We start from the raw sequence: 72089 nt of genomic DNA, 5'->3' as shown, positions 1-72089 counted from the left end.
CACCATCTGTCTATCGCTCTGATTCACTGAAGTCAATATGGTTATGCCAAGCGTGCACCCAAAGGAGCATGGTCCAAGACATTGCTGGCACAGGCAGCTTTAGTGCACTCCGCCAAAGTGTGGATGATGGACCAGCTGTGTATGACATACATGTTGTTTACATGCTCAGGCGTGCATCAAGAAGATTTAGTGGGTCAGGGGTTCGCAGTCTACGTGGAAAGTTAAACTTATTTCTGTCTGGCGCTTCTTTTTCAGAGAACAAGAAGATCATTCGTCATGCCAAGGTCGTCATACCGTTGTCTTGCTGCGGTACTCACGCACATGACCTCACGTACAGAAATTACTCACCTTGTACGAACACGTTAGCCACCTTGTAACGTTGTTACAGAACCCCAAACAGTGCTACATAGCAAGCTACCTGGAAAATGCTTTACATAACGTCAATTTCCACAGTGCGTGGTGTCTGTGTAATTTTCACCTCAAGCATCTTTCAGTTCGCTCAGCATATAGGGTGTCGCTTGTTTAATACTACATGTAATGAAAACATGTCATGCTATCATCGCTTATCTATTTGCAACCGAACTACATGCTCACCTTACTTTGGTATTTTTGGGTAGAGGAAAGAAGCCATTGCTCGATCATGCATGGGTCGCATGCACAGAAGGCAACGTTGTCGTGCCACTCATGATGCAATTGACGCTAAATTTACCTTCTCGCTCGGCAATCAGAGAGGCAATGCCCAGCAGTAAAATTGTCGATCCTAGTGGGAGTGCTCGTGTTTGAGAGCTATTACTCGCTCAACCATATATATAGTACAGCATATATATGTCGTCCATCAAACCCAAAGCTGTTCTCATCAGGAATTATGAGGCTTACAAGTGTGCAATATTCTGCCGAAATACGACTGTTGCTCGCCTATGGTGTCACCGCGCTGGACATGTAGGATTTAGAAATTACGTGATGAGACTCGGAACAGCAAGACGGATGGATGCCAATTGCTCCCACAAGCTTTGACTATGGCGGGCCTGCTAAGCATAAGGAGTGAGCACGATTCCAAGATTAGACCATAGGACCCCAACTATCTGTGTTTTAAGTTAAGTATGTAAGCTTTGTAATGCGCGAATAAGTAATACTTGCGCGTTTGCTTACGTCATTGTTGTACCATAGTGTCGATATGCACCCTATGCACAAGACGCTTCACGTCGTACCCAATGTGACTGCGTCCCCTGTACAGCCTACAAATTGTGTGTGCGTGTGTGCGTCAAGCATTCGTGTGTGACGCGAGCTTGTGCATCACAACAGGAGCAAGAAGGCGGCGATGGCATCATTATGTTGAAAATGACATGAGTGATCTTTCTTACTACGGCAAAGAAGCACGAGAACCTGTTTCATTACTAATAAGGCCTATCCCGAAAGCGATGCAGTGCAACAGTGTCTCAAAATGCTAAAGCAACCACGAGAGAAGAATGTGAGAAACTGTGCTGCTCTCGCTTTTATACGCAACTTGTTGGTATGTGCCGTGACGCATGACACAAGTAGTGGCAACATTGATTGTCATTTGAATGCTTTAGTCGACTCACAAGAGAAACTGGCACATGCACACGTGCCATAGGTCCGGGCTAACGCTCGAGCTACCCGAGCTACCCCGCGCGCCCTCCCAGGGCGCTGTTTTTTTAAAGGGTTTTTGAAAACCATCTGCGACGCGCTCAGAGTCCGTGCTGCGCTGTGTTTTCGCGGCATACTTCGCGTTGATGCGAGCGACTGCACGAAGGTCAATTCGCTCGCCGCTGCTGCCACGATTCCTCACTCCAGTGTTTTGACGGCGAGTTTCCACTGTCATCGAATGAGACGTGTTCACGTTGGCCTGTGCACGCGTGACACCATGGTTGTTAATTTATCAAGTGCGCCTATATGTTTACTTGTTTGTACGACCGATAAAACTACCTTCCTTCCTTCGTATAGCTGTCCACTAATTTGCTATCGCAATGGATGCTTCGCCTTCCAGGCGAAACTGTGAGTTTTTGCGTTGGCAGCACCGGCAGCGTATAGAAACCGAAACCACAAATTTAAATAGCTCTTTCGCTACATCCTTCTTTGCTAAACAGGTTGAAGTTCTGGGCTTTTCATACTAAGGGCTGCGAAGACTGAATACAGAGGTATTGAAAGTGAGAAAAGTACAAAACCTTTAGTAAATCTTTTGCTTTTCAGCCGACATAAAAAAAAACAGCACATATCTAAAGGCGTGCATGTCCAGGGTTTATGTTTCTTCCTCCACGATTATGCATACAGAACCTTGCTTGTTTTTGCCTTCGTAGTGGCAATTGTTTTCTTTTTTGCTATGTTTCAGTTTTTATGCGATAGTTTTTCCATTGAGCAAAGAGTCGGTGAATTTGGCTAGAATTGCTAAGCCAGCACCAATTAACGCACGTGTCTCTTTAGATATGCTAACCTTGGTTCCTCTTGTTCCGAATGAGATTGTATTAATTTAATATGCTTTATTAAAAAAAAGAAACAGACCTCTTTTATAACCAGATGCTACTAGTTTCAGCCTTTAAGCTGTCAAGAGAGAGAGAGAAACAACTTTACTGAGCCGAGCTCAACACTCCCGCCGAACCACTCCCGTCGATGGGAGTGGTTCCCCCTTCACGGGACCCATATGCTTCCCTAGCCGCCTGGCCCCTGGAGATCAGGACGAGCTGGTCTTCCAATCTGCGTATGTTATAACGACCATTCCGAACTGTACAAAAAGTGAAATCACTTTTTCTGAATATTAATCACCTTTTTCTTGTAACTTTTCTTTTAAAATTTATTTGAACGTCCTTTTTTCATGAAAAAATAACGGAAATAACTTTTTTTTTGCATTGGGTGAAACATTTTTTCAGCTGATATATGTTATGACGCCGCGTAGAAAACAAATTAGCTCAATTTGTTAACTCGTCATTACCAAGTTAAATGAACGAAATGCGGATTAGTAGAAACGCAGGCACTGCTTGGTTGCACAATTATTTCCGGGGGAAAATCAAAGAGTTCTTTGTGACCTACACGTCGAAACTCTCTTACAGTTCTGTGCAGCTATCGATGTCAATTGCATTTGATTCCTCATGAATGTTGCAAAGGAACAGCACGATGTAACAGACATGCAGGAATATTTGTTTGCATGTAGACATGTAGAAAAAAGACCTTCGAATGCTACGGAACGATGCAAAAACTCCAACCTTCATCTTAAACGCACCGCGGCCAGAAACGTCTATATCTTGCTACAAGTTGCGTCTCTCGAGTTGATGCCGTTTTGAGACATATCGCAGATTCTAGCTGCAACCACAGTGCCCGCGACCCTCGAGCCGTGTTTCGACGTTCCGAAACCACTATATGTTTCTTCTCGCTGCGCCATATTGCGATTTTGAAAGAGAAGGTTCGGAATCCCACGTTGACTGGTGACGACACGCATTGCAGACGCACGGACAGCAGGGTTACTATTGTTTGTTTTGTGTTGCTTCATTGCTAACCTACTTGACATGATTCTATGCCTGAGAGAGGGAAAATAGTTAAGCAACACAACACAAAATCTCAAATGAAGTTAGATTTACATTTAAAAGAAGAGATCTTTATTCCTTTTAAAATGGCACATCGATCTCGCCGAGAAAGAACGTCGGCTATGGGGGCGCGCTCACGTCTCGGCGCACTCCTCTAGTTGTGGGGAAACAGCCATGGTAGCTTATATAGTCACATAACACCTTCATGGCTTAGTGGTTATGGCTCTGCACTGCTCAACATGAGGTCGTGGGTAGGATCCTGGCCGCGGCGGCCGCATTTCGTTGGACGCGAATTGCCAGAACGCTCGTGTACTTAGATATTAGGGCACATAAAAGAAACACAGGTGGTCCAAACTCGGAATCCTCCACACACGCCGTGCCACATAATTACAACGTCATTTTGGCACGTAACATTCCGGCATTTAGGTACCATTTTGTAAATTTGAAGTTGTAGAAATGCTTAAGATTAAGTTACACACTTACGCCACTTGAAAAGGATGTTTTGCAGGACGTTAACTTTGAAAGTGCATGTTCTTTGCACGTACCCTCTTCCGAAGCCTTCAGAATATAAAATAAATAAGGGTTGTAGATCACATGACACTGTTGAATTGCTACTGAAGCTACGTTTAGTACACACACACAACTACGCGAGGGTCCTGATAAGTATTGAGACTTACCCAGAAAAAATATTGAGCTAGATAGCATGGTGTATCGGCTAATTAAACTATAATGAATGTGCAAAAATTGGCTACCTATACTTGCGGCTCATCATTTTCTCATTAGCTCCAAAGTAAACATGGCAGCATGTCCAGAAACGTGCTGAAGAGCATAAGACCATAATCAAGTTCCTGTTTCGCCAAGCAGATACGTGATAAAATGTCCCGAAATTTGTGCCGCTATGGTCCTTCATGTGCTGCCAATAAACGTTGCATTGTCAATGTTAAAATCAGCAATTTCGGTGTTGAAAGTAAAAATGAGTGGAAGACCGAAAATAAGCCAAAAGTATTGCGATGTCTGGGAATACCACGGGAGTTGGTGCCGTTATCCATGGAGACTTAGAACTGAAACAAAAATGTTGCAGCAAAGTGGATCCCAATATTTTTGAAAATTGAGCAAAAGAGCAAATGCGTAGACACATCGGCGGCTGTTCAGGACATCTTTAGAAGATGATACTCCGATTTTCTGAACAAACTGGTAACTGGGGAAGAGATATGGACGTGCTGTTATGTCGGTTGGTTGGTCAGTCTTTTATACGAGGGCGAATGAGAAAGTCTTTGCCCCTATTTTTTTAGCTGCAAAATAAGGTATACATTACAAATATACATACTATTCTGCATACCTTGCACTATTTTCCCACATAGTCCCCACACCGGTCCAATCGCAGGCCTAAATTTGAAATGTCCTAGTCGTCAGTCAGTGACGCACGCAGCCTCCCCAAATTCTCATTGTCACACAAGTCTTCACGGCATTTTGCGAACTTGCAACACCTCAGTCTTCTGGAAGCGAGACACCTTTCCCCATACGTGGGCTGCATTTCCCTGTGGATTTCGATCGACGTTCCTCCCTTGCTCCACAGAAAACGCGTCACTCTTCGTTGCTCGTACGCCGTGAACATGTGAAGCACAACCGCCATCTTCGATGGATGGATGTTGGGTGGATATGCTATGGGTCCCTTTGGAACGGGGCGGTGGGTTGCGCCACCAAGCTTTTGCTATTGTACTGCCTAATGTACTACTTAGGTTAAATAAGAAAAAGAAACAAAACACGCACGATGAATTCCCATAACCAAATTTTCTGACCCCTACTGTGAACTATGTTTTTGTACGTCTCCGTTTTTTGTCCTTTCCCTAAGTCCGCCAATTTGTCAATCGCCTCTTAGTGATATCTATTGCGGGCATGTCTACTTTCCTCCTGCTCTCGCTGAAGCCAAGGGCTTCAAGGATTCCAGTGGTGCCTAAATCGACCACTGGGCAGCTATCTCCACATTCTGATAAAACATGCTCCATCGTTTCTCTAGCTTTACCGCAGCAAGCACATACTTCGTCGTTCATATATCTCGGTTTATAGCTGCGCGTTGTAAGGCATCGTGATCTCGATTCGAAAAGTAGTGAGCTTCCCTTTGAGTTATCATAAATTGTTTCTTTCCTGATTTTGTTTTTTCCTTTTAAGTAGTTGCTCATGGCAGGTTTATTTTCCATTGCCGCCACCCATGAGATTATTTCGGCCTCTCTGACTTTCCGCTTGACGTTCTTTGTTGCTGTGTTGCCCACCCTACAGGCCGCATACTTGCTGGTAAGCTTTCTAGTTCTTTTCCTCAACTGTAAATCAACGTTTTTCCTGTACAGATACTTCAGCACTCTCCCAGCCCATTTACTTTCTTCCATATTCCTCAGTCGTTCTTCATACTCAATTTTACTGCGAGCTTCCCTCACTTCAAAAGTAGTCCAGCTGATATCCCCCTGTACAAGTTCGTTTGTAGTCTTCGTGTGAGCGCTCAATGCGAACGACCCAATGACCTTGGGTTCACATGGAGTCCTGATTGTACCCCTGATTTCAAACAAAACCGCATTTCCGCACTTCAACAACTGACAGCAGCGCCGTGCCGCGGCAGTGCTGGCATATAAGGCGTGCCCGGCCCAAAAAAGGTCCACCGCTGGGAATAGGTATGTTGACTTCGCATTTACAGTCGTAATATGGCTAAAAAAACTAAGGGCAAAAACTTTCTGTTTCGCCCTCGTATAATGCTTACACTCAGTATTGGGAGTGACGAAGAATCGAGTAGGCTTAGACGTATAATTTTTTTTAATTCGAAAGCATGACCTTAGGTATGATACAAAACATGTTAGAAATACACGAACAGATTCGACTCGTGCAAAAAATCTAGGAGTGAAGGATGATGAGGTCCATGAATCCAACGTTCAAGGTCGGGTGGGCGGCCATGCCGAAGGCCTGTTGCCCAGAGATGGCGGAGGCGGCTTAGATGAAGCCCTGGGCACGTCCATAATAGGTGTGTCACTGTCACATTTTGGATTCCTGTGTTGCGAAATGGGCACGATGAGCCGTAAGGACCATGGTACTGTTGTGGCCAGAGAGCGGTCACAGATGGGGTGAGCGCGACCCCGACACGTAGCCTCCTTAACGTAACTTCCTCTCGGCGGGTTAACCCACCAGGGAGGTCTGACCCACACGGAGGTATGAGAGCTCGTGTGGTCCGTCGGAGGTTTTCCTTTTCCCGGATCAGTCGTCCACAGGCGTCTTCAGGAAAATGTGGAAGTGAGTATGTTGTAATCTGTGGGTGGGTTGCCATATCTGCTTCAAGGAGACCCGGCAGGGCTGCTCGAGGCACCCACTGGACGCGTATGAGGATATTCGTAGTGGCAGCAAGACGGTGAATGCTATCTGAGAATAGAGTGGACCGAGATACCCTACGTATGTCGTGGATGGCTTGAGTCGAGTCTGTGCGAATGATGAGTTGAGAGTATCGAGCATTTTGAACACTAGGTAGCAACGCGGCCAAGCCGTCTTGTACGGCAGCAAGCTCGGCAAGGTAGGCCGGTGGTGCAGGATCGGCAACAAACGAGCACGTTTGGCCTGCCTCTGGTATCGATGGACACACGAGAGCTGTGTGAATCATGGTGCCATTAACACTGGCATCAGTGTATGCTACAAGAGTCGCATCGTCTTGATTGTCATCGGCGCTATGAAGGCGGGAAACATGGGCATTCGCCTGACGAGGAACCGGGCTATACAGACGACCAAGAGGCTTATTGTCACTTAATTGTACCCTTTTCCACGGATCTACATCGGGTCTCGTAGATGCTGGATTGTCTATTTCGTGTCCCATGTACCGGGCCAGTGAAGCAGCCGAGCCGAAATATGATGGCTTTAGGGCGCGCGCGCATCGACGTTGGTGTACGAGTTCGTCAATAGTGCTGAGTGGGACTCAGCCTGTAGGGTTGGCAACGCAGTGAGACGTGGTAGTCCCGTTATGGCCCGCATAGCTTCGTTATTATAGGCCTCAAGGCGAGCCCATTGTGCCTTCGTGAGATGATGAAACTGGGCTCTGTAGACGAGTCGTGGTTGCAATACAGAACGGACAAGAAGGCGAGCCATGTTGGTGCTCGCTCCGCCAGATTTCTTCGCAATCCGACGTATCAACTGTATCGTTTCTGCGGCCTGTTGCTTTGCATTCTTGACCCATGGTCCCGCAGATCCGGAGGAATCCATTTCAAGGCCGAGAACACGGAGAGTTAAGCTTCGTGTAATGATTACTGATCCAGAGTTAACTGAAGAGGCCGGAGTGCCAGTGGACGGCGCCCATACTTGTTCGTTACGGACATGTACGTCGTCTTGTCCTTAGAAATGTCAAGGCCTATCTGAGCACACCAGTTGTGCGTCTTGGAGCGCTTGTTCTTGGTGGCAGATTTCAGGATCAGCTGGCCAGTGATGTTATCTGCGTACATTATGTACTGTGCGTTATGTATCGTGGCTAGCTTCCAGGCTAGTGGGAGGAGAGCAATATCGAAAAGGACTGGTGCGAGCACAGATCCTTGTGGGACACCCCGATGTGCGACGAACTGACCTACTGCTTGGCCAGCCAGGCGAATGGAGAAGGGGCGAGCGCACAGCAAGGCTTCGACGAATGTGCAGACACGGCTAGGGAACTGAAGCCAATGGAAAATTCCGACAATTGCTTCGTGACTCACATGGTCATATGCTTTACGAATATCCGTTGCCAGAATCGTGCGAATTCTTCGGGAGCGGCCTCCGATGAGAACCATAGAAGATAGGTACGCAAGGCCATCCTCTGCGCCTAGATGAGCACGGAACCCGATTTCGCCAGGATGATACCATGAGTACCACTCGAGCCACCATGTAATACGTGTCGCGAGCATACGCTCCATCAGCTTGCCTAACGTTAAGGTTAGTGCTATTGGGCGCATATGGGCGATATTATCTTGAGGTTTTCCGGGTTTAGGAATAGGGACCATTTCTGCATGCCGCCAAGAATCGGGAATGACTCCTGTAGCCCAAGCTTCGTTTGTGGCCCCCAACAGCACTTCAAGAACCTTGCCTTCCGTGTTTTTATAAAGTTCATACGGTATGCCATCCGGTCCTGGTGCCTTGCATGGCTTCGACAGGTCGATTGCCGCTAAAAATTCCGCCATAGTGAAGGCAGCTTGTATACCCTCGATGTCAGAGAGGGTATACAATATATACAGAGAGGGTATACGTCCGCGGGAAAGCAGCTTTGAACAACGAAGGGAGGCGGTGCTGTGTCCAAAGCCGGAAAAAAGGTGTGGGCGACAGTTTCTGCGAATACTGCTGGTGTCTGGCCCGGTGCTAACAGGGCGCAGGCTGCGGGCTCTGGAGGGCGCCGACCACGTTCCATTACTCGGAAGGTGCGCCAAATTGAGGCATTGGACAACGAAGGTCCTAGAGAAGAGCACCAGTCCATCCAGCGGCCACGTTCTAAGCGGTGTTCATGGCACCGAGCTACTGCAGTAAGGCGTTGGGCCTCTAAGCGAAGGGTATTTGATGCAGGGTCACGTTGTGATGCAAGTTCTGCTTGGTGACGCGACGCCCAGAGACGCAGAAGTTGCAAATCAGGAGCGGTTCGTGATTCATCAACCCACGACTTACGTGTCGCCTCAACTAATGCCGCCTTAAGACAATGGGATGGGTCCACCATGAAGTTGGATACATTGCTTTCTGATACCGCCCTGTATCGATGCCAGTCCACCATTCTGCATAGTCGGCGGAGGCGGCCCGTTCCGCCCGAAGATAAGTCAAGGTGAATCGGATGATGGTCGCTACCCCAGCAGTCGGGTTCACATGACCACGAGACGGTCGTCCTTCCTAGCCACCAAGATAAGTCCGGTGCGTGTGGGCGGCGCGCGAGGGTGGTCTCGCAGACGAGTAGGCACTGACACATTATTAAGCAGAGTGAATTTGGCGTCCATAAACGTGTCCAGCACAAATGTACCACGCGCACTGGAAATAGCGTATCCCCATGTGGTGTGGGGCGCGTTAAAATCTCCTGCGACCATAATGGGGCAACCAGGATGTTTCTGTCGCAGGTGCGCCAGCCAGCCGAGACACAACCGAGCCGCACGACCGCTGTAGGGGCGGGTATATTATGAAACGATGATAACGTCTGTGCGTTGGAGACGAACCAATACGGCCACGACTTCTTGCCATAGAGTACACCACCATGAAAGATCAACGCGAGTCTGATGAATAGTGCATCTTACATACGCTGCAGCGTTTCCTGGAGGGACATCAGGCGTAGCACTCCTACGATCCAGCATTGAAGGTGATGAGTATGCCACAAATCCTGGAATGGGTGGCAGGCCGTTGGATTCTTGAAGCAGTAGAGCCCAAACACGCAGCTTCCCATATCTGAGATGCTGAAGCAGCTCTCCGACCTTCCCCGCGATGCCGCGACAGTTCCACTAAAAGATGCCTTCTGGCACACTTGAAGACGTAGCAGCCATCATAGATTAAGATTGGTGAGTAGAATCGAGGTGAGATGCTGGAGCTGTTGCGCAACTAAGCGCAGGAGTTCTTGGGGTGAAAGAGGCTTCGACACAGATGCCGGGTTAGCCATATGAGCAGGACTAGTCGTCGACGGCGAATGCGACGGCCGCTCTCCGTCATGACGGCGCCGGAGCACTGTACGGCGTTCCTTGAGACGTTGGATTTCCTTTTCAAGGTTGGCCAGGCGAGCGTCGATCTCGACCTCTTCGTCTGCCAAAGGAAGCGGCGTGTCTTCTATCGATTGTGATGCCCGTTGCGGTCGTGAAGGGGACGACCTAACAGCTGCGCTATAGGTACGAGTGGCAGCATCACTAGTTGCTGTACTTGCTTTTGTCACGTAGCTAGCGTCCTCTTCCAGCGAGGCCAGAATGGCGTAACGGTTGTACACAGGGACTTGTTTCACTGATGAATCTCGAGGGGTCCTTCCTGGCTGTCGAGAATGGCGTTGTCGAGCCTTCTTAGTGACCTTCAACTTCGTAGGACACGTCGTGGAAGTGATATCATGATCGTTTGTTTGGCATAGGCCGCATCCAAACGATGCCGACGGTTCAGGCTCCATGGTGTCGTCGTTAGGTGGTATATATAGGGGCAAGATGATTTCATGTGTCCCTGTCTAAAGCAAGAGTAGCAGTACACAACGGAAGGCTTGAATGGACGCGGGCGCAGTACGCAGCCGTAATACAGGATACGTTCAGGTGGGGAATTAGGACCTTGAAGCGTGAATAGGCACGTACGACCGCTGCCTAGGTGGCGAGGAGCCACGACCTTGTGTGTGGGACACGATAGCTCCTGCAGGAGCCTCTCGGGTTTTTCGTCAAGCTCAACGCCATTAACCACGTAGCGTCTTTCATCAAGGTCAACGCCATTAACCACGTAGCGTCTTAAATCTGTACCACTGGCGAGGTACGCCTGGACTGGAAGGACACACTCTTCCGAGACTTGTATTTGTTGCAGTTCTTCGAGTTTATAAACTAGTGCCATAGCAGACACCCATACAGAGACCGTATTAGTGGGTTTGTGTAGAGCAAAACCTTGAAATCGGAAAGTCTCGAGGCAGGCGTCCAGGGCAGCTTGAATGATACGGTTGCGCATAGTGGACATGTCATATCTAGCACGAGGCTTGATAACCACTTTGTACCACGATGTCGTTGGCGACTCCGGAGACGTGCGTGTTGGTCGTGCGGTCAGGCCTTGTGATGAGCGAGGTCTTTTCGGGGCTGCTGGAGATACATTTTCATCCGATGGAAGGCCAGTAGCTTCCATTGTTCTCTTGGCCGAGGTGTGCGCCACGACAGCAGGGCTGTTCTGCTCTATGTTGGTGGTATCCATGCTCAGGGTACCGCCTTCGCACGTTGCACATGTCCCCGCGAAGGAGACGTTCTTGGCTTGGATGGCAGTTGCATCGGCAATGTTCCGCTCCCTCGACGCAGCGGACAGCAGCTTGGATGCTCCGCGCCGACGCGGCGAGTGCCGCGGGGGCACTCGCACTCGCGAAACCGCGCAACAACTCGAGTTCGACGACGCAGCAGGAGGGTGTAGTTGACGACGGACCTTGTAGATAGGCGCCAGTAGTAATTACGAAACTCCAAAGCGGTCCATAAACAACAGAGTTCCAGTAACGGGGAAAAGAAACCAGCAAACGGGGCGAAAATCCGGAGCTACGGAAAAACACGTCCGAGCGGAACGAGCGCAGGAAACGCCGATGTATAAATACTCAAGTGTAAAAAGGAGAAACGCTGATGGAAACGTTTCATAATATCAAAGGGAAAGGTACCACAACGTAGCGTTTCAAGAATTTAGCGAGAAAATTATTTTTTCTTTCCATGGCTCCTGAGAATGCGATGCGCTTCAACCTGACTCAAGGGCGAAGAGGACAAGGCGTCACACGAGGCACGAGCTCTGCGCTCAAGCACGCTAGCGGACGAAGACGACGGCGAGGAGCAGAGCGCAGCGTCCGCCATAATTATTTTTGACCGTCGAGCTCGCAGGTCACGCACTCAGCCGCTCCTCCGCCGGTGCCCCTGCCTGTCCCCGAGAGACTGTCCGTACCCGCGAAATCGAAGCGAGATGGCGATCAACATACCGGGCCTGGTGGCCATCGTATTCTTCTACTTCCTCATCCTGGTGGTGGGCATCTGGGCCGGCCGAAAGAAGGATGCGCCGCGTCGAAGCACTTTATCAATGAGCATGGGCGAAGGATCCAACATCATGCTCGCCGGCAGAAACATCGGGCTGTTCATCGGCGTCTTTACTATGACCGGTAAGCGCCGCTGAGATGCCAGTAAATTTTATTCGTGTGTCAATTTCAGTGTCTCCGTCTGCTGGCGCCTGCGGCACACGCGCAGGAGCCCCAAGTCTATAATTACGATAATTGTTGGAGGTAGGCGGCAAGCACTACTTGAAGGTGGCGCCAAGAAGTGTGTGTTTCTGAAAACACTTCCCAACCAAGTGGTTCTCTATAGCGAAACCGTGCTAGAACTTCAATGGCGTGACCTGTGCGAGCACTGAAGTTCTGATTGGCTGGCTTGGGATATGCGTCAGAAGGAGACAGGCACCCCCAGCCAATCAGCACTTCAGCAGCGAAAAAAAAACGGACATGTCCACTAGGTAGACGCATACCCCGTGGGCACAATCTTCTAACGGTTCGGAGAATGAACCGTTCGCTTGCCCTCGCATGTCTGGTCAGCAAAAGCGCCATTCTGACAAATTACATGACTAAAACGGCTCGCTTTCCGGACCATTAAAATATCGCACCCCGAACATTAAGAACGAAAGAGCAGATATGGCACACCTGGCGGCGGTGTTAAGAAATGAGTCTTGGCCCGGGTGCTCGGATTAGCGATGGTTGTTTTGCTCATACGCTTACCTTTTCTTTCTCGCGTAAAGGGAACCATGTTGTCTATAGCAACATTGCGATTGTTTGATATGTTTGATGAGACATAAGATACCATAATGTTCCAAATCGCAATGAGACGGCTGTGAGGTCAGTTCTCCACAGGGGCAATTTCAGAGTGTCCGGTACTGTGAAGGTAAACCTGATGACATTAAATATTGTGTCAAATCTACAAAAGAAGTGACAGATGAACTCCCGTTAGAATTTCATGTATGCACTGAAGGCCAAAAGAGTGAGGAACAATTTCCCTGCCACTCTGTGATTCCAGGGCGCATTAGTATAACTTCCACAGCTCTGGGCACTTCTGCAATTGCTTCGGAATTTTTTATAAAATCTTTACTTGACACAGCATATGCATAGTTAGCCTAATTGCTAAGGCGCAGTGACTTTTCTTCTCTTGGCGCTTTGCTGGTGACCTTAATTGGTGCTCTCAGCTGGCGTGTTAGTTTTCAGAGCTGGCCTCAGAAGCCCATTAAAGTGTCTTCCTTTCTTCAACCACTCAAATATACTATAAACAAGGACTGTCATTGGCATGTGGTGATAAGTACTGTACTGCGGCTGGCACTGCCGGATACGGCGGCACTGCGAATGCTGCCCAATGGAACGAGCCAATAAATTATGCTACTGTGCTTAGACGTAGTGATCACTGTCTACTACAAGGGCGCGTATACACAGGGTAAATGGTTCTTATAGGCTAGTGCAATTTCACACAACAGGCGCTGGCCAATCTAGATGGCCACAGCGCCTGCAAGTGCGACAGTCTAATTTGGTTGCACACAGTCCCTACATGGGAAGCGAGAATATTTGCTGATTTAGGCTCGCGTTCCGCGGGGCCCACCCCATATTCACCACTGAAGATGCTCACTTGCGATAGAAATGGCCGCTCTGGGCGCATTCCTGCCTTCGCGCCGCCGCCGTCGTCGTGCTGTCCTGCTATGGACGGCTCATTCGAAGCTAGCGCGGGGAGGGTTAGAGGGGTTTCGAGAGCTGAACATTGATGGTGCGTCCACTTTGTCGTTTTTGCAGCGAAACGCACTCCAGTGCGTTTGGCTGGAAAAACGACAAAGGGGACGCGCCATCAATGCTCTGGTCCAGCGGCTCAAGTGGTTCGAGCTTTTCAAACGTGGGTAGATCGTTTTGCCTTCCACTGCCGGCATGAACGTTGTCTGCAGGCGCAGCTGTATAAGTGCACTGCAGCATTCCTGCGGAGCATGCTGCTGTGCGCATGCACTGGTCCGAGCTGAACAGACAGCAAAAGTCAGGCTAACGTTAGGGTGGTGTTCCATTCTGCCCAGCAGCTCTTGTCGTGTGTGCTACGTCTTGCTAACACGTAACACCCGCGTCACGTAGTGCGTAGTGTCCAAGCAGTTAAAGCACAACGCTTGGTATCGCTGTCAATGCATCGCCCTTCGGGGGGAACTGGAATTTCAATGGCCTGTTTCCGTATCGCGAGAAAGAGGTGCAGGGGGGATAAGCTTCTAAATTGGTATACGGTATAAAGTGACCCTACACCTGCAGTGTTGACATGCCATGGGTCATGACAGTTGAGCCGTTCTCGTCTCTTTAGCGACCTGGGTGGGCGGCGGTTATATCAATGGTACCGCTGAAGTGGTCTACCTCAACGGGCTCGCCAGGTGCCAGGCTCCCTTCGGATACGCCCTCAGCCTGCTCATCGGTGAGTTAAGCTGATAGGGTAGTTTGGTTTGCAGTAGGGCACAATCGTTGACCTCCTCGTCATGTATGTTTGAAGCTTGGCTCATGAATAGTGACACAAGTACGTTGTTTGTAAAATATCAAATGCAAAAGATATCTTTGTTCACTACTGTAGGTATTCACGCAAGATCGCATATGTACAGATGCAGACGCACACAACATAATCACGAGCGCATATATACACATAAAGAAACACTTAACACGCACGTGCTCGATGTGACGTGCACTTGCCGCATATTTTCATTTAAGAAATATTTTTCTATGCAACACTACCGACTTTAACAAGGAGATACAAAGAAGCAGGGAAGGACCTGTCACCGCGGCCCTGAACTTTTTTGTAGTTGCCATTGTAGATACTCGAACAAGAAGCTTGGCGGAAGTCACGTGGTGGCTCCCCACTTCCTTGCGTATTTACCGTGGCACAGTACATCGTAAATACAAATAAATGTATGGATTTTTATGCCTCAAAGATCAGTTACGGCCAAACAAATCCAGAGCCTCGATTTGCTTACTGCGCCGAATCGGTGCATTTAATAGGGTTCAAAATTCGAACACTTCAGGTTTCCCAAGAAACAAACATGCAAGAACAAGCACCAACATGGCGCTAGAAGCGCGTTGCGTTTCAGGCGCTCCTTACGCTCTGCGCAGGCGGATACCTGTTCGCGGTGAAGATGAGGAAGGCCGGCTACAAGACAATGCTGGACCCCTTCCAGCAGCACTTCGGCCCCCGCATGGGCTGCTTGCTCTTCCTGCCGGCCCTATGCGGCGAAGTGTTCTGGTCGGCCGCCATCCTCGCCGCCCTCGGTAAGATGGCGCCGGTCGGTGATGTCACGGCGCTCATTGCAGATGCTTGCGTAGACGTGTTACAACTTGCTCTGTTTGCCATCATTGTACGGGAAATATATTTGGTACTGGCCTGGGAAATTTGGGCTGTATTCCAATACTCGCTGAGGAGCGCTAAGTAGATGGCTAAGCGGAGAGCGGCCATCTTAAGTCTTGTTCCACTTTTCACGAAGACGTCAGAGTAGACAGCTTTGAGAAAACAGCATCCAAGTAAAAAATGGGGTAGGCTACTTTCCTGTCCAAACAATATGGCGGCTGAGCAGGACGCTTGGAAAGCCGACAGGAAGGTTGTCCGTGCACAAGAAAACGTAGAAACAATCCTACGCCCTTAATGTAAGCTACATCGTGTTTTTCGTTGGTTTGCAGGCGCAAATACTTAAAATACAGAAATAATGGGTGCTTTTCTGAACTTTTTCCTGTCGCCGCAAGGTGACGTCACGTCGCAGAAGCGTCTTCCGCGCCTCTTCCAGACGGCTAGAAACTCGTTCGATTAAATGGCCTCAAAACTTTCTCGGCTGTCTGCTTAGTTGTCTACGTAGACTGGCTCCGATGCTAGTCATAATTGAAACACACTATCAATCTCACTAATTATACTAATAACGAAGGGACGGAGCAAATGGAAGCTATGTTCGAAGCACTTTAGATCGAGGCAAACTCCGATGCCGCTTGTTCAGATATATGTAAAATGTAGAAATGCTTTTATGAGACGACGCCTGGGCAGATCTGAATGAGATTTGTTCCACTTGAGAGAAAAAAGGTAAATTCTGATGACTATAGGAAGCAAAGTCTTGATTTAGGGCCTGGAATAACGAAAAAAAAATTAGTCAATCTAGCATACGCTAAAGAGGATGAAGGCGAAAGCCGGCGGGCTCGCGAGACATTCATTAAATTTCTTGACATTCTCATACGAATGCGTTGTTACTTCCTATGATATGGTTTCTCCCACCAAAGGTCGTGGGTTCGAGTGCCCTGATTATGCCTTACTTCGCCTTAACACCAAAAGTCGCTTGTTCGAGCCCTACCAATGGTCGTCGGTACGACCATCAATAATGGCAACATCAATTTTAGTGCCACTGAATTTGGGTCCCACCAAAGGTCGTGGGTTCAACTCGATCTAAAGGCCGTGGGTGCGAGTGCCTTAGTTAACTTTGTCCTAATAAACACCAAAGTTAGTGGGTTCAGCTCACACCAGTGGTCGTGAGTGGCACCATCAACAATAGAGAATGCATTTTTTGACCCATAAGCCTCTTAAGGCTTTCACCTTACTAGAAGTACCAAGTTTACAATACCGTAACTTCACACCAAAAACGGATCTTATAATTCTGTATACAGCATCCGTTATCGCATCTAAGCAAATTTGATTTACGACGGCGAATCATAAATTCCTTGCCACCCCTCTGCCCTACCACCCTACCATTTGTTTTTAGCCAAACTACGGCTGTAAATGCGAAGTCGACATATCCATTCTCAGCGGGGGACCTTTCTTGAACCGGCCCGGCCTTATCTGCTGGCAGCTCCGTGGCGCCGCGCTGCTGTCAGTTGTTGTAGATGGCGGCTGCGCTTCACACCTCCACGGCGTACGAGAAGCGAAGTGTGGTTTGTTTTCTATGGAGCAAGGATCCACAGGGCAGTGCAACTCACGGATAGGGAAAAGTGTCTCGCTTTGAGAAGTGTGAGGTGGTGGCGTTGTGAGTTAGGGCCGCGAAGACTTGCATGACAATAAAAGTTCGCAGACGCCGCGTGTGCCGCTGACTGACTACAGGGTCATTCCGAATTTAGTTCTGCGATGGGACAAATGTCTGAACAGGTGTGGGGGACTATGTGAAAAAATTGTGTAAGCTACGTTTAATAGTACGCATATTTGTAATGACCTGTGTGTACGTTATTTTAGCTAATAACAAATAGGGGCAAATACTTTCTTATTCACCCTAGTATGTATTTGCAGCTTAACGCGAATCGGTACAATGTTACTCAATGGTTTCAAAGGAAATTTCTTGCTCAGTTTTTGTATTGAGTATGAAGTTTCTAGCTAAACGTATTCGACCAACACTTTAGTCATTTGTTGGTTTAGAGTAGGAACGCAGGACGAGGAAGAAGTTTGTCACGCGACTCGCTCTCCTTTATAGGGCCTCTCGCCAGGCCCCATAGCAAATTTTGGTTATGCGCTGAAACTTGTTCCGTGTCCTCTAGGGAGCGTCCTGCCGGATCTTTTTTTTCCAATCGGCTCAATATCAGCCAAGATAGAAATATTTCAGTGTCGCGAACCCATGATTTTAACAGGGGAGCTCCACCACCAAGCGAGACACTCTTTCCACTTGCCCCGTCTAGCCTCCGCAAGCGATATTCCTTTCCTGCGTTCTCCCATACCGGACCTCGAGAATTGCGTGACGCATAGGTCACGGGCCACACCATCATTTTTTTCTGCTCGATTTGCTTTTTTTCCTTTCTTTCTTTCTTTCTTTCTTGATTTCTTTCTTCTATTTCTTTTTTTTTCGGCGCTGCGCACTTCTGCTGACGGCGTTGTGCGCTAGCTGTTGTGATTGTTTCGTTTCGCGCCGCGCACGATTTTGCGCGCTATGCACGAGGACACACGACTAGCGGTATAATTCAGTGCTGCACGAATAGCGAAGCAGAACAAGCGGATCGCACAGCGTGATCACGCGCTGGAACGCGGTGGAAAACGGCGTAGTTTCGGTACCTGCGCACGTGACTGCACGACCATAGCAACAAGCAGACGAAGCGGAAGTACACCTCTCTTGCTTTGGTACGAAGTAAAATAAAAGAAAACATGCAGACACCCCGTTTGTGTATTTTATTATTTCTCTAAACTTCAATTCGTCAATTCAAGCAACAGATCACACAAGTAACAGATGTTGCCTTGAATAATTCTCGAAGTCACGTGTCAAGGCAAGCGACGTCACGTAGCCACAGGGACACGAGTACGTCACCGTCCGGCTTGCAGCGCGGTCGCCGCGAGAGAAAAGGAAAACGGCGTTGGGATTGAAACTTCGGACCATTCGGCGGCGCGTAGCGATGTAATTCTTTGAAAGACGATCGTTAGCGCGAATTTTATGCTCTGCGCTTGTGAGCTCAAAATGGCCAGACCTGGTGAGTGGCCCGGTGAGATGAGAGAGACCGACGCAAGATCTCCCGCTGCAATGGTGTAACTCATGTGATGTAAACCAAATTAAATGTACACCTATGTGTCGCATATGAGGAGGGCTTCTATGAAAATAACTCAATGAATCTGTAGGGGCCTTCGGGTGAAGCCCACTTCCAGATTTCTGCCTGCTGTTTCACCCCTATGGCTGAAGAACTTGCCGAAAACTTTTGTTAAATTCCGGTGTATAATGCTTGTTCTCGATGCGCCTTCACATTTCAATAGAACTTCTTTTTTGTGCGTATTGGCCCTGGACCACATTTATCGAAGTCGAGAAACGCATTCGAAGTTAAAGTAGACTATTTCAGAAATACTTTGCCGAAAAATGTACTGCACTTCGTTCAGCAGAAACAAAGTTATTGCCATTCAAACGTCCCCTGCGCAGTGCTCCCGCTCCTTCTTCAATGTATTGCACTGCGAAGGCTACGGTGGAGTGGGGCGGGCTCACAACGCTCTGCCTTCTGAGCATCACCGTGGCGCACACTTCTAACTTAATTTTGGATGTTCACGTAGGCGCCACTACTTCCGGTTTTGGCGCCCACGAGGTGCCAAAGGTAGTGTGCCTGAATAGTCTCATCCCGTGGCGTCCGCGGTATTTACGCAACGTAGAAGACCACCGCAGCTATGCTCGTAGATTCAACTGTAGTGCGTACGCGCAGTGTTTGCTTTGTGCACGACAGGGCTTGAGCGCGCGCTCGCGCCCATGTGGGATGCGGACCGGCTTTGTCCTGCACCAGCTTGACCGACGGATAGTTGCCACATCCAACTTGCGCATCTTGAAGCGCTATTATTAGTTCAATACGAAGTGAAGTCTGCAAAGGCGCCTAGCAAGGCGCGGCAAGGAATGAGCGCGCACTGTCAAGCATGCTTCTGGTCTGACCTTAAGTTTCGCGTAGTTCGAGGCTATATGGTTGTTCAAAAATAGTCGAAATTAGCGAGACCCGATGACTACGACATCGATATAAGCAGGGTGGCCAAAGGCTTATTTCCTATGCGGGCGGCCACGGCCGATCGTGAGCAGACGATAGTTGGCTTCTTCCGGAAGTAGGTAAATTATTATCGAAATTCGAAAGCAACATATGTTCACTTACTTCAGCCTGTTTACTAAAGTGCGTCCATGAATATATACGATAACAGTATGAAGAAGCACGTTGATCCAAATACTCTTCTTGATTGATGTCAGCCATAGAGTTTTTCACTATATTACCTATAGGAAAATCTGGCGCCGCTGCTCTGTGGTATGGATAGGAATGCCGGTACATTGTGATTTCGGCATCGTCCTCGGAGAGCCAGGACACCTCGAAGACGTGGCTGGCAAGCACCGTACCCTCTGTCACAATGATTCATTTTCTACTAAAACAGCACGTAAAAAGCTGTTTTAGCCTTATTATTACACAAAAACAAAAAAAAACATGTTTTGTTTAACTGTGAGAACTTGGTATTGCATGTATAATTATATGAAACGTAAAAAGTATCCGCGGGCCGTTAAAGTTGGAGGACAGACGACAAGATTCGCGCTCTGTTTGGAACAGTTTATCGTCTGTTCTTGCTTTTCTTCGCTTTGTTGTACATTGTAGGTGAGTAAGCTTCAGTGCAAGATGTAATATGCGTGAATGGAAACATTTTATAAAGATTTTACTTTAAGAAAGTGGTATTTGTGTAGCCATATCTACATTTTAGGCGAAGCCTCTTGCAACACCAGACAACACAAGCCTCGCAGACACATACACCGTCATTCTCATGACGGCACAGTGCCCCTGAGGAACCTCCCATAGACGGTGGCGCCAGATTTCCCTCTAGGTGTTATAGCGAGAAAATCTATGACGTCAGCAATGGGCCAGTAGCAGTCGCATATGGGAATGTGGTATATCACGAAATAAAGCGTCGAGAAAAGAATGAGGAGCAGGCTTATGTTCATAAGTAAAACTCTTGCTTGAGCTAGTTGGTTCTTGCTTGAAATAGTAAAGGCAAGGCGCAGAAGACAGGGACTCAAGAAGAAGAACACAAATGACAGGACCGGCGCAACAACATGTTATGTTAAATGTGTTATGTTCATAAGAGAACGTTTGAGAGAAAGGTGACTTCGCGCTCCGTTTGCTAGCTCCACGAGCCGCGCACGACTGCGAAATTTGGCTGAGCTGTTCAGACCAGCGTGTGCTATCCACGCACTGTGTTTTTTTCACCAAGGCCGAGGGTTGGTTCAGGATCCCTTTGGAGGTGTGATGGCTGAAAATGTTTTTGTAGTCGTTATTGCTCCTTTGGATAGCCGTCGATCCAGTGATTGCACTAGGAAACCTCAATTTCCTGAGAGTGCGACAAATAATTTCTTTATCTGTGACGAGCGCAAAACGCGCGCCAATAGCAGCGTGTCCTGGGATGGGAAAAAGGCGACCTATCACAACACCGAAACTTGTGTCGTTGCACCGCATTACTGCCGCTATTCCAAGGCTCCCAAAACCTGAGTCGATTCAGCAATAGACAGGGCAGCAGGGGATGGCGTGCCCACCTTCCCCCGTGTGTTTCCAAATTTTCCCGCTTTCGTCGATGATTGTACGGCCTTCAAGAACCTCACCCCGCCACCTCTGCTTTCGAAGCGATGATCACTTTCGGTGATAGTACCTCGCCGGCGACTGTGTCGCCGTCAGGTGGGAGCTGATTGGCTGGTTGAGCAAAATCTGCTGAGCTCCTTAGCTGGTTGTGCCCTACGTCAGGCGAAGGTGATCGTCGCAGAGGAAATGCTCTGATGAGTCTCCTTTTTCACGTCCGCACCCACGCTGCGTTTGACCCGCGGTTGGAGCGGATCGTACAAGAAGTGGTGTAATTAATCATTCTTGCTGCTGTCGAGAAATCGAGACTTCGCATGGCAGTTATGGAGAGAACCCATAATAAAAGAAAGGAAAACAAAGCAGGACACAAGAATTTTTGGGTCAGTACTCCCTTTATGGCCATACGGTAAATTTTGTTTCTACGCTGGAAATTATTACGTGCCCTCTAGCGAGCGTTCTGCTGCAATAATTTTTCAAATTGGTTCATTATTAGCAGCGATAGAAATATGTGAAGTGTCGCGAACCCATGATTTCAGGAGGCGAGCTTCACTGTCAACATTGACACTCTCTCCACTTGCCCCGTCTAGCCTCCGCACGCAAAATTCCTTCCCCGCATTCTCCCGTGCCGGAGACGGAGGACCGCGTCACCTACGCGTCACTGAGCCCCGCCTTCTTTTTCTTTCTCACGTTTTTGCTGCGCGTCGTACTTCCGGTTATACTCCTTCGCATGAGCCCCCGAGCTGTTGCGTTTGCGTTTGTTTCGTTCCGCTCTGTGCAAGAGCTTCCAAGCTGTGCGCGATACACCTGTGTTGTCGTCTGGCCGCTGCTGTGAACGGTATCCATCAGTGTGCGCACATTTGGAGAGGCTGGCCCGGTTCACGAATCTTTACCGCGAGACACCGAGTCATTGTACCGCTGGCACCTGACTAGCGGTGTCATAAGTCAGTGCCACATAAACACTGAGGCAGACGCTCGCGGATCACAGAGCATGACCTTGCGCTGGAACATGTAGAAAATGGCATACTTCCGTTCCCGGTGCGCGCGACTGCACGATGTGGGAACAACAAGCAGACGAAACAGAAGTGCATCTCTTTTGCTAAGGTACGGAGTAAAACAAAAACAAAATAAACACGCAGACATTCGGTTCGTGTGTTTTATCATTTGCCTAAGCTTTAGTTCGTCTATTGAAGCAACAGGTCAAATAAATACTTGCTATTGCATTTACTCATTCTTAAAGTCACGCGTCACTGTGAGTGACGTCACAGCAGTGCCAACTACGTAGGTTTTCTTGTGCGCATGACGTCGACTGGGAGCGCGGCAACCGCGAGGAGAAGCGAGCACGACTTTTGGTTCGAAATTTCAGCCGTTTTCGGGACGCGTAGCGGTGTAATACTTTTGAGGCACGATTGTAATCGCGCATTGTATGCACCGCTCTTGCCACCTCATAATGGCCAGACCTGGTGAGAATTGATCTTCAAAAAAACAGTGAAGAGGAAAATAATTTCTTCTGTATTTCAGTAAATCACCCTTCTACAATGCCAAATTCACCACTCGTACCACGATAAGACGCTTGGTAAGCCAGAAAAGTGCAATAACAAAACACGGGTGCTGACGCCTCCTTGAAGTTCCCGCACCAATTCACTGTGATGTCATGGATTTTTTGTCATGATACCGTCTTCTAGCTTGTCTAGGGCATAGTTATTTCTACATTGTGTTCTCATGGAGCCATAGATTGAACATGGCGAGTTCCTGAAAACTCTGCTGAGCCAGAGTAGCCTGAATACGAAAAAACTCTTTCATGTCGACACAGTGACGTACCGCCGTTCAGAATGCGGCCCGAAATTCAAGAACTTCGACCTTCATGTCTTTCTTGTAATAATCAACCTATTATTTTGAAATTACCGAAAACATTGTCCTCAAAAACGTTCTTTCCGTCTAAACTGATTTATTGTTTAAATGTCCTTTGAGCTTTGTACAGCCCCTCGAATATTGCATTAGACACCGTAGCTTTTGCTTGAATCATGTTCTTACGAGGGAATTGTATACAAGTTTGAAAGGTTTGCATGAACACCTACCTGTTCGTCAAATATTGCAGTGGTTGCCGAGAAAACAGATTTGTTTTGTTATGTATTTAAACAGCAGCCCCCGCGTCCTGTTGAGCGCAGTGCAATCCACTGCCCACATATTTGCAATACGTGGCACCTATATAAGGGTATGGAAGTTCAGACCTATCGTGGGCCACCACAAGACTTGCAGTTAACGAATAACGTCTAATTAATTAGTCGTAAGCTTTTACATTTGTTGATAATAATGGAATTTAACGATTGCATTTTTTACTCGGTAACGCTCACTGTAATTCAGTTACCATTTTTCAATGACCAATTACATGTAAATAGTTACTTTACTGACGAGATAAGCTGTAATACTTCACGCAGCTTTAGGAACCTGAATTTGGTGGCAACTACAGCACACAACGCCCGAGATTGTGTCACGCAGGAGCTTCGCAGATGCGCCTGCTGTCAGGATTGGGGGCTCAATCCCATCGCTCGTGGTCCTTTGCCAAGATTGGAGTACGACATGAATTCGAAGGTCCATGCCGTCGTCCAACTTATTTACGCTGAGGACGTCGATGAAGTGAAGAACTGCTTCTCATCGAGAAAGAGGAATATGGGTTTATTTACAGAAATTAAATCAGTCTAACATGACTGCTTGAAAAAGAAGAGTGTCAGTCCAACATGACTGCATGAGAGAAGTGTATCCAGCATTCGCACAACAACAGTTTTTATACACTCGGTCCGCCGGCCATACGAGGCGGCGACTGTTCGTTTACTCATCGCCAACCTGCCGCCCCTCCGCAGAACAGTTTACGTACACAAAGGCGCACACGTTTCGATGCCCGACGATGGCGTTGGAGGGGTGCCGTTCCGGGAAGTATCGGTGCCAATCGTGGGTAACTCGTCCTGCGGCTGGCCGAGTCATGGGAAGCACAAAATACGGCTTTCCCGCGGCAGCTTGTTCATGCGTGTCAGATCAGGTCCGCGCTGGAGAACTCCGGAACCATTGTTCGCACACCGAACTCGTTCTGTCACAATGTCGATGGGGCTGGTGGAAGGAGGCGGTTTTCAGCACAAAGGCCGCTTCTTCGAACGCCTCCTAGCTGCAGCGACGGTGAGTGGGGGATGCGCGTCGTGTCCTCCAGTCGTAACTGGGTGGCAATCTTGCCTTGCAGCTCGCCATTCTTAACAGCGCCTCCATGGCCCGAAAAATCTCGACTGTCTAGCGCTGACAACCGCTAGGCAGGAAGAGAACGGCTGGTGGTCAGGGGGGGATTGATGTCTTGGCTCGCAGTGACCACTTGTGTATTGACGTCACCGCCCCAAAACATCCAACACGGACAGGCAACTGCAAAATGAACCCCACAACACGGCTCTGCGCCGAGATGACGCGCATTGGCTCTCACTTTAGACTCGCTAGGCTTCAAAAAAAAAAACAACTACATAAGTGCAGAAACAAAAAAATGGTGCATTTCGCTATGCCAATTTCTGAAGCAAATTCCTGCTCACAAATTCAGCAGTCATGTAGGGAAGTCTGCTAAATGAGAGGGTATCGTTTTCGCTTAATAAAGTTAACACTAGTAACCCTAAAATTTAGGCGGGACCCTCAAACGCAGAATTCAAATTAGCCTGCTCAAACCATCCGCATTGCTATGCAACTTTCCCTTCTTATATCTAACGGAGAAGTTGTACTCTTGGAGAGTGAGGCTCCATCGGAGCAAGCGGCCGTGTTTCTGTGACATTTGATTGAGCCACGTCAGAGGACAGTGGTCGGTCTCGAAGATGAACTTCGCTCCGTACAAGTAACACGAGAACTTTTGGACGGCCCAAACCAAACAAGCGCATTCCTTCTCTGAAGCGCTGTAAGCTTCCTCTCTTGCATTTAGTTTACGGCTGGCATAGAGGATAGGATGCTTCTCGTTATCGTCGCCGACCTGACTAAGTACCACGCCCATACCTCTGTCGCTTGCGTCGCATTGAACTATGAATTCCTTTGTGTAGTCTGGCGCGCGAAGCACAGGGCGAGCAACCAATAGCGTTTTCAAACTTTGGAAAGCGTTCTCTTTGTCCTTATCCCAGTGTACGTTACTCGGTGCTCCCTTTCGGAGGGCGTCTCTTAATGGACTTGCCAATTGCGAGTAATTCGGAATGTACCGTTGATAGTACCCCACAAGTCCCAAAAATGAACGAAGGTCCGTTTTCGTGCGCGGCTGAGAAAATTCTCCAATCGTAGCTATTTTCAGCTCAGCCGGCCGTCTCATGTCCTGACCGACAACATGGCCCAGATAAGTAACCTGCGAACAACCAAACCTACACTTTTCCGCTTTCATCGTTAAGTCGACTTTAAACGTACGAAGCATCGCATTCTTGTAGTAATAGACTTTGGCGTTCTTTTGAGCTATTGCCATGTTCTTTCTGACTAGTTCTTGGGTTGCGCTTAGCCGTTCCAATAAATTTAGCACGTATTCAACCACTGTTGGACTCTCCCCTCTTTCCTCCCACATCTCTTAACATTCTCAGTGGAGAACGGAGTGTCCTCCCATACACTAGTTCTGCTGGTGAGAACCCTGTCGCTTCACGTGGAACCGTTCGCAAAGCAAACAAAGTTGCCGGCAGACAGTTCTCCCAGTCCTCCTTGTGCTCGTAACAGAGCGCACGCAAAACTCGCTTAAGCACCGAATGCCACCTCTCTACACTGTTTGACTGAGGGTGATAGACAGAACTGTGTATTAACTTTACCCCGCACTTTTGCAAGAATGTGGAAGTCAGTGCGCTCGTGAATACTGACCCTTGATCTGCCTGAATTTCGGCTGGAAACCCAACTCGTGCAAACACTGTCAAAAGCGCGTCCACTACTTCGGTGGAGCTGAGCTCTTTCAAAGAGATTGCTTCTGCAAACTTGGTAGCCGGACACAGCATGGTAAACAAGTACCTGTAGCCCGATTTTGTTTTTGGAAGAGGCCCTACCGTGTCTATTACAAGTCGTCTGAAAGGCTCTGTTATTAAGGGCACTACCTTCAGTGGAGCTTCCCATGTCTCTCCTGGTTTACCAGAACGCTGGCAGGCATCGCATGATCTTACAAAGTTTTCTACGTCTTTGAAACAGCCAGGCCAGTAGTATTCCATAAGCAATCTTTCCTTTGATTTGTTTATGCCTAGGTGGCCGGACCACCCATTCCCATGGCAGAGACTCAAAAGGTCCTCCCTATACTTAGTAGGTACGACTAACTGATCTAAATCCTACCCTTTCGATCCCTGCAGTGCCGATACAACAATCCGCCTCTCTCATGTATCGTCACGTTGCGCCTAGCAATGCCTTCTTTAGCTGTGTCATGTAATTTAGCTAAGCTCTCATCATTCTTTTGCTCAGCTGCCAGTGACTCTCTATCCACACGTAAGAGCTGATCAAAGTTCCTTGAGGCCGGTGATAATAATGACCCTGTCTTGCTTGTGAGGGCGTCAGCTTGCTCTTCCTGCAGGCTAGAACCCTGACACTCTAGTGCTACGCTCTCATTGAGCTGGTCAGCTGGCAGGCTCTCCTCAACTGTTCTTTTGTCCCTCGGGCCTAGCTCGGATTCGGGTATTGATGTTATCCCCTTTTCTGCTTCCGCTGGAGGAGCTTGTGCATTTTCAGTCGAAAGCGCCGCGATCTTACGAGCTTGGCCTCGGGTCAATGCCTGTACTATGCCCTCTCCCAGTTTAAGCCCTCTGTCACGCAGTAACTGATTCGAACGATTCGAAAAGATGTAAGGATACTGCAGTGACGAAAATTTGGAAACTGCAGCCTCAGTCTCTAGCTCCCCGAATGGTCCACTGATTTTGACTTTGGCCATGGGCAGACACACGCTGTGTTCTTCTACAACCTGTTTTATCCATGCTACTTCTCCGGTGAAGTCATCTACCGTCACGTAAGACGGATGGACAGTGTCCAGCGTGGCGGCACTGTCTCTTAGCACTCGGCATGGTTTTCCATTAACTTGCAGGTCGTGGAGATATGGACTTAAAAGTTCCATATCGCATCTTTTTCCTCCACGTAGGAAAAAACTACGCTAGACTTCTCGCAGTTTACAGCTATATGTCCCAGTTTGTGGCATTTGTAACAGCGAATTGGTCTAAAAGATTCGAATTTTCTTTTCTGTTCTTTTTGTGCGGTGTCTCCGTTAAGTTTCTCCTCGCTCTTTTCTGCGGGCTTTTCCGCCATGTCTACAGGCTCTGATCGTCTAGTTCGCGCACCCTTTTTGTACGGAAATGGTTTCCGCGGTCCATTTCGACCGTCCCAGTTTCCCTCCTCGGCGTTCAACTTTCTGCGGGTGGCGTACTCTTCGGCTAATTCAGCCGCCCTTTCCACAGTGTTTACATTACCTCTGTCTTGCACCCACAGTTTCACAGCTTGGGGAATGGTTTTGTAAAACTGCTCTAGACACATGCATTCAATGATCATGTCTCTGCTGTCGTACGCTTCCGCGCTTTTAAGCCACTCGACTAGGTTGGCCTTTAAGCTATATGCAAACTCCAAATAGCCCTCGCTATCTTTCTTGCCTGTGCTCCTAAACCTTTGCCGGAAAGCTTCGGCTGAAAGGCGGTATTTATTTAGGAGACTAGCCTTAACTTTTGCATAATCATATGCATCCTGCACACTCAATCTGGTGATTACTTCCGCCGCCTCACACGGCAACATAGACAGCAACCGTTGTGGCCATGTACTCGGGCCGAAGTTCATCTTTTCGCAAGTACTTTCAAAATTGCTTAGGAACAAGCCTATGTCGGTCCCGACCTAAAATGGCTTTAATAGCCTGTCTATGCGGTATGATTGTGCCTCACTTGATCGTCCCAGAGCGCCTTCACTTCCTTGAGGCAACTCCAAACGTTTGCTTTCAAGTTCAAGTTGCATTTTTCTTAACTCGCGATCTTTATCGCGTTCCTTCCTTTCTTTTCTCTCTCGTTCTTCTCTCTTTTTCAGAAGTTCAAACCCCAGTTCAACTTCTTCCTCACTGGCCTGTTCGGAAATGATATGCAATAATTCTGATTTTAGCATTTCCTTGCGTACATCTAGGCCCAGTTCCTCACCGACAATCAACAACTCGTCTCTCAGCAGTGTCCTTAACTCCATGACTGCTGCTTTACTGCCTTGATTCTGCTCTCTAAATCTAGCTAGGAAAACACAACCTAGCTAACACACAACAATCTAGCTTCCCTACTGTTCTAAACAGTACAACCACAAAATGAAGCCTAGAGAGTCAAAGCAAAAACCAAGCACTCACCGCAGATACAGCACCATGTCGCAAAGTCCATCTCACAGCTGTCAGCCAGTTGTCAGGATTGGGGGCTCAATCCCATCGCTCGTGGTCCTTTGCCAAGATTGGAGTACGACATGAATTCGAAGGTAGCTGGCCCATGCCGTCGTCCAGCTTATTTACGCTGAGGACGTCGATGAAGTGAAGAACTGCTTCTCATCGAGAACGAGGAATATGGGTTTATTTACAGAAATTAAATCAGTCTAACATGACTGCTTGAAAAAGAAGAGTGTCAGTCCAACATGACTGCATGAGAGAAGTGTATCCAGCATTCGCACAACAACAGTTTTTATACACTCGGTCCGCCGGCCACACGAGGCGGCGACTGTTCGTTTACTCATCGCCAACCTGCCGCCCCTCCGCAGAACAGTTTACGTACACAAAGGCACACACATTTCGATGCCCGACGATGGCGTTGGAGGGGTGCCGTTCCGGGAAGTATCGGTGCCAATCGTGGGTAACTCGTTGTCCTGCGGCTGGCCGAGTCATGGGAAGCACCAAAATACGGCTTTCCCGCGGCAGCTTGTTCATGCGTGTCAGATCAGGTCCGCGTTGGAGAACTCCGGAACCATTGTTCGCACACCGAACTCGTTCCGTCACAATGTCGATGGGGCTGGTGGAAGGAGGCGGTTTTCAGCACAAAGGCCGCTTCTTCGAACGCCTCCTAGGTGCAGCGACGGTGAGTGGGGGATGCGCGTCGTATCCTCCAGTCGTAACTGGGTGGCAATCTTGCCTTGCAGCTCGCCATTCTTAACACTGGTAAGACGGGCAAGTCCGGGAGCTCAGTATCTTTCTCGTGTTAATGCTCCACCAGGCGTTGCCCGTCGAATCGAACCGGAGCTTATATGTCTCGATAGCGACTACCACTTGGGATGTTAATGCCAGGAAATCGCCTACGGACCATTTGTACAGCTTCTCATTGGTTCAACCGGGAGGGTCTCCTTGAAAGAGCAGCAACTATGAAACAATGAAGCGCCTACACTTCACAGAGGACCCAGCTGCTGAGTAATGACAGCCTTGTGCGCAAGGCGTCCGCACGTTGCAGCACCGACACAGCGTGCACATTTGCGCGTTTATTCATGATCACAGCTGATTCCGATGGTAAATAAGTTCAAACGGAAGTAACGTAAGAAAATTGATTTATTTTGAATATTTCCGCAATTCTTTTTGTCTGTCACTAATTGGTCACAGTAATCAATTACATTTCTGAATGTAGTACTTGTAATCAGTTACCTTTTTCTGTAACGTGTAAAAGTCTGTCCACACTAGCGTATGCTTTACGAATTGCGCACACACGTATAATGTATATATACATTGAGAGGATGACAAGACACAGAACATAGTGCTCCTCACAGGTCTACCGGCAGGGATACAAGCACTGGTTTCATTTTTGAGCAGAATTGTGGCGTAGCGAAAACCAGGCATGACAGAACCAACATGGATTCTGCGCACACTTTCAACTAATGTATTTCCAGGAGAAAACAGGCTAGATAGAGCACATGCGCATAAGCCTAGCCAAAAGCGAAATCTGATTAAAACGATATATTCGTTACTGTGGGTATCAATAGAATGTTCAGTTATGCAGGTGTCCCCCCCCTCCCCCCCTTTTTTTTGGATGAAGTATGCCTCTGCCGACTGGCGTGCTATTGTGTCACAACTCTGTTTTATAGTTCGAGTCGCTGATAGCGCAGGTTCACAGCCTGCGCCCAAAGTAAACACTTTGTTTATATTCCTATTTTTTTCTTTTGGAAGCAAATGTATTGCAAGTATATGCGTCTTGCAGTTGGATCGCAAGTAGCGCTTGATCACGAGTCCTAGACATTCGAATCAGCAGCCCGAGCTCGGGTCTCGCGCTGGAGTGGTTGCAGTCTGCACAGCGCCACATGCATATTACCCATTACAATTGCCCCCGCGGCGAAGAAGAGCCATCCTAGCGACCTAAGATGATGAGTCGATAAGGGGGTCGTGGTACGGCTTCAGGCGGCTGATGTAAACCGTCTCGCAGCCACTGCGGTGTTTGTCCGAAGATGGCGTCACCGGTTCGACCACCTAATTTACAGGCGATGTACCCGCGACGATCCGGTATGGACCCTGATATTTCGGTGCAAGCTTTGGGCTAAGGCCTGGAGCTTGGAAGGGCGGCCGGAGCCAGACGTGAGAGTCCACTGCGAAGGACTGTGTGGGCTGGCCGTTGTCGTGGCGATCTTTGTGGATTCCTTGGGTATCCGACGTGAATGAGCGAGCCAGTTGGCGGCACTCTTCAGCATGGCGAGCAACTTCGGAAAGAGGGGTAAATTCAGAGGCATCCGGATGTTATGGTAGTACGGTGTCGAGGGTAGTGGATGGTTCACGTCCATAAAGAAAGAAAAATGGTGAGAAGCCTGTGGTAGCCTGAACAGCGGTATTATATGCGTATGTCCGAATTGGAATGATCGGATGCAACATACTTGGTGAGCATGTCACCAAGAATGCGGTTGAATCGTTCCGTTAGACCGTTAGTCTGTGGTTGATACGCCGCAGAGGTGCGGTGAACAGTGCGGCACGCGGCGAAAAGCTCATTAATAACTTCGGACAACACACGGCCTCGGTGACTGAGCAGTTCTCGCGGTGCGCCGTGCCGTAAGGTGAAGTGCCGTAAGATGAATGCGGCGACGTCGCGAGGTTGTGTTGTGTACGGCGACAATTATCCAGCGATTTGCGTTAGCAGTGCATTGAAGAGGCCCATAAAGGTCAATCCAAACCGATCAAAAGGACGTGCAGGACACGGTAAAGGTTGCAAAGGGCCTGTCGTATGAGAAGATGTCTTGCGTCGCTGACAGCCTGCACATCATCGAATGTATTTGCGGGCATAAGAATACTGCAACGGAGCAGCCGCCACAATGAGGCTGTACTGAGGAGGAACACGACGACGTGGGTTCGCTTGATATAGCGTCGCCATTTTGGCCTTCCGTTAGTTTCCTTGTAAATAAATTGTATATAGTATTGGGCTCCAGCTACACGTAACATTAATTTGGTGGAGGTTGACGTTCCCCGTACCCGTCATGAAGCTTCGCAGCGGTCGCAACGGCGACAGTGCTACTTCGGCTCCGGCCGGTGGCACTTCATCTACGCAACCGTCTCCGCCTGCAGCCCCGACCTACGTCGCCGTCTCCCCCCCTCGGGATCCTGGTGATTTCAACGGAGTCGGCAGCCCTGATGTTGACGACTGGCTCCGCGTATACGAACGTGTCAGCACCAGTCACAGGTGGGATCTGAATATTATGCTTGCGAACGTTCTTGTCTACCTCGACGGAGCTCCACTTGCATGGTTCCAGACTCACGAAGAGGAGATCTCGAGCTGGGATCTCTTCAAAGAGAAGCTCCGCGACCTCTTTGGCAATCCCTTCGGTCGCCAAGTCAATGCCAAGAAAGCCCTTGCCAGACGTGTACAGACGTCGACCGAGTCCTACGTGTCGTACATTCTCGACGTCTTGGCCCTTTGTGCCAAGGCTGACCCGACCATATCTGAGGACGATAAGGTTAATCACGTCCTCAAAGGCATTGCTGACGACGCCTTCAATTTACTGGTGTTTACGAACGTCACCAGCATCGATGCCATCCTCAAGGAGTGCCGCCGTCTCGAGCATGCTAAAAGCCGCCGGGTATCCCAGCACATCACGCGACTTCCCAACGCAGCTGCTACGTCATCCTGTGACGACCTCTTCCACCAGCCGTCATGATGTGACAACTTGACCTGCATCATTCGTCGTGAGGTCGAAGCGGCACAACCGGCGGCCCCTACATTCACGTCACTTGATCATCCTCCGGTGACAATCTCCTTGATCCAGGCCGTCGTCCGTGAAGAGTTGTCCAACGTAGGCCTGTAATCCATTCGTTCCATACGCTCGGAACCTTTTTCTCCACGCACGTCCCCACCGCGCTCTTTTTACTCCTCTTACGGACAGCGCAACCCCTCCGAATGGCGAACCGTGGACGACAAGCCAATCTGCTTTAACTGCCGACGCATTGGACATGTCGCTCGCCACTGCCGCAGCCGCTTGACTTCTCTGATACGCTATTCTCCTTATTGCCACCCTCGTCCCTCTAGCGCGTCCTTTTCCTTCGCCCCTTCTATGCCCGCTCCATCATCTGACCCTGCGACACCTTTGACACGACCCCGCTACTCCCGCTCGCCTTCCCCTTCCCGTCGTCAATCTCGTTTGCCCCCGTCACGCCGTGTTCCTTCTCCGACCTACTCGCCGCACCCCCGACCGGAAAACTTGACAATGCGGCTTCTGGAGGTGAAGATGCAAAGACGACATTGGCTCAAAATCCTCGCTTCACCTTACCCACGAACAAGAATCTTTTGGACGTTCTCGTCGACAATGTTCCTGTATGCGCGTTGATTGACACCGGGGCGCATGTGTCCATTATGAGTGCTGCTCTTCGCCGTCGGCTCAAGAAAGTTCTGACGCCCGCCCCGAACCGATTTGTACAAGTTGCCAATGGAAGGACTGTCGCTATTGTTGGCATGTGCTCTGCCCGACTCACCATTGCTGAGAGACACACCGTCGTTCTCTTCACCGTCATCGAGCATTGCCCTCACTAACTCATTCTCGGTCTGGATTTTCTTGGCAATCATTGGGCCCTCAGTGACTGTTCAGCCGGCTCACTTCGCCTTGACTTGCCTCTTCTTGCCGACCCTGTGGACCCGCCTTCAAGCCGTTTGAGCTGCATGGATTTTATTCGCCTACCGCCTCAATCTGTGACGCACGTCAACTTGTTGTCTTCACCAGCTGTATCTGACGGTAATTACGTGGTCGCACCTATTCCGGCAGTTATACTTGCACATGGTGTTACCGCGCCGCACGCTGTGCTGACAATTACTGGCAACCGCACCTGCCTTCCCCTTGTCGATTTCGCGCTAACCGCGCAAGTTCTGCCTCAGGGGATTTCATTGGCTATAATTAGCACTTTGCACGATGATGAGATCGAGCCATTCACAGTAGAAGATCGTCACAGCTCAGCCCATACTGTGACGTCATCGCACGGTACTGACGTCAACATTGAGAAGATGGATTCCTCTGACCTTACACCTGTTCTAGCTGAAGCCCTTTGCCGCGTTCTTGACGGCTATCGCGACATTTCCGACTTTGACAATCGACCCTCAGGTCAAACGACCGTCGTGACCCATCGCATAAATACTGGCGGTGCGAACCCTATTCACCGTCGTCCATATCGTGTTTCTGCGTCCGAACGAGCTGTTATCCAACAGGAAGTCAAAAACATGCTTGCAAAAGACATTATCGAGCCTTCCTGTAGTCCCGGGGCTTCTCCCGTCGTACTTGTCAAGAAGAACGATGGAACGTGGCGTTTTTGTGTAGATTATCGCCACCTGATCAAAATCACAAAAAATGGCGTCTAGCCTTTGCCACGTATTGATGACGCTCTAGACTGCTTGTACGGTGCCACCTCTTTTTCTTCAATCGACTTACGGTGCGGCTACTGGCAGATATCCGTCGACGACATGGACCGAGAGAAGACTGCATTTATTACCCCTGACGGCCTTTATCAGTTCAAGGTGCTGCCTTTCGGTCTTTGTAACGCGCCCGCCACCTTCGAACGAATGATGGACTCTTTGCTTCAGGGGTTCAAGTGGTCCACCTGTTTGTGCTATCTGGACGACTTCATCGTTTATTCGCCCACAATTGACACGCATCTAGACCGTCTTTCAGCGATACTTGACGTGTTCCGCCGCGCCAGTCTCCAGTTGAATTCGTCAAAATGTCACTTCCCTCGCCGCCAAATCACCGTCCTTGGACACCTCGTGGACGCCAGAGGCGTGCAACCTGATCCGGACAAGATTCGCGCCGTTACGGGCTTTCCTGTTCCGAAGTCTACGAAGGACGTTCGTAGTTTCGTAGGGCTGTTTTCTTATTTCCGACGCTTTGAGAAGGATTATGCGACCATCGCACGTCCTCCTACCGACCTCTTGAAGAAAGACGCCCCATTTTCTTGGGGACCTGACCATGCCACATGTTTTTCGCAGCTCACTACTCTCCTTACCACGCCTCCAATTCTGGCCCACTTTGACCCGTCTCCCTCAACGGAAGTTCGAACTGATGCCAGTGGTGACGGCATAGGAGCAGTGTTAGCACAACGCCAGCGTGGACCTGATCGCGTTATAGCTTATGCCAGCCGATTTCTATCACCCGTTGAGCGCAATATATTCAATCACAGAGCGCGAGTGCCTTGCTCTTGTGTGGGCTGTTGCGAAGTTTCGTCCATACTTGTACGGACGCTCCTTCTGTGTCGTCACTGATCACCGCGCGCTCAGCTGGCTATCCTCGCTCAAGGACCCCACGGGACGACTCGCTCGCTGGGCGTTATGCCTGCAAGAATATACCTTCTCCGTGGTATACAAGACGGGACGCTTGCACCAGGATGCCGATTGTTTGTCCCGCTACTCCGTCGAAGAACCGGCTGATGCGGACGCCATCGCTTGCGTTTTCTCTGTGTCCCAGTTGCTTGAAATCTGCAACGAGCAACGCCGCGATCCTTCATTACGAGTCCTCATCGACCATCTGGAGTCAACGCCAGGCGACGCCTCTCTCCAGATGTTTCTCCTTAAAGGGACACTAAAGGGAAAAATGATTTCTTCTGCATCAGTAAATTACCGTTCTGCAATACCAAAAACACCACTCTCACAACGATAAGACGTTTGGTAAGCCAGAAAAAACGCAAAAACGAAATACAGGTGGCGACGCCTACTTAAGTTCCCGCACCTGGGAGCTGTGACGTCTTGGATTTTAATGGCAACTTCTAGTGCCTACCAATTATATATAGATGTACAGATTGACTACATTGTGTTCTAAAGGAACCAAATATTAAACATGGCAACTTTCGGGAAGCTTTATTCAGCCAATGCGGCCCAAATGCGAAAACATACTTTGGAATCCCTGACGTCACGCTGACGTACAGGCGCTGGGGTTTCGGCGCGAAATTCAAATACTGAATCTTGGAACTTCATTTTCTCATATAATAATCAAACTATCTTTTTGAAATGACTGCCTGCAGGGTTCTCAAACAATGCTGCATTAGTCTATACTTATTTATTGTTTCGCTTTAATGTCCCTTTAAGGAGGGGACATTATACCGCGGCAATCTCGATCCACACGGCGTTGACCTTCTGCTGTTTTTTCCATCACACCTGCGTTCGACTGTCCTCCAATAGCTTCACGACGCTCCCTTGGCTGGACACTTGGGCGTCTCGCGCACGTACGACCGTGTACGCCGTCGATTCTTTTGGCCGGGTCTCGCCCGCTCCGTGCGGCGCTTCGTTGCCGCTTGTGAGCCCTGTCAGCGCCGGAAGAAGCCCTCCACACCTCCAGCTGGATGTCTCCAGCCGATCGACATCCCGCCGGAACCCTTTTTCCGTGTTGGTCTAGACCTTCTTGGACCGTTCCCTCTCTCGGGCTCCGGAAATAAATGGGTCGCCGTCGCTACTGATTATGCTACGCGGTACGCAATCACCAGAGCCCTCCCGACAAGTTGCGGTACAGACGTTGCGTACTTTCTGCTCTATGATATCATTTTAGTGCACGGTGCTCCGCGCCAATTACTTACTGACCGTGGTAGCAGGTTTCTGTCGGTAGTCGTCGAGGACATCCTCCGCTCCTGCTCGACAAAGCACAAGTTCAGCACGTCCTACCACCCACAGACCAACGGCCTCGCGGGGAGCCTCAACCGGACCATCACCGACATGCTTTCAAAGTACGACTGCGAGTCGGCCTAGTTGGAACAAATTCATCTTGAAACTTATTGTGCGCTCGTCCTTGTGTTTCTTCTATTCTTCGTCCCTGTTTGTTGCGCACAATAAGTTTCAAGATGAATTTCAAAGTACGTTGCGACCGACCATCACGACTGGCATCTTCACTTACCATATGTGACGTTCGCGTATAATTCATCGTGACACGACACCGCCGGCTTTTCACCATTCTATCTCTCATGCGGCCGAAAACCCGCGTTGCCCTTGGACATTTTGTTGACCTCGGCCAAACGTTCAACCACTGAATACGCCCGCGACGCGATCGCGCAGACGAGGCGCCCGTACAACGGCTTCAGCATACGTCAGAGGCGCGGGCACGAGAGCCGGCTGACATGGAAGTGGAAGAGCTTCCGTCACTTGCTCTTGAATTACCTGTCGGATCGCTGGAGCCAAATATTGAGAAGGCTTCTCCGTTGTCGGCGAAATCGAGAGCTGTCGCGCGACCTCCTCGCGCACAAATTCTCATATTTGTGTCAGCAAAGTTGCGTGGTTGTCGGCAATAACCAATGCTGCTAACCAATCTTCCGTAGAAGGTGGGCGCCGAGTTAAGAGGCGTTGTTTGCGTAGCTCGTCAAAAATTTGGCACAAATTGATAACTTCGGCCATGGTACGCGGATCCTTCGCTAACAACATTTGAAAAGCGTCCTCATCAATGCCTTACATAATGTGTTTTATGTTGCCCTTTTCTGCCATTGACGGATTCACGCGCTTACACAGGTGAATGACATCTTCGACTTGTGAAAGTTTCACCGTGATGTTGCGCATGCCCCCGTAAGCGTTGTTCGGCGCGAAGCTTGCGCACAGCAGGGTGCCCGAACACATTCTGCGAAACTTGTCTTGAATGCGCTCCATGTTGTAAAATCGTGTTCGTGGTTTCGGAACCAGAGGTTCGCGACGCCGATTAAGTAAAACAGCACGTTGTGCAACTTGGTGACGTCGTCCCACTTGTTATGCTGGCTCACCCGTTCGTAAGATGACAACCAGTCCTCCACGCCACGATCATTGGTGCCGCTAAAGATGGCAGGATCACGCTGTCGTCACACACCAGAAACGACGACCGCCGGAGGCTGTGGTGCATCTTCCTGGGTGGTTTCGTCAGGCATGGTCGAAGCACACGGTAGCGTCCGGTTTCGGAGTCCCAGTTTCCGAGGTTACCCAGCAGCTGCACCAACGGAAATGGTGGTTATTGCAGCTCGTTCGAGGGATCGCAAGTAGCTCTTCATCACGAGTCCTAGCACTTCGAATCATCAGCCCGAGCTCGGGCTCACGCTGCAGCGGTGGCAGTCCGCACAGTGCCACATGCATATTACCCGCTACATTATATATATATATATATATATATATATATATATATATATATATATATATGGGTCATTCCATCTCAAGTGTACTCGGTGTTTTATCGACCATCTGCGATTCTGCTGAAAAAAATCATACTGTTTTACCTAAAAGTGCGAAGTAATTATTCAAATGATTTTTCTTGAAAAAAAAATTTCTAATGCCCTGAGGACGCTTTGACGATTGCGCACACAAGTGAACCTATGCCAGGTAGAAAAATTTCTACAAAGTTATTGCTTTGACCTGTTACTGCGAATATTTTTTGAAATAGTCGCCAGACGGTGCTCTTTCGTGACTATTGTCGTTTATTACCTTTTGTTTTAATTTACATAATTTTTAGCCGTAAGGAAAAGTCGACAATTGCCCCTTTTTTAATATTTTTTATAAAAGAAAGTAACGTTTCCACGAGGAATATATTGGCAATAGGGGCTTGGTATGTGTGTATACTAGATGATAAAAATATTCGTATAAGAAATAAAGCCTAAGCTTTTGCTTAATGTCATGGTAAATATGAAAAAAATTACGTTCTGACTCAATTTGTGGCTTCATTTCCGCAACGTAGCGTTCCAAGTAAAAATATGGCATAGTCGGCATCGGATAGTATGCGTTGCTGTCTATCTATGTACAAAGATTCAAAAGTATAAATTTTGTTTTAAGCGAGAAAAAAAAATTTTGAACTGCACAATCACAAGGTTGCGTGGAGCATCTCTTTGCTTCACCTTCACTGCATAGCACGTCGGCCGGTGTTTCAGTCTCGCTCATTTTACGCGCTTCTTCTTTTCTTTTTGAAGACGAGGTCTTTTTTGGCGACTTCAGGTTGATTTGCGGTTCGTGGGGACTGAGTTTCTGGCCATCGTCATCTTGTAAGATTAGATAATTGCAGGCCTTCTAGTGCACGTAGGACAAGAAATAGGCGTCTGAGTTAAGCTTGGAACAAAAAAGATGCAGAAAGTTAGTGTGCTACTATATACGGAGAAGTTACAATGCCTAATGGCGAAATAACTTTACATGTGCCCGTTCGCACAGCATGCGCCTAAAACCGGAACCGGTAGTGTGGCTCTACGAAAGATATGGGCCAATCCCGGAGAGATTGCTGTCTAAAATTTTTGGCTGATCCCAAAGGCAGTACACTATAGACAACAAACCACATGGTGCCCTAATGCGCCATGGAGGACACTTTCTTCGATGACCACCGCTAGATGTTGTGTCGTGTTCTTTTCTTTTTTTACCCAGCGCTTCGTTTGCAAATATTTACGATTCCCAAAATAAAACATCACAAATAGAATATACGTTCTCATGGCGGCTTTATTTTGCACGGCATTATTTCAAACTTACTTTGATATAACTTATATACCTGCCCGTCTTGTCTCCGTTCGCGTGTAGCCTTCCACTGTAAGCACAGTTCACTTCGATACTCGAACTATTTATGTGGTTGAATAGGATGTAACCCCAGCGAGAATTGAAGTAGGTGAGAAGGGCTTAAAGTGATGAAACTTCCGTGTGCCTTTTATAGTAGTCACTTTGCTGAACCGCGGGGACAGCACAATTTTTCTTTTTTGAACAGTTTCCTTCGAAACCCAAAGAATAGTTATCCCTTGGATACTCTCCTTCGCCCACGTGAACAGCTGGTGTGGGGTCATGATTTGGTCACGAATTGGCCTCTGAAGACTTGCTCGGGCTGCTAGCCGTTTCACGGTGCCGCCAAGACCGTCACAGGCACTCTTGCCATGAGCTGTAGCATAAAAATTCCATTCTGCACCAATTCCGAAGTCATCTTCGTGATTGCAGAGGTTCACAAGGTTCCTTTTGTTTTTGTACTGTGCTGGAGCTCCGTCAGAAAAGTAGAGGATTTTTCGTAGGTGAGGCAACTGTTGCTTAAGTACTGTCACAACTTCTGTCTGGAACGCGGACACTGCAACGGCGTCGTGCTCTGTACAGTCAGAAATGACAACGTATTTCTTGACTACAATTTCTTCGTCAGGGCAGCAATAGACTACAAATGGGTGCAGTATTGCTTGCGCATTCACCCATTGGTAGGCCTGCGGGGCATCTTGCACAACGAATGTATAGTTCTCTGAAAAGTCTAGAAGAACAAGCGCTTCGGTTTTGGTAAGCTTTGACTTTGCATGACCAAGGTAGGATGCTTGTTTCTTGCTGATATAATGATGAATTTTCACTTTGGCTAGCATCTCCGAAAATTTCTCGCGAAAGTCATCCGGGGTTAGCAGAAGAGTTTCGAGTTTGCATCGTAGGCCACCTACCCACTGCTGTACATGTATGTGGTCGACTTCTTCGTTGTTATGTAGTGGGCTGTTACGAAGCGCCGTTTCGACGTTTTCTGTACCGGGGCAGGTCTGGCACCTCCCACGCATGCAATCTTCATTTCCTGTGTCACACACAGTGGTTGCCAACAGTTCTTGCAGGGATTTCCTTAATCCGGAACTTTGGATCATCAACTTAAAATTTTGGTGATCCATGCAGACACAAATGGAGTGCGTGCCACTTGCCCCTGCTACCACGCAGTTTGATGGTCGCAAACTTGCAAACATGGAAAATCCACACTTGATATTATGAGTACTTTTCCACTCTGCATACAGCTCCTTTAAATTCAAAAGCAACAGTCGCTTTTGTCGACCTGCTATTACATCTTTCTGCCCCGAGAGACAGTATGAAACACTATCGTCTTCATAAAAGTCCTTTATCAAAGTCTTCACGCTTTCGCTGATTGGGTGGCCCTTCTTTATTGGTGGGGTGCTGAGGATTCCATGCTCAGTTCTCAGTTTGATTGCTGCCCGTACTTGTCTTTGCGAGACTCCGAAACATTCCATAATTTTTTTTTTTTTGAGACCACGACACAGGAGCAAGGGTTAAGAGCTCTATTTTCCTTTCGCGTTTTGCTTCGGCGTGAAGCCTTTCTCTTACATTTTCCATTAAAGTCACATAGTCGCTAAGCGTAAAATCGATACGTTGTCTCTTTGTCCTTGCAGTCTGACTGGGTGCGGGTGTGGTTCGCGCTTGTCTCTGTGCTGGGGTTCCGTGGCTCAGGCCTTCGTCTGTTACACAATATGCTGGGCTTCCTTCATCGCCTGCTCTGCTGGCAGATGTCTCCACAGCAGTGGCATTCAACCCATTCACACCTCCCACATGTGCGACTACAAAAAAGGCCGGCACCTTTATATACTGAAGTGCCTCTCGAGAAGAGCGCCTCTTCTCCACTTCATAGCACCGGCGCATGCAAGCTTGGCGCAATCTAGATCCTGGAATGAGATCCAAAGATGGGTGCGAATCTTACAAGGATAGGGATATCACAGATGAGCCTCGGTAATTCTTGATGTGTGAAAGAAACGGATTCGAGCACTATTTGGATGCTATGTGCGATGTGTACTTCTTTACGTAGAGGTGGTGATGATGGCCACATACTGTATCATCCAGTGTGCATTTTGAACGCAGAATCAAGAGCCGGCGATCAAGCTCGCTCAGTTCTTTGACACTACTGATGTACTGATTTTTCACGTAGATTGTCCTGTGGCATCCATTCGGTCCAAGTAAACAGTGCGGTAATTAAGCACCTGAAAATAAATCGTAAAAATACTATTGCCAGGAACACGTGTCATTGAATTATATATTGATGCATACATGCCAGAAAGTCTGACATAAGCCACCTGTGCCACGCAAAAACAGCAAGAAACGTAATTCAACTTTACGGCCCCGTTTTTTCGTCCTCCTACGAATGTAAGGCTAGAATTTTTATGTGCATCCGGCAACACAATGGCGTTAAAATCACCCCTTGTCCTGGAGAGGAAATACATGAACTAGAGGCATAGTGTAGTTTAAACGTGCCATGAATTATTACGCAAATCCATGTACCTGAATTCCTAGAAGCTGAAGACGCACCAAAACTGTCGTCCAGTCTGTCGACTTGATACATTTTCTTCACACCTCGATCATCGGAAAGAAACTGTAAACATGAACGCCGGTTTCCTTCTGTAACAGCTGTAGCTTTGCCTGGGATAAAGCGGAGCAGTAACAGACGACACACCTATCGCCTGCTCGTAATGCACGCTCCTCCCGTCGTCTTGACGTCGCTTTCCCAGCCTCGTTGGGTGGCATCGCGGGACGCGTTTACGATACGAATACGTGTTCCAACCACACATTCAAAGCCGCTTCGCAGACATTCTAGGTATCAAGCCGGCCAGTGGCCGTTTTTGTTGTTTTAGGTTTAGCAGAACGCCACAAATCGCTTGTTCGTTGAATAAAGCCACAGTTCTGGTTCCTGTTCTAGCGCGTTTTTAGTGACTGGTGGCATGTTGATCGAATTTATTTCACTGTATTTTTTAAGAATTACGCGTTATAACTTCTCCGTATATATTAGCACACTAACTTTCTGCATCTTTTTTGTTCCAAGCTTAACTCAGACGCCTATTTCTTGTCCTACGTGCACTAGAAGGCCTGCAATTATCTAATCTTACAAGATGACAATGGCCAGAAACTCAGTCCCCACGAACCGCAAATCAACCTGAAGTCGCCAAAAAAGACCTCGTCTTCAAAAAGAAAAAGAAGAAGCGCGTAAAATGAGCGAGACTGAAACACCGGCCGACGTGCTATGCAGTGAAGGCGAAGCAAAGAGATGCTCCGCGCAACCTTGTGATTGTGCAGTTCAAAAATTTTTTTCTCGCTTAAAACAAAACTTAATCTTTTGAATCTTTGTACATAGATAGACAGCAAAGCATACTATCTGATGCCGACTATGCCATATTTTTACTTGGAACGCTACATTGCGAAAATGAAGCCACAAATTGAGTCAGAACGTAATTTTTTTCATATTTACCATGACATTAAGCAAAAGCTTAGGCTTTATTTCTTATACGAATATTTTTACCATCTAGTATACACACATACCAAGCCCCTATTGCCAATATATTCCTCGTGGAAACGTTACTTTCTTTTATAAAAAATATTAAAAAAAGGGGCAATTGTCGACTTTTTCTTACGGCTCAAAATTATGTAAATTAAAATGGAAAGTAATAAACGACAATAGTCACGAAAGAGCACCGTCTGGCGGCTATTTCAAAAAATATTCGCAGTAACAGATCAAAGCAATAACTTTGTAGAAATTTTTCTACCTGGCGTAGTTTCACTTGTGTGCGCAATCTTCAAAGCGTCCTCAGGACATTAGAAATTTTTTTTTCAAGAAAAATCGCTTGAATAATTACTTCGCACTTTGAGGTAAAACAGTATGATTTTTTTCAGCAGAATCGCAGATGGTCGATAAAACACCGAGTACACTTGAGATGGAATGACCCATATATATATATATATATATGTAAGCAACGAACATTGCGCCTTCACTACAAGACCCTGTTTTTTTCAAGAAATCGAGGTGCCTGGAAGACATTGAGGAGACAACCCCGCAAGCGGCGGGCTGCATGCCTGCAGCCTCGCCGCCACCCCTGGTTCAACCCCCCTTCGCTGACCGCAGGCATCTCCCTCCGCCTCGAGTCCCGCGTTTTACGACCCTGGCGGTGTGCAGTAGCCAGTGTCGCACAGAGAGAGTAAAGTGGCATTTCAAAGAGAAAGGTTGTGTGTCTGCTTGCTCCCCCAAGTTCGCGAGGCGCCCTTGTTGCGTGGGAGCCGCTTGAGGCGAGTGTACGCCTGAGCTTTACTTTGCGTCGCGTTTTCTGGCCCACAGTGGCACATTCGCGGGCCGCTCTCGGCCTGAGCTAGTGTTTTAGCCAAGTGCGCGCTTAGCTAGCTGAGTCCGCGTTAGAGAACCCCTTTTTGTTTACACTCAGAAGTGGGATAATCCCAACAAGCCCGTCAAGATGAACCAGGAAGGCGAACACCCGTACAACACACGTCTTGCTGCCCAGTCGCGCGCTGCTGAGGAGGTGACAAGCGCCACCGAGCTCCAACGAGACAGCAGGCAACGCAATGATCGCGGCGCATCAGACCAGCTCCAAGAAAAAGTCGCCCAGCTTTCTCGACTGCAGGAGGAGATTCGGGAGCTCGGCGGCTCTACTCCTGCTGCCTCAACACCGTCGTTCCAGCCGGATTCAGGCCCGAGCAACGCCATCTTGGGACAGCTTACCGAGGCCTTCACTGCAATGGCCCGCATGATGGAGAGGATGAATGCGCCCTCGACAGCGACAACTGTTCATGTGAGTCCGGACCCCTCTACCGCAATCCCGAGCTTTAACGGAGACAGCGCCCAAATTAGTGCTGAAGATTGGCTGCAAACATTTTCGCGCGTTGCGGATTTAGCCAACTGGTCTGAACAACAACGCCTAACTGCAATTCACCTCAAGCTGCAGGGCCCCGCTAAGGATTGGCTAATCTCGTCAGCAACAAGGCATCAGTCATGGCAAGAGTTCGAAACTGCATTTAAATCAGCCTTCGTGACTGAAGAAAGCTTCCCGGATTTATGGAGAAGAATGGCCGAACGAGTGCAGTGTCGTGACGAGGAGGTGGCGAAGTACGTTCGAGAAAAGGAAAGAATGTGCGCCAGGGTCAAGCTAAGTCTGCCGGACACAATTACCGAGATTGTCAGAAGCCTCTGGTCGACTAAAATGAGTTTCGCGCTGCGGGACAGAAGCTACAGAAGTGTGGACGAGTTGCTTCAAGCTATCAAAGCGTATGAAAATTTTACAGAAAGCCGCGAAAAGCAATTCCCATCGGCACAAAGATTCGGCAGCCGAAGCCGACCGAGCAGTGGCCACCAGCCATTTCCTTCGTCAACAGAAGTAGACGATGCTGTACGCAGCAGTACCGTGCGAGAACGAGTGCGACACACGGACGGAGTACGTTGTTACAACTGCCAAAAAACGGGCCACCTGTCGCGTCAGTGTTCTGAGCCACGGCGCCCACTTCACTGCACGAAGTGCAATTACGATGGGCACAGCGCGAAATTTTGTCCGAATCAGGACCGCTCAGGGAACGTGACCAATATTGTACGCACCACGCCTTCAAAGAAGGTGTACAAAAGCGTTTGCGTTGACGGCGAATGGATGCTCGCTCTTCTCGATACGGGTGCCGATGTGAGCTTGATCAAGCTGACGCCTGCGGTGCAGCTGAACAGGGAGCTTACGGCACCTCCCGGAGCGGCCATACGTGGTGTGAGTGGACAGCGGTCATCCCTCGGCGAACTAGACTTAAGGGTGCGCGTCGATGATGTTGATCTTCCCGCCGTCCACTTTTACATAGTCAGCGACGACGCCTTTGTTGGACCGGACGTCATCATTGGTACGGACGTGATTGACTTGCCCGATTTGCTTCTGGTCCGTAGTGGTGGGTGTGCCCATTTGCTAAACCAAAGGGAAGCACAAGAGCTGGCAGGTCTTGTTGCAGAATTGGAAAGACAGAGAGAGGTCGTCAAGTGTCGCGAAAGCGTTGAGGCTGCCCCTCGGACGGTTCTGTCTGTGTCGGGAACGCCTTCCCTTGATGAACCTGATGTTTTCAGTGACCCGGTTGCGAACTACAGCGACGTCAAGTTGCCCATGAAGCAAGGTCAAATACTCAAGTGTACACCCGCTCCTTGCAACATGCCAGAGCAAGTTTTACTGACTGCCAATGAGGAGGCCCATGCGCTGCAATTAATAACCCGAAGTGATAGTAATGTTGGCTCGATCGTCTATGGAGAGGAGAAAACACAGCCCTACGTGTTGCTTAAGAAGCATAATAATTGTAGTGCAGTGCAAATCAAAGAACTGGGGTACACCGGCATCGCTGAAATGAAAATCGTGGAGCTCCCTGAAAGCAAGTCGGTTTTCCAGCCACCATACCGCAGCTCCTACTATGAAAGGCGGGTACTGAAGGACATTACTGATGAGCTGAAATCATGTGGATTAATCCGTGACAGTAGTTTCCAGTACAGCATCCCTGTTCTTCTCGCACAGAAAAAAGGATTGCGCATACAAGAGGGTGATAGACTACCGCCGCCTCCGTGGCCACAAACAGTTAAGGACACAGGACAGCCTACGAACACGCAACCTAAACACAGAGACCCGTACATTGTTACAGAGGTGCTGCCTGCAGACACATATCGCATCTCGAACCCACGAATATCGAAGGTGTCGACGCGGCCAGACCACTTCACGAGCGCCCATGTAAGCCAGACGAAACAGTTTAAATTGGCGTCGGTCAGCGAGTGCGGAAGCGAGTGAGAATGATGAGACTCTCTCGGGACGAGATCGTGCAGGATGGTCGAGTGTAAGCAACGAACATTGCGCCTTCACTACAAGACCCTGTTTTTTTCAAGAAATCGAGGTGCCTGGAAGACATTGAGGAGACAACCCCGCAAGCGGCGGGCTGCATGCCTGCAGCCTCGCCGCCACCCCTGGTTCAACCCCCCTTCGCTGACCGCAGGCATCTCCCTCCGCCTCGAGTCCCGCGTTTTACGACCCTGGCGGTGTGCAGTAGCCAGTGTCGCACAGAGAGAGTAAAGTGGCATTTCAAAGAGAAAGATTGTGTGTCTGCTTGCTCCCCCAAGTTCGCGAGGCGCCCTTGTTGCGTGGGAGCCGCTTGAGGCGAGTGTACGCCTGAGCTTTACTTTGCGTCGCGTTTTCTGGCCCACAGTGGCACATTCGCGGGCCGCTCTCGGCCTGAGCTAGTGTTTTAGCCAAGTGCGCGCTTAGCTAGCTGAGTCCGCGTTAGAGAACCCCTTTTTGTTTACATATATATATATATATATATATATATATATATATATATATATATATATATATATATATATATATATATATATATATATATACAGTGAAAGCTCGTTGATTCGAACTTCAATAATTCGAATTTATGGATAATTCGAACTGTACGATTTGGTCCGGCCAAGCTCCATAGAAGGCTATGTATAAAAAAGTCCGTTAATTCGAACGCGAGAAGGTTCCCTCACGGATAATTCGAACTACGCTCGCCTGGCACACGGCCAGAGAAACGCGCCTACTGCCTACACACAAGGCTGTATTGCCTCCGAAACAGAGAGAACGGCGAGCGAAGGCAAAATCGGACAAAAATCTAACCGACGTGGGGTCAGCCAGAAGGCAGCGGCGGCTGCCGCCTCTCCGTTCTACGTAACCTCGGAGACTTCTTGCCCGTTGCGAATCTCGGAGGCTTTGCAAATCTTGTACAGCTGCTAATGTTGTGCGGAGATGGCACGGCAAGCTCCAAAACACAGCGAATCAAGTTCGTCGCAGCTGCGCTTGCAATCAAGAACCAACGAATCAGGGCCTTCGCCACCTTCACATGTTCAACGTCTTTGTCTCGGCAGTCTTCATCGGTTGTGCACCTCTGTTTTCAGCTTAGGAGGTATCGGCCGTCGCGATTCATTGGGATGGTGTTAAGCCTCGGCTAACGTTCGTTTCGGTGGACATCGGTGTTGTGGCACAGTCGGACCCAGAGCTTCGAGTTGAAGATGGCGTGTGCCCGCGGCACACGCCATCACTTTATGACACGCCAAATTTCTGACATGCCCTACTGCTTCCAAATCGCAGTGTACTGTTGCCCTCCTTCACTTTCGTTAGTTCGAACTTTCGTTTATTCGAACTGAAGCGGCTTCCCCTTGCGGTTCGAATTAACGAGCTTTTACTGTATATATATATATATATATATATATATATATATATATATATATATATATATATATATATATATATATATATAGGGGTTTTCTTCAAAGTTCAGCACGCAGGACCCGACGTAACATACGCAGGAAAGAGACGACGAACTTTTTGGAAGACTTCTTTTACTTAACGTTTTCGGCTGGTGGACCAGCCTTCGTCAGAGTACAGTAACGCATGTACAACACATACACAGTTTTAAAGGCACCGTATCACGAACAGAGGGCGCGCTATCTACACTGACTGGACAATACACTGCGCATCATAAATCATTATCATTGCGCATTATAAATGATTATTCATGACACGCATTTTGGAATATACAAAAAATGAAATCCAGATGTGTTCACGATACAATACATGCAAACATGACTCTCAAGTAAGTGCCAGCGGTTACAATGGTTATGTGTAGTGAAAACAAAATGACTTACACATGCAGATACAAAGGCGTGATGTTTAGCACATGGCATCTCTAAGTGCAACCTCGAATTATCTAAAAATTGATATGTTAAGCGTACAACTTCGAGCCACAGCGACATACGTCAAAAAAACCACATGTAAAATAGGAGACAGAAAAAAGCGCTGAGATCATGTGCGTACACTGTGTGGGAAGTGTATATTTGTGCTCAATCTAAAGTTAGACAGGTTAGTTTTCCTTTGTTTTCATTTATTCCAGACGAGACAGTGTTAAATTTGTGAATCAGGTAAGATTCGCGAAGGTCGCGGTCATGGTTGGGGCGGAATCCAGATTCGAGTGTTGTTACTTTGAGATTATTAAATGAGTGGCCCGGCATGTTAACATGTTTCGAGAGTGGTAGATTTGGTTGGGATTTGGCATGTGACCTGTGGTTGTTAAAACGGATTCTGAAAGGTGTTCCAGTCTGGCCTATGTATTGCATGTGGCAAGTGCCGTATACGCGAGCAAGTAAACTACGTTATATGAATCACAGTTGAAACTGCCTTTAATAGTGAACATGAATTGGCTGGCTATATATATATATATATATATATATATATATATATATATATATATATATATATATATATATATATATATATATATATATAATGTTCAACTATAATTAGCTTGACAATGTGTTTTACTGCGCCCTCTTAAAGGCGTGTCGGTTTAAGCTCGAGGCATCTGTTTCTATCGCTTCTCCTGGCGGTTGTCGTTACCGTCCACTCATGCCATTGGCGCTTCTGCCTACTATTGCGACATGCTCCACACAAAGCAAAACAAGTAATGGATTATTTGGACAAACTCGTTCACGATATTGAAGACAGTGCCTTCCTTAGCCAGTCACCTCCACTTTCCCGTGTCTGGTTTCTGGGTTTCTAGCATTTTTCGTGGACCGATCGCGAATACAGTGCAATATGAAAACGCGCGCCAGTGCCGAAAGTAGTGTAGTCTGAAGTGGGGCGCTCCCGTGGGTATCTAGAATAAAACTAAGCACAGTAAAAAAAAATTACCGACGATTACGTTACTTCCTAATGCGAAATTTGAGCGCAGCAAATGCGAGCCTTTGTTTGCGTTTGGCCTCGGCCTCGGCCGCGCGAACGGTAGAGTTTTCTCTGCGACGGCGATGAGCTTCTGCTTCAGCCTCGCTTACTGCTGGTTGCTCTCGACGGCGGCGATGAGCCTCCGCTTCGGCGGTGCGAACGGCAGGGTCTTCTCGGCGGCGGCGATGAGCTTCTGCTTCAGTCGACGGCGGCGATGAGCCTCCGCTTCGGCGGCGCGAACTGCAGGGTCTTCTCGGCGGCGGCGATGAGCTTCTGCTTCAGCCTCGCTTACTGCTGGTTGCTCTCGACGGCGGCGATGAGCCTCCGCTTCGGCGGCGCGAACGGCAGGGTCTTCTCGGCGGCGGCGATGAGCTTCTGCTTCAGTCGACGGCGGCGATGAGCCTCCGCTTCGGCGGCGCGAACTGCAGGGTCTTCTCGGCGGCGGCGATGAGCTTCTGCTTCAGCCTCGCTTACTGCTGGTTGCTCTCGACGGCGGCGATGAGCCTCCGCTTCGGCGGCGCGAACTGCAGGGTCTTCTCGGCGGCGGCGATGAGCTTCTGCTTCAGCCTCGCTTACTGCTGGTTGCTCTCGACGGCGGCGATGAGCCTCCGCTTCGGCGGTGCGAACGGCAGGGTCTTCTCGGCGGCGGCGATGAGCTTCTGCTTCAGTCGACGGCGGCGATGAGCCTCCGCTTCGGCGGCGCGAACTGCAGGGTCTTCTCGGCGGCGGCGATGAGCTTCTGCTTCAGCCTCGCTTACTGCTGGTTGCTCTCGACGGCGGCGATGAGCCTCCGCTTCGGCGGCGCGAACGGCAGGGTCTTCTCGGCGGCGGCGCTTAGCCTCTGCTTCGGCGACGCGTACTCCTGGATCATCTCGACGGCAGCGACGGTAAGCTTCTGCTTCGGCGGCACGCACCTCTGGATTCTGACGGCGACGGCGCTGGGCCTCTGCTCTGGCAGCTCGTGCAGCAGCAGCAGACGGAGGACTTCCATCGGTCGTCTCGCTCATGGCTCAGAAAGAACTGGCAGATAATTTCGCAGTGGCGAACGGCAGCGGCAATTTCGGCTCGGGCGGTGCACATATACAGATCCGCCGCCACCGATCTGGCTCTCTGATTGCCACCGCACAGGGCGAACGGCAGCGGCAATTTCGGCTCGGGCGGTGCACATATACAGATCCGCCGCCACCGATCTGGCTCTCTGATTGCCACCGAACAGGGGTTGCATTGGAGGAGGAGCGAAGAAAGGAATTAAGTTCGAGCCGGCGCTTTGACAACCGGAGACTCGCAGGAAGAGGGGGGAGGGGGGCGGCGTGTACACCCAGCGGCAAACGATGGGGGCAGAAGCGCGCGCAGCAAGCGGACAATACGATAAAGGGAGGAGGGAAGATATAGCAGCGACTGACTGATGCCGCTGACGCCGATAGTGAGTCAACCCCAGCTGCGGAGTTGGTTTCAGGGACAACGCCGCCGATGCCGACACAAACAATATGATACCCTCGCTTCCGCAGCGCTAAGAACCAGGTCTAGCCGTGGGAAGGTGGTCACGTATTCGTCGACGTGCCGGGGCCTACGTGAAATAACCGGCGCGTCGGCAACTGAAGAGCACCCTATCCGCCACACAAGAACAGGGGGGGGGGGACCCTTTCCTCCTCTTTCTGCATGGTGGCGACGGTGTTCTATGCAGTCACGTTATCTTGACTCTCTAGCGGCGTCAGCGGCATCCAGGGGTATCAGTCGGTCGCTGCTAGCGCTGGGGGGATGAAAGGGGGGCGGAGCTGGTTACGAGGCCGACGACAACGCCGACGATGACGCGAAACCCAGGAACGGACGCCAAAGAGCTGCGCTCTAAAAAATTAAACACTCTTACTCACCTCCTACTCTCCCCACGTGAGCGCTGACGCTATAAGCGCCATGCGCAGTGGCTGTGCCCATTGTCAACCCCAACTTTCTCAGGAAGACCTTGTCTTTGATGCCCTTCCAACTGGATGGTTGAATCGCCTCCTAATTACTCACTGCGCAGGCGCCACCGTGGAGGTCATCATGGACTTTGAGCGCACAGAGTCGGTGGTCGCGTCGGCGTGTATCGCCCTTTTCTACACGTTCACGGGCGGCCTCTACTCGGTCGCCTACACGGACGTCATCCAGCTCCTGGCCATCTTCGTCGGCCTGGTATGCGGTTCTTTGCTTGTCTTTCCTGCTCAATATTCTCCATGAGTGATGCTTTGTGTGACGACAGTAAGAGGCATCTGCATAATCTAGGACATCGTAAGGTCCTAGATAAGGTCCTAGATCATGCCATAAGGCACGGCATTCTGGAATTGTTTTCTTGCTAACCTGCCTTCAGAAGCCTAAATTTAAGAAGGGAGCTGGCAGCCGAAGTTGCACACTTTGGTATTGAAGTGACATAAACAGGGCTAAAGTGCCACAGAAAGGCTGCCTAACGTTTCGATTGGTGGACCTACACAAGTCGAAGGTGGCCTTATCATGCTCGGAGGGCTGACAAGCCACCTTCGACAAAGATAAGTCCACTTACTGGAACGTTGGCCAGCCTTTCCGAGGCACTTTTGCCCTGTTTATGTAAATTCAGTACCACAGCCTTCCGTAGAGCAATTACGATTTCCTATATTGATCACGTGGCACATGGCTGATGGCGTGTCTTTCCCGTTCGTCGCTCAGTGGTTGTCGGTGCCGTTCGCCATGTTCCACGAGGCGGTCGGCCCGATCTCGTACCCGAGGAACGACTTCGTGGGCAGCGTTGAGTGGAAAGACTTCGGCAACTACTGGGACTCCATGCTGCTCCTCATGATGGGCGGCGTGCCCTGGCAGGTTGGTGGAACATGTGTCCCGAAGCTCTCGCATTCCTCTCTGTTCGACTTGTCACCACTCGTGTAGCCACCTTCTTTACGCCGGTTTCAGGCTAGTGCACTACTCTCTCGCGACAACAGGAACACAAATACCCTCTCGCATTCAGCGGCAAATATTGTTGCTGCGTGTACTTTTCACAGCGCGTTTTCCAATGGTGCATGGACCTGCGAACCTGAGGCTAATGGCTTTTCTGCAGCGTTCGTGAAAGTCGCCTATCTTCGCAGTGCGTGCTCGAAAAGTACTGCGTTAATAGAAGGGGACTCAGTGACATATAGAAGCTGTGCTAGAGACGTGGACAGGCACGAAAACCTGTTATATGTGGCAATGTCTTGCATGTCTAAGGAACGGTCGAGTGAATTGCTTGCCTACTCTAGCGCTGCTTTTCCAATGTGAAAGTTCACCGACTAAACCAAGTTTCCCTACTAAAAGTGGCCCGCCGTCTCTCTCCTTACTACCTGTCGCTCTGCAACACACTCAACGCGCTGCGCACGCAGGTCTACTTCCAGCGGGTTCTCTCGAGCCGCACGGCCGAGGGTGCCGAGCTGCTGTCGTACATGGCGGCGTTCGGCTGCCTGTTCATGGCCATCCCGCCCGTCATCATCGGCGCCGTCGCCAAGGCAGCCAGTGAGTGCAGCATTGCTACGCAGGGGAAAGCAGAGTGCGCGGCCAGTGCCAGCGACTTGTAATTGCCAAAATCACGGAGTAGAAATAAAGGCCCCAAGTTCATTGCACTACAGAATATGGTCTCATCAACCAGCCCTCCCGGTGCAGTGTCAAATATGCTTCAGCTGTCAAGGAAAGGTTGCAGAGAGAGGGCATTCATAACCGATGGACGTAGCCTGCATGGATGTGCCACTCGGTGACCGACATGACAGGAAATGCGTGATGATCACAACGAACGGCAGGACCCATTGTTTGGGGTTATCACGGCAGCTGTTTCAGCTTAATCGCCGCACTTTGCACCGTTACATGAAGCTGCCATGCTCAGGTGGAATTCGAGACGCTATGCATAGGCCGCAGAGAACGCTATTTTCTGTTCCTAATCAGTTCATGCCCCATGCATGACTCGCCTTCACCAACGCGTATTCGCACCGCCAACTCTTTTCCCTGCCCTTGCGTGCAGACTTCACGCAGGCGGGCTACACGAAGGCCGTTCCACTGACGGGCGATGCGACGTCGCTGACGTTGCCGCTGGTGCTGCAGTACCTGACGCCCGGCTTCGTCTCCGCCATGGGGCTGGGCGCCGTCTCCGCGGCGGTGATGTCTTCTTCGGACTCCTCCATCCTCAGCGCGGCATCCATGTTCGCCTGGAATATCTACAAACTCGGCATCAGGCAGAACGTGCGTGCTCTGTCCGGTCCCATTGTTTTTGTTTTTTGTTTTCTACTTGGCGAACAGGGGTGCGCTAGCGTGGAACTTCGTTTTGTAGCCAATAGTGCAGAACGTCACATGGTACTGTGGATTTCCTGCGGTGGGTAATCATCGCCGAAGGCACAGGGTGCACACACGTGCAGATGCCACTACGGCTCGCCGAGTGTGAAAAGTTCGAGCTGAGAATGTGCATTTCAGATAAATGGTCATTGCCACAATAATCACGTAATAATGACGCTGCGGATTATGATATGTACAGGTGGTGACTATACTCACTTGTTACAGGAATCGGTACGTACCGTTTGAAATGAGAGAATTCTTTCCAAAGGGGTTATCCCTCCTTATTAAAAAATAAAGGATTGAGCTTCGCCGATATTTCCGGATATAGAAGCCATATCAGCGAGGAGACCGCGACGTCTGACGTGACTCAGCGACTCAGTCGTGGTGCCACCGTCTTTGCGTGAGGATAACGGAGAATACGAGTATTGTTTTATTTATTATTTTCGTAATTTCAATATATTAATTTCAAAGAAGACAAATACAAAAAGAGATCTCATAGTAAAATAATGTAATGTGCGAGACCCCTTGGTAATGTTTACGTCAAAGAAAAAAAATCATCCATGATTCACCTATACCCCTTAATGTGAAATGCAAAAGCAGCTTTATATGCGTTTTCCTTTTGCGATATATTGCCTGGCGCGGACAATCTGTCTCGTGCGGCACGTTGAAAATGGAGTGAAGGGTCACGCGACTGCGTCGCTAGTCGGGAGATTCCGGCAGGCAGCCTGTGGGTGACGCGTGGGCGCAGTTCACAGCGGCCGTCGCAGACAGGCCTCCGCTCATGCAACGCGTTGTTTCAATATATAGTATCGTGCGACGCGATCACCGCATGCCATCGGTGAACAGATGAGGGCCCGCTCCTATGGCGCCATCGTGTAGCGGTCGTCGCAAGTCTTACGCGGCACTGCACTTTTCTTCTCACGCTGCGCTCAGCGTTCGCTTTCATATTTCTCTGTGCCCGTTCGCTCGGTTACGCCGAGGGACAACGCCGACGCTCGCCGCAATAATGGGCGCCTAAGTGCTGCCCTCCAAAATAACTATACAATGAACAGCATCAGGCTATTCGGAACATGTAGAGCAGCTGTTACATCATAAACTGTAGAGCAGCTTTCAGTATATACAACGTTGCGAACAATCAGAATTATGAAAAATACCATATTCATTCTAGAAGTTTAAACATACAGAAGAACGTTGCAAATAAATAGAATAATGAAAAGTCAACTGTCTATTTAGCCCATTAAACGCAAATTACTTTTAAATTAATCAACACAACCCTCTTTTATTCCAGCCGGCAATGAATTCCACATTAGAACACGTTATATATTTGCAGTGAGCTTGCCGTATTTATTCGTGGGCGTAAGCAATAAGTAGTTATTTTTTGCATGTGGATTATGAGTATAAAGGTAAGTTTATATATGATTTATTTCAAGATAGCAAGAAAAAAAAAGAAACTGGTCCCTAATGGGTTAAGTAATAAGTAGTTATATTATTTAACAAGAAGCGTCGATGGAACATGACGAAATTAACTAGGATGTAGCAAAGGAAACAGAAGCTTTCTGGACACGTACTTAAACATAAAAATTCCTCTATATCTTTTCAGATTCTGCATTGTTAAAATGTTATGCGTAAAATGCAACGAAGGAGTCTGAGACATAAAACCACTAAAGATTATACGTATTGCTTGATTCTGAACGTGTTCAACTGAGGATAAGTGAGTAACGTACGTATTGCTCCATGGTGAGATGCAACAGGTTATATGACTAGGGGAGTGCTATGTTTTTCCTTCTTTTTCGATTTGTTCTGCAGTATAAGTGTACGTGTTCTTTGGAATCGCAATATTTTCTTCCAGCGTGATGCAATTCTTGTCGTTACAGTGTCCGCTCAATTGGCATTCCGTGCTTCGCAGGCCACGGATAAGGAAGTGATCGGCGTGATGCGCGTGTCCATTGTGCTGGTGGGCGCGCTGGCCACCTTCATGGCGCTCACGGCCGAATCCATCTACGGCCTGTGGTACCTCTCCTCGGACCTGGTCTACGTGATCCTCTTCCCGCAGCTCGTGTGCGTGGTCTACCTCAAGGAGCACGTCAACACGTACGGCTCCTTCGCCGCCTACGTGGTCGGCTGCTTCCTGCGCGCGGGCGGCGGCGAGCCCATTCTGAAGATACCACCCTTCATCAAGTACCCCTTTTACGACTACGAGCAGGGCGAGCAGCGCTTCCCGTTCCGCACCTTCTCCATGGTCATCAGCTTCCTCACCCTGGTGGCGGTGTCCGGCGTCACCTCGTGGCTCTTCGCCGATGGACGCGCGCCTCTGAAATTGGACGTGTTCGGCTGCTTCCAGCCCGACGCCAAGGTGCTCGACAAGGTGCCCGTGGTTGAGGGCGGGGAATTGAGGGCGCCTGCCGCTGTGGGCCCACCGCCCGCTGCTCCCGAGCCTGTCCTCACGCCGACAACGGCGGAGACGTCTGCGACTCCGGGCGGTAGTGCGTCGGCGTCGACTACGCCTTTTGACGCCGCAGGGATCATGCCTCATGGCACCTCGGAATACAAGGTGTCGCCAGTCGAGAAGATTCCCAGCCGCATAAAGCAGCACTCGTAAGTGAGCCGGCGAAGAGCCTTGTTATTTTCCTTTATCTTAGAGCGCAGCTCTTAGTAGACGCCTGTTCCTGCCGCGAGCGTCGGCGTGACCGAGCGAACGAGTTCCGCGTAGAATGAAAGCGAGCGCGGAGTGCAGTGGGAGATGCACGAAATGCGATAGCGCAGAAGGAGTGTGCCGCGGAACCATGAACGAGGCGGAAAGCGGAGGAGGATAGGAGGGATACGACCTGTGCGTGCGCTAAGTTGCCGACGGCCGGGGCAGGCTCAGCCGCGTGGGCAACCTCATCTGCGCTTCGGAGGGGGGCAGGGTGCTGTGGGGTGGGGAGGACTACGCTCGACCGCGGCGTCAGATGCTGAGGTCAGTCCGCGGTATGTGGCACGGGGACCACTGCTCCTGCAAGGGACGATGCCGAGCGGCTACGAGTGAGGCTTGGTGTCACGCTTACTTGGAAGTTGTCGCCGCTGACACTGAGGGCACGACTTCCCAGCAACGAAGAGCCACTGTTGTCCTTGGTGGAACGAAAGCGTGAGAATGAAAGCCTAGTGACGCGCAAGACGGCCTGTGCGGCGGCGATGGCTATATGCGATATGGCGCCAGAGTAGCGCGCGCCGTCTGTATGGAATAGAATGGAATGGAATGGAAAACTTTATTGACTCTTTTAAGGTTTTAGTGGGTCGAGGCCGAAGTCTTCATTCTGGAAGCTTGGGTCCTCTTCAGCCATGGAGCCAGGGCTCCACTGAGCCGGGCCGCCTCGCACGCGTGCGCTATTAGGGCTCTTTGAGCCTCTAGCTCGCGGCTGGTGAGCCAGCTCTTCCATTGCTTCGCACTTGGTGTTTTGTGTTTGTGGAATGCCTGGTTTCTTGTACACTCCCATGTAATGTGGTATAATGTTGGTTTAACTCCACACCACGGACAGGTTGCGCAATACTGCGTGGGGAACATCCTACTTTGTATGTGTAAGTCTGGGAAGGAGCCCGTTTGCAGTCTCCGCCATCCTGCGGCCTCCTCCTTTGTTAATGGTTTATGTGGTGGGGGAGATTGATATCTGAGCCCCTTATAGAGGTTTAATAGCTCTAAATAGCTGTTCTCGCAGTTGATCTGTGGCCCCTCTGGGGCGGTTGACGTTCCTGCTCGGCTGGTCATCCCTCGAGCTAGGCTGTCTGCCCCTTCGTTGCCCCTGATCCCTGCGTGGCTTGGTATCCAGATAATGTTATGTGTGGGTTGTCCCTCAGCGATTGGAACTCTGCTGAGGATCTTGAGCGCCATGTTACTAATTCTGCCTCTTATATAGCTCCGGCACGCCTCTTGTGAATCTGTTAGAATATTGAGGGATATTCCTGTTTTATAACCTTCTTCCGCTGCCAGTGCGACAGTGATTTCCTCTGCCTCGGTTATGTTAGCCACCTCGGCCGTGAGTCCTGTGATTAATTCTCCTTGATTATTTACTACTACCGCTGCCGCGTTGTTTTTGTGTGCTTATGAGTATAGGGACGCATCGGTATAGACTGTATTGTCCCGATGTCCCATCGTCTTTTCGTAAAACTCTGCCCTAGCCTGTCTCCTATTCGCATGGAGGTTTGGGTCCATGTTGCGAGGGATAGGTTGTATGCCTAGTTTCTTTCTTAGTGGGTATGGTATTGTGGCCTTGCTACTTTGTGGTTTTTCTACTTCCCGACCTAACTTTGTCAGGAACGCCCTTCCCGTTGTTGTATTGCTGAGTCTTCGTACTTGTGCCTTGAGCTGGCATTCCCTTAGTTCTTCAAAAGTGTTGCTGATTCCAAGTTGCATGAGTTTGTCGTTGGATGTGTTCCTTGGGAGGTGGAGAGCTGTTTAATACGCTTTCTGGAGGATGGTCTCCAACTTGCTCTTTTTCGGTTTTGGTGATTGCATGGTACGGCAGTGAGTATGTGACCCGGCTGACTATCAGGCTGTTGACCAACCTGAGTGTGTCCTCCTCTTTCATGCCATATCTCTTGTGTGCCACTCTGCTAATCATTCGGCCCACCTGTCCTGCTGCTTTGTTTAGCAGGCAGATTGTGTGGCTGCATTTCCGGCTTCCTTGCAGCCACATGCCGAGGATTCTAATAATCTTTTGTTCCGGGATGTGCTGTCCTTCTAGCCTTACTTCGAGCGGGGCAGCAGTAGGGTGTGTGCCCACCCTGAGGAGTTCAGATTTCTCCGTGGAGCATCTGAGGCCTCTTTGCTTTGTGTATTCTTCGATGCAGGCCGCAGCTTCTTGTAGTGCCTCTTGTTTATCCCCAAGTGAGCCTTGAGTAGTCAAGATCGTTATGTCCTCCGCGTATATTGCGTGACTGATTCCTTGGATCTTGCTAAGTTTCTTGGTAAGGTTGACCATTGCTATGTTGAAGAGTACTTGCGAGATTACTGAGCCCTGCGGAGTGCCCTTGCATGGCGTTTGATAGGCGTCACTCCGTAGGTCTCCCAGGCCTACTGTCGCTGTTCTGTCTGTTAGGAAGTTTCTGATATAGTCATGGACTTTCTTCCCGCAATTTGTGGTGTTAATCCCCTCCATAATGGTGGCGTGGGACACGTTGTCAAAGGCTCCCTTGATGTCGATGGCCATGATCACGTTTTCCCCGTTTTTCGGCATTGTCTCGAGTACCTCTTCCTTTAGCTGTAGCAAGATATCTCGAGTGAAAACAAAGCACTGCATGAACGAACGTCTGTCTGCGGCGGCTGCTGTAAATCCGACCCAGGCGCTGGCACCACGAGCTGGCTCTCGCGATCTCCGGTTTAGTGAGGCAGTGGTGCCACACTTCGCTCCCTTTGAAACGTGCCACACCAGACTAATTGCCTGCGCCAGCCAATATATCGCAAAATGAAGGGAGTATCGTAATCATCGGTGATTTTTTTTTTGCGCATACACTCGGCAAACATGTACCCTGAGTGCACTGTAGTGGGTTCCGTCTCGCAAGATCAATGTGCGCGCTCAGTGACGGGACTTATGGACACACAAACGATCAACTACGATCAACCTTGATGCGCGCGCAGATATCCGAGCGGTTCGAAGACATCTCGATCAGTCTAGGCGCCCCGCCGCAACCCAGCGCTCTGGAATAGTGGTCATATTGTTCTTGTATATGGCTCATGTATACAAGGACTCTATTCGCCTCGTTGCCTTGTACGGCAGATATGTACAGGGACATCGTTGCAGCTCGATTCTCCGCGTTGTTGATGGCGTACTTCGGTTTATCTTGGACATAATGTCCGAAATAAACAGCTGCTCTTCAGAGCTGCATTGGAAAGAGAGGCGCCGCTCTGAGCATATGCACAGGGACACTATTCGCAACAACTGAAGATAAACACTCCCGATTTCAAAATTATCCGAATTCGTACCAATGACATAAATCACATAATCAGCGATGTAGCAAAATTAGTAAACAAGTACGTCAGGGCCGGTGTGGGGAACAACAGTGTAGTCCAGTTCGTGATATTGCAAAGCTGAATCCGCAAGCGAAAGCTGCTGTACCACTGAGTCGCTTTGCGTTTCTCGGCGAGGAAACGCTTGTGCCTACACACTTGCGCTTAATTGAGATTATGCATAGAAACGCGCTATGCTCCCGAAAAATTACCTTTCCCCTTTCTTTTTGTCCGAAGGAATTCAAATAAATTCTGGTATTTTACAAGCCAAAACCATGATTTGATAATGAGGCACGCCGTATTAAGAGACTCCAAATTGATTTTGACCCTCTGGGATTCTTCAACGTGCGCCCAATGCACCGTACACGGGCTTTTGCATTTCACCACTCATCGAAATGCGGCTGCCTCGGCCGGCATTCCATCGCGCGCCCTCGGGCATAGTAATCCCAACGAAATAGCCACTGCGCCACAACGACCGGTAAAAAAAGAACCGAAATTCGAATCCTTAGACTATATGTATACAGCTACTTTAGCGCAAGTCAGCGCATAGGAGTTGCCCGTTTCCAAGTTCGGCGAATTACATCGCATCGATACTTCCCGTGCGCTTGGCCGAAAAATTCGGCCGCGAACGGCATTGCCGTTGCATGCTTCACGTGCAGTCTGGGCGTGTAAAACAGGGCCCGTGTTCACAAAAACCTCTTAGGCTAGAATTGTTCGCAAGAAAAAAGTCGGCCTACCCTGATGCTGGACGTACCTTTAATGAAGGGCGCCAACCAAGGGCAGAGATCACTTACAAAATAAAAGGTTTGTGTGAATTCGGCCCCAGATTTTCTTGATTACATCGAAACTAGTCTCCTCGACAAGACATTCGCAAGAGAAAAAGAAAAAAAAGACGGCATTGTAAATTTGTTTGCCGGCGCCAGTTGTTCGCTAAAGGCTCGTTTAAGGGCCGTTTATAGTCCGACGTAACGCACGCGCGCGCGCGCGCGCGCGCACGCTACGTCACGTCGGCGAAAACGACACCTCTATAGTCGGGCGCACCGGCGCAGCTAACGTAACCGGCGGCTTCCAACGCGCCCCGACGGGCCCGGCGCCGATTTGGCTCCGGAGCCATTCGCGCGTCGAAGTCGGCGGAACTCTCGCACCACAATGCATTGCGCGCGAAGAAAAAGGCGCCAACACAACTCCGCAGACGGCTTTTGCGGACGGCGCGCGACTTGGCGAACCTTCTGCGCATGCTCCGAAGATAGCAGCCTACGGCGCGCGCGTTGAACTATAGAGGGGGTGGCATCTCGGCTGGCGCAGCGCAACCGACGTAGCGTGACTGAGCGCGAACGACGCTCGCCCGCGCGCCGATAACGTCGGACTATAAACGGGCCTTAAAGGCCCGTTTATAGTCCGACGTTATCGGCGCGCGGGCGAGCGTCGTTCGCGGTCAGTCACGCTACATCGGTTGCGCTGCGCCAGCCAAGATGCCATCCCCTCTATAGTTCAACGCGCGCGCCGTAGGCTGCTATCTTCGGAGCATGCGCAGAAGGTTCGCCAAGTCGCGCGCCGTCCGCAAAAGCCGTCTGCGGAGTTGTGTTGGCGCCTTTTTCTTCGCGCGCAATGCATTGTGGTGCGAGAGTTCCACCGACTTCGACGCGCGAATGGCTCCGGAGCCAAATCGGCGCCGGGCCCGTCGGGGCGCGTTGGAAGCCGCCGGTTACGCTAGCTGCGCCGGTGCGCCCGACTATAGAGGTGTCGTTTTCGCCGACGTGACGTAGCGTGCGCGCGCGCGCGCGCGCGCGTGCGTTACGTCGGACTATAAACGGCCCTTAACCTTTCTTCCGGCGTTATGCTGACAAAAATGCGCGTGTGCCTCCCGGGCCCGCATCTCACGTTATAATATCACACAACTGTGATGCAGTGATAAGCGATATAGCTGGCCAATGGCGATACCGATATTTGATATCCGGTCAAGAGTGTGGTGTCAGGAGGGAGCAACTGAGAACGGAAGAAATGCCCTTTCGCAGGCATATTGTAATTAAGGGACACTAAAAACAAAACAAGGTAAATTATGCCCTTCCACAATAACGAAAAGGCTGTGCTGAAAGCCGCGTCCGACGTCTCCCTTCAACTTCTTTAACAGGTACGTTACACGGGCCCGGCACTGTTTTTACGGAAGTACGCCCGATGTATTTTTTTCTTTTTTTTTTCTTGCAGGCTTCACGTTAAGGTACGTCGGCCATAATCACGCTGGACAGTTAAATGCATACGTCTCTCGCGTCAGCGTTCATTCTGTGCGAGTTGCTGTGCAGCCCGCGCTGATCAGCATGCTCGTCGTTGCTGCAACAAGGGCCGCATCTGATTCCAGAACGGAGATGTGCGCTTTCGCACAGAGACAGAAACGCATTCCATTCGGCCGGTGTGCTGCGACGCGATATTGTGTAAACGTGTGCTTCAAGCAAATCGTATGAGGCGTCATAGTTACTCGTACGTTTCAACGTAATTTCGACTGCGTCTGTTTCAACACTCTTTGATGCTGTTGGGTTCTGCGCAATCGTGATGAAAAACATAGATTCAGTAGCTCGCTTCGATGGTACTGCAGTGTCAACGTGGCTGAGGGCTCGCTTTTATGCCGAAACATGCAATGACTGTGTTCAATACGGTGTAACATAATTCGGTTTTAAACAAAATGGGTCCCAATTCATGTTGGAAGGTGGCTGGCCAGCGAAGCTGTGGTGTCACTTCATCGGATAGACCAATTAGACGGAGCCTTGTACTGGGTCCTACCGAGCCTGAGCGCGAAGCCGTCGTGCACATTGACGTTGTTGTTCCTTTCGTCGTTCATCCTGTTCGCGCTGCTCTTCAGGAGTCCTAACTGTGCGTGGCTCGCTTTGGGCAGGAACCGCTGCGGCCTGCCTATGGCCTGAGCACGATGCCGTATAGTGCATACTGACGTCTGTGTCTGTCGCCGCTGCATAATGTCACGTGGTGGTGACGCTCAAGAACACAGTAGCAACATAACACAGCAATAGCATAAGCTGCAGTTGCCGCGAAGCGGCAACTGCAGCTTATACGATGGCATTTCCACCGGGAAACGCTCTGCGCGAAGGCGAGTGGGATGAGCTTTCTGGTTCTTTTTTTGTTTCCACCGCACGGCTGGCTGTTCTGTTATAGCGTTGCAGTAAACTGCGCTGGGTAGCTTGGTCGGATATCAATTGACAAATATTCTTCTTCTTTCGTTTCTTTTTATTCCAGTATTGCTTGACCTGGCGAAAGCCTTTTTCGCCACTTGCATCTTGCAAGACTAGACGATAGGAAGCTATGCGTCCTCATCACTACCGGACAGTCACACCCACCGTCAGGTCACGCGACTAACTTTATTGCGCCCTAAAAATACGTGCGCTACAGAGCACATTAAAAAAATTGTAGGACGCTTAACCTTCGCCTTCAAGAGCGGAACGCGATAGCGTTATCGCACTCCGTCCGCACCGGCCCGGCTCGGAGTGCGGGACCGCGACGCGCCATGAAGGCGGACGCGATCATGGGGCGAGTGGAGTGCCACGCGTCGGGGCACTCCACTCCGTACCTTGCGAGGAGGGGGTCTTCTGTGTTTACCGCAAGATGACTGCGTGTGCGCAGAGCGCTGAAGAAATGTAGTGGAAACGTACTTCGCTACTCGTGAAACTGTGACGTTTGTAATTTACATGGTCATAATTACCGATATACACCGTAGTATAACTCTCCACGGCACGTTTCTAAGGCAACACCGCCTTCACTAGAGGCGATCTTGTACCGCTTTGATCGACCGAAAAAGCTCGTGGCTGAGTGGTAGCGTCTCCGACTCACACTCCGAAGACCCTGGTTCGATTCCCACCAGCCCATCTTGCAAGATATTTTTTTATCTATGAAGTGCTTTCCGGAATTTATCGCTCACGGCCAACGCTGCTGACGCCGACGACACCGCCTTTTCTGCGACACGAGCTCCTTGACGCTGTCGCGTTAAAACACCAGCATAACGTGGTGCAGAAATGGAGCAGTAAACGCACTTATATGCGTGACCCGGCGGTGCAATAGTTGTGGCTTACGAGCGGGAGTGAGGAAGTGCTGATCGCTGTCATTTGGAATTAAGAGATCTAAGTGGCAAAAAGGCTTTCGCCATGCTAGGGAAACTCCAGAAATTAAGGGACATTTTTTTTTTACTATTCACGAAACAACAAAGTAGGCGCCACAGGGACTCGAACCCCGCCTCACAACATGAGAGTCAGCGACGTTACCACTGGAACTTGCCGAACCGTTTTTTGAATGTGTTGCCATAGCAATTACAAGGACGCTCAAGGCAAATTTCCGTCGATGGCGACGGCGTCGCCGTAATCCGTATAAAGTCCAAGTTCGGGTAGATTGCGGCGACACGCTTTGCTGGAGATGCTAGAGAAAGCTTGAGAGGGTGAACCGCGAAGGCTTGTGGCTCGATTCGCCGGCGGCTTCTCGCGCGCGCTATGGGGAACCAGCGCTGGATAGGTGGCGCGGCGAAAAGAGTGCGTTGCACGCCGCCCTGGCGACGAATCGCGGCTTATCCCAGCCGCTCGACCAGACGACACCCACGTGCGCGGCCGTATTATAGTTCGTATGTTTGCGTTTTCGCGCCGCTTCCAGTAGACAGTTTTCTTAAAGAAGCTAGCGCCATCAAGGGAAGAAATGACGAAAAAAGCTTTTTAAGCTTTATATAATTTTCACAGTGTGTCGCGGCGAGCACGTGTGTTTCTTTAATGGTTGCGCGAGTGCCGTTGCCATGCGTGCGGGGCAGCCTGCCTCGCAAATCTACCAGCTATGGCACCGGTCGTGCTGCGCTATGGTTTCGAAAGTATTAGTTGGCCTGAGGACTTTTCATACTTCTCTGGCTAGACATGAAACATTCAGATGTTACTTCGCTACAGCATTTAATGGAGAAGAAAGCTTTATTGCATCAGCTGACTCGCGCAAGCAAGGGTTTGAGTGCTCCGCTGCTGGATCCGTAACAACGCTGGCTACATTTAGCACAATTACATAAGTTTACCGGATGCATCTCAGCGCCGAGTCCTCATCCGCATGCGCATTTTCAAAACACATAGGCGGCTTAGTCGCGCGTGCGCCGGCACTATGCGCACACAACTCGTATTACAAGGCAGCTTCCCTCCCACTTAATTCTTGGCAATGAATGGATAATATTCACTTTTCGTATCATTCGCTTCGTGCGGTGGCATTGGAAGGGGCTTGGCGGTCGTATTGCGAAGGGAAAATGGTTGGTACATATGCTCGATGGTGCATGCTCTTGCTCATTTTGTTTCCGATGAAATGCCGACTGCACATTCTGCTGTTTGGTACTGGCTGCCACGGCTGACCGTCTTCACTCTCGAATAAACGAAGCACACATGCGAAATTCGATTTAGAAACCAGCCCGACACCGCTTGACAGGGTGACAAGACAGGAACTTACTCCGCTCGCCTGACTGCTTTCCTACTTCCTACTCCTTTCCTACTTCCTACTCCTTCCTACTCCTTTCCTACTCCTACTCCTACTTCTTACTCCTACGCCTGACTACTTTCCTACTCCAACGCCGCCTCTGTTCTTGTTCGTAGGGTTTATATGGAAAGACGCAGAAGGATACATCCTCCCTCATCCCGACGTAGTGGCGGCACTTGTATACGCAACAGTATCGTCGGCGTCCTTTTGTTTTCCTTCGACTTTCAGCGCACGCAACGCCACTTCCAGTAGCAATCTTCGTCCGCGGAAGCGGCTGAGTTGTGAACGTTCTGACCACCAGGGCGGCACTGTAGGTGTCGTGAAAAATCAAGCGCTGGTTCCCAATAGGGAAGAAGCAGGGAGGGTTCGCCCCGTCATCTCATGACTGCAAAGGGGGGGGGGGCGGAGCTGGGAGATATGCGCGTGCTAGAAAGGGGAGGGGGTTGTGGCAGGTTAGTGCGCATCTCGATTTTTTGTGGTCTCTTCGTCACCCGCGCCCTATCTTGGAAGCAGTGTGCGCTGTGTTCTCGCGTGCCTAGTTCACAGTGAAGAGAGGTGAAATACGAAGGTGAATTCGCTCGCCACTGCTGCCGCTATTCATCACGCCAGCGTTCGGACAGCGAGTGTCTGTGGCCATCGAGTGAGATGTGTTCGTATTTGCCTGTGCACGCGTCACAACGTGCGCAGTTAGTAAGCGAATGTTTGCAGCAGTTTATGCAGTTTATAAAACTACCAACCTTACTTTGCATAGCTGTCAAATTTGCTGTCCCAATCATAGCTTCGCCTTTCGGACGAAACTGCGAGTTTTGTTCATTAACCACAGACTCAGAATTGGTTGGGCCTTTGCCGCATTACTTTCGGTAATTTTGGCGTTTTGAAAGACCGGTTATTGTACAGTATACGTGCACTGCTCTACCCTTTTATGCTTTACCATGTTTAACACCTAGAGCAACCTTTTATGACTTTTTTCCGTTATTAACCCTGCACTGCACTACAGCACTGGTTGCTGTCGAAAGGTGCTAGGACTCGTAGATTTTCTCGCTTGTGTGGCCAGGATTTCACATAGCATATTTTATGACGGGCAAGTCAGCCTGTGTGAGAAGGAGCTTTGCATGTTTTCTAACGACTGTAATCTGAAGGTAGCGCGAAGGCCCGACGTAATCGTAGACACTTCGTAACCGAAAGGTTACTCTAACCTCACCACGAATAAAGGATCAGCAAGCCGAAAAAATCGCGAGGATGAAAGGTTGGTGGCGACGCCACCTTGAAGTTTCCGCACAAGCACGCGCCGTGACTTCACAGATGGGTGGCGCCTTCACTTGTTATCGGCAAAAGTGGAGTGCATTGTATTATAAATGAGGCAGAAACTACGATTGGCAAGTTTTGGGAGCCTTTACTGAGCCACGACGGCCAAATATGAAAAGTAAACGTTAATATCCATGACGTCACACTGACACATCGGCGCTGGGTTATCGACACGAAAAAAAATGGAACGGTACTTCAACCTTAACTTTCTTTCCGAACGATCAACATATTGCCGCGAAATAACAAAAATAGAGTTTTGAAAAATCTTTTCGGTTCTAAACTTGATTGTTTCCCTTCAAGTGTCATTTAAAGCGCGGTGATTGCACTAAGTAAGCGGTCCCTCCTTTGGTAGGTGAGGTAGTGGACTCTAGTTTGCGGCGACCGCGGACGCGACAGTTGCCGCAGACAACCTGCTTACCTTGCAGATTTTGTATTGCCCTTCATTCTGAGCTTTCTGCCCACACAAAGTTTGTTCACTCGATATAGCGGACACGGCTCGACCTTAGAACAGTGGAGCTTCGGAGAAGTTAGGACCTGTCTCTATGGCATTTTAAACCCTGTTCACGTGCACCTCACCCATGGGGCAGTAGTACGCCAAAGAATGGAAAGAAAAGCCCGGGGTGACGGAGGAGTTGCACCGGATTTGACGAAGCGGTTGACAAAGTACGAGCCGGTTTTCATTTCTTTCGATTTCCTCCAATATCTCGTATATGGTTCTTTTGCACAACTTTCCTTTGCGCCTCTCTTGAGAATAGCTTGGTTGTCTTATTTGACGTACGACTTGCTTCAATTTGCTTTAGAAGTACTGAATGCTGGGCTTGTTGGTATTCCATAATCACGAAAGAATGGCGCGAACACACGTTGACGAGAAAGAAAAAAAAAATGAACGGCGCTCGTTCATGTCTTTCTTTGTCATCCCTATTTGTTTGCGCCATCCTTTCTTGAGTATTCGGTTTGTGTGTACCTGAGCTTTCGTGTTTCTCTTGTAATCGATAGCTATTCTTGTAGAGTTATTCATGCTCTTGCATACAGTCTCCATTTTTTCCTAGGAACCAACGTGCGATGCTTGTAGATCGAAGACACTATCGAACACTTGTTGTGCCCTTAGTCTCAGCACGACATTTTTAATGAGGCTTCTTTGTCGTGACAGCTTTAAACTAGATAAACTCCGTAGAATCTTGGTTTCAGCTAGTCGCTGCAGGTGTCATATTTCCGGCAATGAAAGGCGCCATAATAGACGCGAACAAAGACGTCCAGTGGTATGTCTCTTTCTCCGCGCCTACTTTGCGCCTTTGATTTCCTGAAACAAGACTCCATACCATTTCCATACCATTTCCATACCATTTCCATACCATACCATTTCCATTGACGGGGGCACATTTCCATGTGCCCCCGTCAATGGCGTGAAATATTCGTACAAATGTGCAGATCAAGTGCAACTGCCTGAGTGACCGGTTAAGTAGCCCTCGTGTGCCTATTCCGCTGTGCGCGCTCGTCATGGTCGACCTCCCTGCCTCGACTCGCCTTGCTTTTATGCGAAGCATATTGAGAGCTCCACCCAGCTCTTCAGACTCGGCGGTGTCGCCTTCAATACCACGTGACACCGTGACGTCACGACAGAGGAGAAACGGGGCTCCAACTCGCGCCGTCGCTCGCGGCGTCGCAGCGGTATATAAGCAGCTGCGCTTGCCTCTGGTAGACACTCACGAGGTGAGATGCCTCCTGGAGACAGATCTGCTCGTTGGATTGAGAAGCGAAGGTTGCGGCGTGCTAAAGAGACTGATTTTCTAGGTGGCTTTGGCTCAACTCTTGCAAGATGGGCTGGGTAGGAATCGAACCAGGGTGTCCGGAGTGTGAGACGGAGACGCTACCACTGAGCCACGAGTACGATGCTTCAAAGCGGTACAAAAGCGCCTCTAGTGAATGCGGTGTTGCCTTAGAAACGAGCTGTTTATAAGGCTCAGGCGTGCGTCGCTTGCTCAGGCGCACATTTCGTTGCCGCGCAGAACGCTGCGTTGCTCGACGCTCACCGCGTCTAATGCGGGGCGCGTAGTCGCTGTGCCGTAGCCCATAGTTGTACACCCCTTGGCGGGTCGACGGGAACGCTATCGCATTCCACTCTTGAAGGCGAAGCAGAGTTACGCATGAGTTGTTTCTTCGTCTAGCCGAACCAAATATAGCCAAGCAACAGCAGTTCACCAGGCTAAACAGTGGTTCAACAACTAAAATAAAGGCTAGTATGCTTCGCATCCTGGGCTTAACCTTAGCTAAGCCACAGCCATTTTTTGTCTCCCCTCCTTACAATTGAGCGTCTCCGCAATGGGTGTGTCTTGCAGAACGGAAACGACGTTCAAGAGTAACGGTACACCAGCGAAGGGCGACGTCAGCAAGGACCCGAACGAGACGACGACCAACAAGCGCAAGCGCAAGAAGCAACGCCGCTCCAGCCAGGAGTCAAGCAAGTTCGCACAAAGAGACACCTCGCAGCCGCCGCAACCGTAGGCCGCGCACGAGACCACAACCGAGGCGGAGCACTGAGCTGCCCTGGTGCCGCTGCATTCACAGCGAACGCCACGTTGGTCGTGGTGGCAAAGATAAAGAGAGAATGCGCTCGTCTCTTGGGAACCAGTTGGACTTGGGTATTTATGCACGCAGCCGAACCTCTCTAACTCTTAACCACGCATTGTGGTACACTTCGAGCGCTGTAGATATAAAGGTCGAATAGGATGCACGCAAGTAGCTGCAAGATATGCGCAGCCGTAACACGTTCCATAGAGGTGTCCGAAGGCAACCGATGCGTACCCGAGACGGGCCATGGTGAGGCCGCATGTCCACAAAGTTAGTTTGTGCGGTGTAAGGTGTTAGAGGCGCTGTCGCTGCTCGCGGGCAGTGTTCCCGTTTGCAAGCGTCAGTGATGCTTCTTCGTCTGGACACGCAGAATATGCTAATTGTTCAGGGTTGACGAGGCGGGACGGACAGAAATTCGCTGCTTACTTTTTCGGGGCCTAGTTATCGGGTGCGAACACTATAGCACATGGGCTGAGAACAACGGATATGCACGGAAGGAGGCGCGGCTGCTAGAATTTTCATTTGCACAAATTTACGGTGCTAGCGCAGCACAGAAAGGCGCAATGGCTCTTGAACTGACGTGTAAGCGGAACAAGACGAGTGATGAAATTAGGCTTTGTTGCATGATAACGTGCCCCGACCCAGTTTGTTTTAGAAGTTATCAATTCATGTTTCGGTGATATGCAACGATTATTTTCTTAATTTTCTATTGCTGTGCGACAGGTGATGTTCCAATGTCGCACCTACTTGCCAATATTCGATTGTTCTTAGGCTTCAGACATTCGCGAAAGACGGTATTCATCTGCATTTCAGGTTTCCACATCCTTGCGCTAGAAGATATTCACTTTTCCGGATCACACACATCTTCTTTAACGAATCAGTTGAATGGTTCTAGGAATCGCTTACGCCATTTTTCTCTGAAATAAAGGGCTTATTCTCTCCCTTTCACATGGCTCTTCGTTCTTCGACGCCATCTTGCTGCCACAAGTTGCTTCCGACAACACATTGCCAGGGAACCCAGCGTGTCGTGTACACTGTCGCATATCTGCCTCAATCCGTATTTCCCACGCGCGCTGCCTCGTACCGCTGTGAGGCGCGCACTGTCACGAACCATTTGATTTGCAAGCTTGCACAAATGAGCCAGTTAAACACGGAGGGTAATTTAAATGGCCTCTGGTTTCATGAAAGCCAGCGTCCCACTGCGGTATCGGATTAAGCGACCAATCATCATAGCATTCGTGCCACCTCAGGCCACACAGCAAAAACTGCCGGACAATTCTTTTTAGTTATGTTTCTTCTTCTTCACTCTATAAAGTTTAAATTACTGACTCTAAGAAGCATGTTGTGACTGCAACGTCACACGTGCAGTACTCAAAAGAAGGAGTTTTGTTGGCAACCCTGCGCCTCGTGCAAGTTTAGATAAATACATATGCTGCTGCAGACGAATTGCTGTTTAGTGTTACCGCATTGGCAAATATGGAAATTATAGGTGGCGTTGTATGCACTGTGGCACTGTGACGATCTGCTACAGAACTATGAGTCTTCAGCTGAGTACAAAACGCATTCACCACGTACTTAACCTTAACCTCAACTTCAAGCGCTAACAAGTTGAAAGCAAATAAGCTGCATTATCGGCGTTTCCAGCTGCCGCTGCATTTGTAACATTGCCTGAATTCAAGCTCTACAAAGCGTATGATGGGTGCACACCATGTTTAAGCACCAGCTATGAATTGATTGAACATAGCTCTCAGCTGCGGTGGCAAGAAATAGGTGTTCTGATGTGCATTTTAAAGGGAAACTTTCGCTGCTTACCCACCCAGGTTTGGGGTAGCTGCGGCTGATTTGGTCGGTACCTCGGCGGATATCATTGTGAAACACATAAATACGCCTGTATGATATATAAGCACCTCGTCCTGTCCATTCTCTTCGTTGTCGTCTTTGTGCGCGTTTACTGGTACAAGATGCAAGTAAAGCAACTAGCCCAGTCGTCCAATCGGATATATATATATATATATATATATATATATATATATATGTGTGTGTGTGTGTGTGTGTGTGTGTGTGTGTGTGTGTGTGAGGCATTCCTGACCTTTTTGATTATCACTATTCTAATTTTTCTTGTCTTTTCCATGATAATTCTGGGACAGTAGATAAATTATGGGCGAAATTTAAGACCTACGTACAACAATGTTTACCAAAGTTTGTGCCCATGAAAAAAAAAAGAAGGTGCACAAAAGAAACCCTTGGACCACAAGGAATATAATACATATGAAACGTAAAATATCAAGGCTGAGGAAACTTAAGAATAACACATCAAATCTCTGCAACTCTGAGAAAATTAGCAAAGTGGCCCACGGCTTGAGAGCAGTGATAACACAAGCAAAACATACGTACATGAAGGTCACACTTAGCAGCTTCATGAAGACGGCTCCTCAAAAAAGTTGCAGATATTTTAGCGTGAACATGCATAAGCTAACCAATTTGCCGCCTAAGGATGCTTTCCAAAGAGCAAATCAGTTCAATAACTTTTTTTAAAGCTGTTTTTACACAAGACAACGGAACTTCACCAGACTTAAACCATCAGCCGAGGGGATCCGGCGACATATTTGGTTATATAGAGATAACGGAATCAGGCATACTTTCACTGCTGCTTAACATCGACATTAAAAAATCTTGCGGCCAAGATGGGATTCCAAATACTTTTCTCAAGAGATACGCAAAATGGGTCCCTAAATACCTCTTACTTATTTTTAAATATCTCTAGAATTGTCTGACGTGCCCAAAGACTGGAAAATAGCAAAGATTGTCCCGATTCTCAAATCAGGTGACGCAACAAGCCCATCAAATTATAGACCGAGCTCGCTAACTTGCACGTCTTGCAGAATTCTCGAACACATCATACTAAAACACATCGTAACCTTTGCGGAAGATAATAACTTGCTTAGCAACAACCGACATGGTTTGGGAAAAGGACTGTCAACTGTTACGCAATTGACACAAACTGTGCATGATCTCGCTCTAACAATTCATAACCGCGGGCAGACTGCCATAATATTTTTAAATCTATCGAAGGCCTTCGACCGGGTATCCCATCCTGAACTCCTGGGCAAACTACAACACGTTCTCGGACATGGCAGCATAATAAACTGGATAAAAGCTAATCGTACAGGGTGACAACAGCACGTAGAAATTGGAAGTCAGCAATCTGATTATGTAGAGGTGTCATCCGGAGTACCACAAGGAACAGTCGTAGCACCAATTCTTTTTTTGCTATACATCAATGACATGGCAGATAACATGAAATCAATGATGCGCATGTTTGCAGTTGATTGCATCATATATAGGGAGATTAGGAACCATAACGATCAAGTAACACTAAATCACGAGCTTGCGCAGGTAGCAAATTGGTGTCAAGCATGGCAAATGAAGATTAATTTAGACAAGACTGTTTTTATTAGAGTAAGCCGAAAAAGAACCCCACTAGAATTTATCTACACGATCGAACAGCAAAAATTAAAAATAGTGGATGATTATAAATATTTTGGCATTGTCCTATCATCTGATATGAAACGGGACAAACATGTGTCACACATATTTTATAAGGCATTTACAACACTT

General features: G+C 49.3%; 1 protein-coding gene across 1 annotated transcript; it reads left to right on the top strand.

The window, feature by feature from the left end:
• The first annotated feature begins 11975 nt into the window (after window positions 1–11975).
• LOC135905322 (high-affinity choline transporter 1-like) lies at window positions 11976–68531 on the top strand. Its single transcript, XM_065436352.1, has 9 exons — window positions 11976–12333; window positions 14534–14641; window positions 15328–15483; window positions 50856–51004; window positions 51512–51661; window positions 52195–52324; window positions 52824–53041; window positions 55038–55726; window positions 68240–68531. Exons 1-9 carry the CDS (start codon window positions 12141–12143, stop codon window positions 68403–68405), a joined length of 1959 nt encoding a protein of 652 aa, XP_065292424.1. The 5' UTR covers window positions 11976–12140; the 3' UTR covers window positions 68406–68531.
• The last annotated feature ends 3558 nt before the right edge of the window (window positions 68532–72089 follow it).

This window comes from Dermacentor albipictus, chromosome 3, assembly GCF_038994185.2.
Source record: "Dermacentor albipictus isolate Rhodes 1998 colony chromosome 3, USDA_Dalb.pri_finalv2, whole genome shotgun sequence".
Taxonomy (NCBI): domain Eukaryota; kingdom Metazoa; phylum Arthropoda; class Arachnida; order Ixodida; family Ixodidae; genus Dermacentor; species Dermacentor albipictus.
Note: the sequence above shows the minus strand (reverse complement) of the source record. Positions and strands in the feature narration are given on the sequence as shown.

Bases quoted from the DNA above. Each gene is read 5' to 3' on its own strand.
- LOC135905322 (XM_065436352.1), top strand. From the start codon at position 12,141: ATGGCGATCAACATACCGGGCCTGGTGGCCATCGTATTCTTCTACTTC. The intron at 51,005-51,511 runs GTATGCGGTTCT...TTCGTCGCTCAG, and splicing joins TGGCCATCTTCGTCGGCCTG to TGGTTGTCGGTGCCGTTCGC. The intron at 55,727-68,239 runs GTAAGTGAGCCG...TGTGTCTTGCAG, and splicing joins AGCCGCATAAAGCAGCACTC to AACGGAAACGACGTTCAAGA.